At 37.0% G+C, this 72,089-nt stretch overlaps 2 protein-coding genes and 2 long non-coding RNA genes across 31 annotated transcripts; 2 read left to right on the top strand and 2 right to left on the bottom strand.

The window, feature by feature from the left end:
• Positions 1-33,416: 33,416 nt before the first annotated feature.
• On the bottom strand, positions 33,417-36,732 carry LOC146906106 (uncharacterized). The gene is made up of 2 exons (XR_015020011.1): positions 36,225-36,732; positions 33,417-33,723 (listed from the first exon to the last, which is right to left on the bottom strand). It is a non-coding gene; the product is annotated as an uncharacterized LOC146906106 (long non-coding RNA).
• Positions 36,733-42,230: 5,498 nt separating this feature from the next.
• Positions 42,231-46,365, bottom strand: LOC146906105 (uncharacterized). Of its 2 annotated transcripts, none has more exons than XM_085725820.1 (7): positions 45,996-46,365; positions 44,876-45,280; positions 44,201-44,446; positions 44,031-44,089; positions 43,340-43,415; positions 42,915-43,025; positions 42,231-42,795 (listed from the first exon to the last, which is right to left on the bottom strand). In XM_085725820.1, the coding sequence occupies exons 1-7, from the start codon at positions 46,080-46,082 to the stop codon at positions 42,658-42,660; spliced, it is 1,122 nt and encodes a 373-aa protein (XP_085581946.1). In that variant the 5' UTR covers positions 46,083-46,365; the 3' UTR covers positions 42,231-42,657. The 2 variants fall into 2 exon arrangements, with proteins under 2 accessions (XP_085581946.1, XP_085581947.1); XM_085725821.1 differs by having other exon boundaries at positions 44,201-44,437; positions 45,996-46,356.
• Positions 46,366-47,836: 1,471 nt separating this feature from the next.
• Positions 47,837-52,738, top strand: LOC146906104 (NAD-dependent malic enzyme, mitochondrial-like). Of its 27 annotated transcripts, XM_085725471.1 has the most exons (9): positions 47,837-48,410; positions 48,508-50,173; positions 50,281-50,355; positions 50,796-50,899; positions 51,010-51,092; positions 51,457-51,563; positions 51,959-52,070; positions 52,196-52,276; positions 52,454-52,738. In XM_085725471.1, exons 5-9 carry the CDS (start codon positions 51,072-51,074, stop codon positions 52,538-52,540), a joined length of 408 nt encoding a protein of 135 aa, XP_085581597.1. In that variant the 5' UTR covers positions 47,837-48,410; positions 48,508-50,173; positions 50,281-50,355; positions 50,796-50,899; positions 51,010-51,071; the 3' UTR covers positions 52,541-52,738. The 27 variants fall into 27 exon arrangements, with proteins under 27 accessions (XP_085581597.1, XP_085581598.1, XP_085581602.1 ...); XM_085725472.1 differs by lacking the exon at positions 50,281-50,355 and having other exon boundaries at positions 48,508-48,679; XM_085725476.1 differs by lacking the exon at positions 52,196-52,276 and having other exon boundaries at positions 48,508-48,679; positions 50,060-50,173; positions 50,796-51,092.
• Positions 52,739-61,591: 8,853 nt separating this feature from the next.
• LOC146906103 (uncharacterized) lies at positions 61,592-62,376 on the top strand. The gene is made up of 2 exons (XR_015019347.1): positions 61,592-61,790; positions 62,152-62,376. It is a non-coding gene; the product is annotated as an uncharacterized LOC146906103 (long non-coding RNA).
• The last annotated feature ends 9,713 nt before the right edge of the window (positions 62,377-72,089 follow it).

Genomic DNA, 72,089 nt, shown 5'->3' with positions numbered 1-72,089 from the left:
TTGGTGTATTCGAAGTCGGAAGAAGAGCATGCCGAGCATTTGAGGATTGTGTTGGGAGTCTTGAAGGAGAAGAAGTTGTTTGCTAAGTTGTCGAAGTGTGAGTTTCGGTTGCGGGAAGTGAGTTTCCTTGGTCATGTGATTTCTAAAGGTGGTATTGTCGTGGATCCGTCGAAGGTTGATTCAGTGTTACAGTGGGAATCACCTAAGTCTGTTTTTGAAGTTAGAAGTTTCCTTGGGTTGGCAGGTTATTATCGGAGGTTCATTGAGGGATTCTCTAAGTTGGCGTTGCCATTGACGCAGTTGACTCGGAAAGGCAAGCTTATGTTTGGGATGCTAAGTGTGAGAAGAGTTTCCAAGAGTTGAAAAAGAGGTTGACTTCGGCTCCAGTGTTGATTTTGCCAATTCCAAAGGAATCGTTTGTTGTGTATTGTGATGTTTCTAAGATGGGTCTTGGTGGTTTGCTTATGCAGAATCGTCAGGTTGTGGCTTGTGCTTCGTGGCAGTTGAAAGTACATGAGAAGAATTATCCGACTCATGATTTGGAATTGGCAGCTGTTGTGTATGTGTTGAAGATTTGCAGGCATTATTTGTATGGTTCTAAGTATGAAGTGTTCAGTGATCACAAGAGTTTGAAGTATTTGTTTGACCAGATAGAGTTGAATATGAGGCAAAGGAGATGGTTGGAGTATCTTAAGGATTTTGATTTTCAGTTAAGCTATCTCCCTGGAAAAGCGAATGTTGTTGCTGATGCTTTGAGTAGGAAGTCGTTGCATATGTCTGCTTTGATGGTGAAAGAGTTGGAATTGATTGAGCAATTTCGACATTTGAGTTTGGTTAGTGAGTTAACACCGGAGGGTGAGAGATTGGGAATGTTGAAGCTGACGAGTAATATCTTGGAAGAGATTAACAACAGTCAGAAGGAGGATTTGGAACTTGTGGATCGTGTGGTGTTGGTTAACCAAGGTAAGGGTGGAGGCTTCAGGTTGGGTGAGAACGGTGTTTTGATGTTTCGTGATCGTGTTTGTCTACCGGATGTTCTCGAGCTTAAGAAACGGATTTTGGAAGAGGGTCACAGAAGTAGTTTGAGTATTCATTCAAGAGTGACTAAGATGTATCAGGATTCGAAGAGGTTGTTTTGGTGGTCTGGAATGAAGAAGGAGATCGCAGAGTTTGTGTATGCTTGTTTGGTTTGTCATAAGTCTAAGATTAAACATCAGAAGCCGTCAGGTTTGATGCAACCGTTGTTTGTGCCAGAGTGGAAGTGGGATAGGATCTCTATGGATTTTGTTGGAGCCTTGACAAAGACTGTGAAGGGTTTTGATTCGATTTGGGTAATTGTTGATCGGTTGATGAAGTTGGCACATTTTGTTCCTATCAAGACCGGTATGTCTGTGGCGAAGTTGGCTGAGATCTACATTGAGCAGATTGTCAGGTTGCATGGAATTCCTTCTAGTATTGTGTTGGATCGGGATCCGAGGTTTACTTCTAAGTTTTGGGAGAGTTTGCAATGTGCTTTGGGTACTAAGTTGAGGTTGAGTTCTGCTTATCATCCCCAGACTGATGGTCAGATGGAGAGGACTATTCAGAGTTTGGAAGATTTGTTGAGAGCTTGTGTGTTGGAACAAGGTGTCAGTTGGGTCAAATGTTTACCGTTGATTGAGTTTACTTACAAATACAGTTTTCATTCTAGTATTAGAATGGCACCGTTTGCGGCTTTGTATGGTAGGAGGTGTAGGACGCCGTTATGTTGGTATGAGTCAGGTTGAAAGTGCTTTGTTAGGACCGGAAGTTGTGCAAGAAACTACGGAAAATGTTAAGATGATTCAAGAAAAGATAAGAGCGTCTCAGAGTAGGCAGAAGATTTATCATGATAAGAGGAGGAAGGATATTGAGTTTCAGGTTGGTGTTCATGTGTTTTTGAGAGCGAATCCTGTAACCGGTGTTGGTCGTGCTTTGAAGTGTCGGAAGCTGACTCCTCGTTTTGTTGGACCATTAGAGATTGTTGAAAAGATTGGGGTTGTAGCGTATCAGATTGTGTTACCACCATCTTTGTCGAATCTTCATGATGTGTTTCATGTGTCTCAGTTGCAGAAGTATGTGTACGATGCGTCTCATGTGATTCAAGTGGATGATTTGGAAGTAAGAGATAATTTGACCGTTGAGACTTGGCCAGTTAGGATTGCGGATCGTGAAACGTTTGCGTGGCAACGAGATCGTTTTGGTCAAAGTGATTTGGGTTGGACCAACTGGTGAGAGTGCCAATTGGGAAACGGAGAGTAAGATGAGGGTTGCGTATCCAGAGTTGTTTCCTTCATGTAATTTTCGAGGGCGAAAATTCTTTTAAGTGGGGGAGAGTTGTAACAGCCCGATTTTTCGTTGGTTTTATTCTATTATTTATTTAATCGGTTTATTATGTGTGGTATGTGCTCTTATGTGATTATTTGCCTCTGTGCATGTTTTGGTTGGGATTTGTAAAATTCGGTGTTAGAAGGGTATTTTAGTCATTTTGGACTTAGGGGCATTTTGGTCATTTTATGAGTGGGGGTAATTTTGTAATTTTGATAAGGATTATTTTTAGTGCTTAGTGAGAGTGGTTATTTTACTAAGTCACTAGAGAGAGTGTAGTAATTATTTAATTACCGGTAGTTGACCGTTAGTGTTACATTTTATCGTTAAGTGAGTAGTAACATTTGTGGGTTAGAATAGAAATGGGTTAGGCCCATTAAGGTGTCGTGAGTTAAGCCCAATTAGGTGAACCTATATAAACTCTTGTTAGTAGAGAAATAGGGTTTTTCACCAACATTTGCAATTGAGAGGAGATAGAGATAGAGAGAAAGAAAGGGTTTGGAGAGAAGAATCTAGAGAAAGCTAGAGGGAGGTCAAGCTTCAAGGATTGGGGCTAGGATTGGAGCTAAAGTGAAGCCTTAGTGTTGATTTTGAAGAATTGAGGTAAGGGGGTTAGGCTTTAATCATAATCTAGTAGTTTAACTTCTACCCTAATTCTTTGCATAATTGTGGTTAAGTGGTTAATTTGATTTTAGATGTAGAAATTCGTGCTTGTGCTTTGATGTAATGTTTGAGTATGTGAATTTGTTGATAATCAAGTTGTTGTTGATGAATTACATGCTCAATATATGTTTATATGTATACTTTGTTGATTTTTCTCAAATGGTATAAATTAGTGTTGTTGTGGTTGATTTGTGATAGATTCATGTTTGAATGAAGTTGTTGTTGAATTAGATATGTTGTTGTTGTTGATTTATACCATGGGTATTCCATTTTGTGAAGTTGTTGTTTGAATTGGTGAAGTTGTGCTAAGATGTTCATCTGAAGGACCAAAATGAACTTTTGAAATATGAAGTTGTTGACTGAGTTTTTGATGTTGTTGGATGAATTGGACTTGGTAAAATTTCTGTTTTCATGTTGTGATTGTGTTAGTCGAGTCATTTGGGAGAAAACGGGTTTTTCATGTGAAATGTCGGTGTTTAAGCATTTTTGCAAATAAGTGATTATGTGAGGTTTGGGAGAAATGATTTTGGGATGGTTGAAACTTGAATTTTTCTGTACATTATGATAGAGCTAAGTGTCAGGAGCGTATAGATGAAAAAGGCATCGAAATCCGATTAAAGGTTTGAGTTTTACGCGCGAAATGGTGAAAACAGAAAAACGAAGAAAAAGTTGTGCTGTCAATCGAGCACGGCCATGCTAACTTTCTGTTTTTTTGGCACGGGCCGCGCGTGCTGACAGAACTTCGTTTTCTGCGTTTTTTGTGCTTTTTCACCCATTTCTGCTTTGAATTGACCTTTGGTGTAAACTTGAAAGTTTTAGATAATTTTGTTAGCTTTCTAATGGTTTTGGTTTGACTTGAAAATGGTTTTTGGTTTTTGAGTTATGATGAAAATAATCCAAGGTGGTCTCGGTGAAATCTTACGAAAATTCGCATAACTATTTCTAAGTCGACCCAAACCTTATGGGTTGTTTCCCAATTTCAAACTTATGTTTTATGAGTTCAACTAAATTGTTTAATGGTATTTTAACTTGTTTTGATGTGAAAATGGGAAATTTCTTGAAACATGATATAAAGAGACGAACTTGGTGAATCTCATGATTCCATTATAATTAGCCGGTAAAATGCCAAAGTATTCTCTACTGCACTTATATGTGGCCTAGAGGTATGCTTAGTTGAGGCATTGGATCTTGTTATTTGGTTTTGGTTCAATACTTCAATTGTTTTGAAAATGGGATAATGATAGACGAACTTTGTTGAAAATGGTTCCTTTAAACCAACTACCTTATAAATCTTTCATGAATGGTTTTATATGACTAATTAAGGATATGTGGATGATTGTTGAAGGTTGAATATAATGATTATCATGAAATGTTGTGTTGTTCCATTTTACTTGGTTTATGAAAAAGTATATGGAATTGTTGTGATATAGTGTAGTTGATAATGATGTGTGTGATGATGACTCTTATGTGAATTATGATTGTTGAATGTGTGGACATGTATACTTGATAATGCAATGTTGTTGAGATAGTCAATGTAATGGGAGGTGTACTTTTACATTGTCGTTGTGATGTTGAAGTTGTGCATTATCTGGTCGTTATTGTATGTCCATGCATCATATCATATTGAGTCATATGTTGAAATGTAAAAGGAGGTGTACTTTTACATAGTTGTTGTAAGAGGAGGTGTACTCTTACATAGATGTGCAGTTGGCATCTAATGACTGTTGTTTCGATACCGCATGCATGTATGTGTTGAGTATAGACGCATTGCATATTGAAATGGAATCTTGATGTGATATGTGAATGTTGTTTGTTGGTGATAAGTGAATGCTTGCTTTTAATATTTGGATTGGTTGAATGAATGAATATCTGGAGGTTAATTGTTTATGCAAGCTATTTGAAAATATAATTGTCTTATTCATTTCAATTATTATTTATTGATTATGATTAATGTAATGCTAACGTCCAGTGGTTTTGACCGCCTACCTGTCTGTATGGATGGGTAGACGCTGTGCAGGAATAGTCCGCTTGCGGTGAGTGCTTGGATAGCTGGAGTTAGCCTCCACTATCATTTTGGAGTTTAGTTTAGGGCTCTGATTAGGTCGAGTCGGTGTCCCTTTCTTTTGTTGGATTTTATCTATGTTGAGATGTACTCATTGTTGAGACTTTGGAGGATTTTATGTTGATGTCGATGTTTGACCATGGCATATGTATTGTTTTGATTTTGGAGATGTATGATTATATCCGCTGTGACTGATGAGATATTTTATATATGCATGACTGTTGTTATTTGGTTTGGACGTAGCGTCTAATTCTTGAATATTTGTTATATTCGCATGGTTTATTGCTTTAGGGCGTTACAAGTTGGTATCAGAGCCGTGGTCAGTCCTTGTCCGAACTAGTATCCGTTGATTTTTCCTGTTAGTATACGAACGGTAATGAGTTACCTTCGATACTTGGTTGTTGTGCTGTTGTTCTTATCTGTTGGTTGGTTTTGTGTAGTCTTGAGATGGCTGGTGGTAGAGATGATGCAGCGATTGCGTAGGCTTTGGCTTTGATGGCCCAATTGTTGGCTCAGGCCAATGAGCAGGCTACGGTTGGTCATCGTGATCTTGGAGAGGCTGAGGAGCGGAGGCTTGATCGTTTCTCGAGAAACAGTTCGCCGACATTCAAGGGTAGGTATGACCTGGATGGAGCTCAGACATCGATGCATGCCATGGAGAGGATCTTTCGTGCTATGGTGACCAGTGAGGATCAGAAGGTCAGATTGGCTCCTCACATGCTTGCTGAGGAGGCCGAGTATTGGAGGACCAATGCTAAGGGAAGGCTTGAGGCCGGTGGTGGAGTTGTGACTTGGGCTAGGTTCAAGACTGAGTTTTTGGGGAAGTATTTTCCTGATGATTTGAGGACTAAGAAGGAAGTGGAGTTCTTGAACTTGAAGCAAGAGAACCGTTCAGTGGCTAAGTATGCGGCTAAGTTCGGATAGCTTTCGAGGTTTTATCCGTACATCAATGCAGAGGATGCTATGGTTTCCAACTGTGTGAAGTTTGAAAGCGGTTTGAGGCCTGATATCTATCAGTACTTGTGCATTCAGTAGATCCGTGACTTTGACACTTTGGTGCATAAGTGTTGTATGTTTGATGATGCCAGGAGGGCTAAAGCTAATCATTACAAGGCTCAGCATGATAAGAAAGGGAAGAGTCATAGATTTGGGAAACCGTACAACATGGACAAAGGAAAGAAGAAAGAATCTGGTGGAGGCTCTAAGATGAATGTTGCTGAGGTGAGGTGCTTCAAGTGTGGCACATTGGGTCATTTTGCTAATGATTGCAAGAAGGGAAAGAGTTGCTACAAGTGTGGGAAAGCGGGTCACAAGGATTATGAGTGTACTTATGTTGAGAAGGAGATCACTTGCTACAATTGTGGCGAGAAAGGGCATATCAGTACTAAGTGTACCAAGCCGAAGAAGGCGGCGGGGAAGGTGTTTGCATTGAATGCGGAAGAGGTGGAGCATCCGGATAATCTCATCCGAGGTATGTGTTTTTTCAATAGTACTTCTTTGATTGCAATTATTGATACTGGTGCTACTCATTCTTTTATCGCTGTTAGTTGTGTTGAACGTTTGGGTTTGGTTGTGACTCTGTTGTCTCGAGGGATGGTTATCGACACCCCAGGTAGTGGTTCGGTGACTACTTCTTTTCTGTGTGCTAAGTGTCATGTTAGTTTTGGTAACGCTGATTTCGAGTTAGATCTTGTGTGTCTTCCGTTGAAGCATATGGACATGATTTTGGTATGGATTGAATGCTGAATTTTGGTGTTAACATTAATTGTTTGACCAAGAGTGTGACGTTTTCTAAGCTAGTAGCTGAGGAAGGTGGGAAGTTCTTGACCGCAGAGCAAGTAAAGAAGTCTTTGGATGATGAAGCTAGTGTGTTCATGATGTTTGCTTCCTTGAAGGAAAGTAGTGAGAAAGGAGTTGGTGATTTGCTGGTAGTGCAAGAGTTTCCAGAAGTTTTTCCGGACGACATTACCGAGTTGCCGCCGAAGAGGGAAGTTGAGTTTGCAATTGATTTGGTACCAGGAACGAGTCCTATTTTGATTGCGCCATATCGGAAGTCTGCATCAGAGTTGGGTGAATTAAAGAAGCAGTTGGAAGAGTTGCTCGAGAAGCAGTTTATTAGGCCGACTGTTTCTCCGTGGGGTGCTCCGGTGTTGCTAGTAAAGGAGAAGGATGGAAGCATTAGGTTGTGTGTGGATTATCGGTAGTTGAACAAGGTGACAATCAAGAATCAGTATCCGCTTCCGAGGATTGACGATTTGATGGATCAATTGGTTGTTGCGGAAGTGTTCAACAAGATTGATTTGAGATCAGGATATCATTAGATTAGAGAGACGGTGGAAGATATATCCAAAACTGCGTTCCGAACATGGTATGGACACTATGAGTATTCTGTGATGCGATTTGGAGTATCTAATGCGCCAGGTGTTTTCATGGAATACATGAATAGAATATTTCATCCTTTTTTGGACCGTTTTGTGGTGGTGTTTATAGATGGTATTTTGGTGTATTCGAAGTCGGAAGAAGAGCATGCCGAGCATTTGAGGATTGTGTTGGGAGTCTTAAAGGAGAAGAAGTTGTTTGCTAAGTTGTCGAAGTGTGAGTTTTGGTTGCGGGAAGTGAGTTTCCTTGGTCATGTGATTTCTAATGGTGGTATTGTCGTGGATCCGTCGAAGGTTGATTCAGTGTTACAGTGGGAATCACCTAAGTCTGCTTTTGAAGTTAGAAGTTTCCTTGGGTTGGCAGGTTATTATCGGAGGTTCATTGAGGGATTCTCTAAGTTGCCGTTGCCATTGACACAGTTGACTCGGAAAGGGCAAGCTTATGTTTGGGATGCTAAGTGTGAGAAGAGTTTCCAAGAGTTGAAGAAGAGGTTGACTTCGGCTCCAGTGCTGATTTTGCCAAATCCGAAGGAATCATTTGTTGTATATTGTGATGTTTCTAAGATGGGTCTTGGTGGTTTGCTTATGCAGAATCGTCAGGTTGTGGCTTATGCTTCGAGGCAGTTGAAAGTACATGAGAAGAATTATCCGACTCATGATTTGGAATTGGCAGCTGTTGTGTATGTGTTGAAGATTTGCAGGCATTATTTGTATGATTCTAAGTATGAAGTGTTCAGTGATCAAAAGAGTTTGAAGTATTTGTTTGACCAGATAGAGTTGAATATGAGGCAAAGGAGATGGTTGGAGTATCTTAAGGATTTTGATTTTCAGCTAAGCTATCTCCCTGGAAAAGCGAATGTTGTTGCTGATGCTTTGAGTAGGAAGTCGTTGCATATGTCTGCTTTGATGGTGAAAGAGTTGGAATTGATTGAGCAATTTCGAGATTTGAGTTTGGTTAGTGAGTTAACACCGGAGGGTGTGAGATTGGGAATGTTGAAGCTGATGAGTAATATCTTGGAAGAGATTAAGAACGGTCAGAAGGAGGATTTGGAACTTGTGGATCGTGTGGTGTTGGTTAACCAAGGTAAGGGTGGAGACTTCAGGTTGGGTGAGAACGGTGTTTTGATGTTTCGTGATCGTGTTTGTGTACCGGATGTTCTCGAGCTTAAGAAACGGATTTCGGAAGAGGGTCACAGAAGTAGTTTGAGTATTCATTCAGGAGCGACTAAGACGTATCAGGATTCGAAGAGGTTGTTTTGGTGGCCTGGAATGAAGAAGGAGATCGCAGAGTTTGTGTATGCTTGTTTGGTTTGGCAGAAGTCTAAGACTGAACATCAGAAGCCGTCGGGTTTGATGCAACCGTTGTTTGTGCCAGACTGGAAGTGGGATAGGATCTCTATGGATTTTGTTGGAGCCTTGCCGAAGTCTGTGAAGGGTTTTGATTCGATTTGGGTAATTGTTGATCGGTTGATGAAGTCGGCACATTTTGTTCCTATCAAGACCGATATGTCTGTGGCAAAGTTGGCTGAGATCTACATTGAGCAGATTGTCAGTTTGCATGGTATTCCTTCTAGTATTGTGTCAGATCGGGATTCGAGGTTTACTTCTAAGTTTTGGGAGAGTTTGCAATGTGCTTTGGGTAGTAAGTTGAGGTTGAGTTCTGCTTATCATCCCCAGACTGATGGTCAGATGGAGAGGACTATTCAAAGTTTGGAAGATTTGTTGAGAGCTTGTGTGTTGGAACAAGGTGTCAGTTGGGTCGAATGTTTACCGTTGATTGAGTTTACTTACAACAACAGTTTTCATTCTAGTATTGGAATGGCACCGTTTGAGGCTTTGTATGGTAGGAGGTGTAGGACGCCATTATGTTGGTATGAGTCAGGTGAAAGTGCTTTGTTAGGACCGGAAGTTGTGCAAGAAACTACGGAAAATGTTAAGATGATTCAAGAAAAGATGAGAGCGTCTCAGAGTAGGCAGAAGAGTTATCATGATAAGAGGAGGAAGGATATTGAGTTTCAGGTTGGTGTTCATGTGTTTTTGAGAGTGAATCCTGTAACCGGTGTTGGTCGTGCTTTGAAGTGTCGGAAGCTGACTCCTCGTTTTGTTGGACCATTTGAGATTGTTGAAAAGATTGGGGTTGTAGCGTATCAGATTGTGTTACCACCATCTTTGTCGAATCTTCATGATGTGTTTCATGTGTCTCAGTTGCAGAAGTATGTGTACGATGCGTCTCATGTGATTCAAGTGGATGATTTGGAAGTAAGAGATAATTTGACCGTTGAGACTTGACCAGTTAGGATTGCGGATCGTGAAGCGTTTGCGTGGCAACGAGATCATTTTGGTCAAAGTGATTTGGGTTGGACCAACTGGTTAGAGTGCCAATTGGGAAACGGAGAGTAGGATGAGGGTTGCGTATCCAGAGTTGTTTCCTTCAGGTAATTTTCGAGGGCGAAAATTCTTTTAAGTGGGGGAGAGTTGTAACAGCCCGATTTTTCGTTAGTTTTATTCTATTATTTATTTAATCGTTTTATTATGTGTGGTATGTGCTCTTATGTGATTATTTGCCTCTGTGTATGTTTTGGTTGGGATTTGTAAAATTCGGTGTTAGAAGGGTATTTTAGTCATTTTGGACTTAGGGGCATTTTGGTCATTTTATGAGTGGGGGTAATTTTGTAATTTTGATAAGGATTATTTTTAGTGCTTAGTGAGAGTGGTTATTTTACTAAGTCACTAGAGAGAGTGTAGTAATTATTTAATTACCGGTAGTTGACCGTTAGTGTTACATTTTACCGTTAAGTGAGTAGTAACATTTGTGGGTTATAATAGAAATGGGTTAGGCCCATTAAGGTGTGGTGAGTTAAGCCCAATTAGGTGAACCTATATAAACTCTTGTTAGTAGAGAAATAGGGTTTTTCACCAACATTTGCAATTGAGAGGAGATAGAGATAGAGAGAAAGAAAGGGTTTGGAGAGAAGAATCTAGAGAAAGCTAGAGGGAGGTCAAGCTTCAAGGATTGGGGCTAGAATTGGAGCTAAAGTGAAGCCTTAGTGTTGATTTTGAAGAATTGAGGTAAGGGGGTTAGACTTCAATCATAATCTAGTAGTTTAACTTCTACCCTAATTCTTTGCATAATTGTGGTTAAGTGGTTAATTTGATTTTAGATGTAGAAATTCGTGCTTGTGCTTTGATGTAATGTTTGGGTATGTGAATTTGTTGATAATCAAGTTGTTGTTGATGAATTACATGTTCAATATATGTTTATATGTATACTTTGTTTATTTTGCTCAAATGGTATAAATTAGTGTTGTTGTGGTTGATTTGTGATGGATTCATGTTTGAATGAAGTTGTTGTTGAATTAGATATGTTGTTGTTGTTGATTTATACCATGGGTATTCCATTTTGTGAAGTTGTTGTTTGAATTGGTGAAGTTGTGCTAAGATGTTCATGTGAAGGACCAAAATGAACTTTTGAAATATGAAGTTGTTGACTGAGTTTTTGATGTTGTTGGATGAATTGGACTTGGTAAAATTTCTGTTTTCATGTTGTGATTGTGTTAGTCGAGTCATTTGGGAGAAAACGGGTTTTTCGTGTGAAATGTCGGTGTTTAAGCATTTTTGCAAATAAGTGATTATGTGAGGTTTGGGAGAAATGATTTTGGGATGGTTGAAACTTGAATTTTTCTGTACATTATGATAGAGCTAAGTGTCAGGAGCGTATAGATGAAAACGGCATCGAAATCTGATTAACGGTTTGAGTTTTACGCGCGAAATGGTGAAATCGGAAAAACGAAGAAAAAGCTGTGCTGTCAATCGAGCACGGCCGTGCTAACTTTCTGTTTTTTTGGCACGGGCCGCGCGTGCTGATAGAACTTAGTTTTCTGCGTTTTTTTGTGCTTTTTCACCCATTTCTGCTTTGAATTGGCCTTTGGTGTAAACTTGGAAGTTTTAGATAATTTTGTTAGCTTTCCAATGGTTTTGGTTTGACTTGAAAATGGTTTTTGGTTTTTGAGTTATGATGAAAATACTCCAAGGTGGACTCGGTGAAATCTTACGAAAATTCGCATAAATATTTCTAAGTCGACCCAAACCTTATGGGTTGTTTCCCAATTTCAAACTTATGTTTTATGAGTTCAACTAAAGTGTTTAATGGTATTTTAACTATGATGTGACGGATCTAACTTGTTTTGATGTGAAAATGAGAAATTTCTTGAAACATGATATAGAGAGACGAAGTTGGTCAATCTCATGATTCCATTATAATTAGCCGGTGAAACGCCAAAGTATTCTCTACTGCACTTATATGTGGCCTAGAGGTATGCTTAGTTGAGGCATTGGATCTTGTTATTTGGTTTTGGTTCAATACTTAAATTGTTTTGAAAATGGGATAACGATAGACGAACTTTGTTGAAAATGGTTCCTTTAAACCAACTACCTTATAAATCTTTCATGAATGGTTTTATATGACTAATTAAGGATATGTGGATGATTGTTGAAGGTTGAATATAATGATTATCATGAAATGTTGTGTTGTTCCATTTTACTTGGTTTATGAAAAAGTATATGGAATTGTTGTGATATTGTGTAGTTGATAATTATGTGTGTGATGATGACTCTTATGTGAATTATGATTGTTGAATGTGTGGAAATGTATACTTGATAATGCAATGTTGTTGAGATAGTCAATGTAATGGGAGGTGTACTTTTACATTGTCGTTGTGATGTTGAAGTTGTGCATTATCTGGTCGTTATTGTATGTCCATGCATCATATCATATTGAGTCATATGTTGAAATGTAAAAGGAGGTGTACTTTTACATAGTTGTTGTAAGAGGAGGTGTACTCTTACATGTAAAAGGAGGTGTACTCTTACATAGATGTGCAGTTGGCATCTAATGACTGTTGTTTCGGTACCGCATGCATGTATGTGTTGAGTATAGGCGCATTGCATATTGAAATGGAATCTTGATGTGATATGTGAATGTTGTTTGTTGGTGATAAGTGAATGCTTTCTTGTAATATTTGGATTGGTTGAATGAATGAATATCTGGAGGTTAATTGTTTATGCAAGCTATTTGAAAATATAATTGTCTTATTCATTTCAATTATTATTTATCGATTATGATTAATGTAACGCTAACCTCCAGTGGTTTTGACCGTCTACCTGTCTGTATGGATGGGTAGACGTTGTGCAGGAATAGTCCGCTTGCGGTGAGTGCTTGGATAGTTGGAGTTAGCCTCCGCTATCATTTTGGAGTTTAGTTTAGGGCTCTGATTAGGTCGAGTCGGTGTCCCTTTCTTTTGTTGGATTTTATCTATGTTGAGATGTACTCATTGTTGAGACTTTGGAGGATTTTATGTTGATGTCGATGTTTGACCATGGCATATGTATTGTTTTGATTTTGGAGATGTAAGATTATATCCGCTGTGACTGATGAGATATTATATATATGCATGACTGTTGTTATTTGGTTTGGACGTAGCGTCTAATTCTTGAATATTTGTTATATTCGCATGGTTTATTGCCTTAATAGAGTTAGAGCGTTACAAAAACCAGGAGGTTGCTTGATTCAATGACTCCATTAAGAAATGCACTCTTGACATCCATTTGATATATAATTATGCCATGATATACTGCATAGGATAGATGTAACCTGATTGCTTCCAATCTTGCTACTGGAGCAAATGTTTCAGTATAATCAATGCCTTCTTATTGACTGTAACCTTGTGCAACAAGTCTTGCTTTGTTTCTGACTACTTCACCTTGTTCATTCAACTTATTTCTGAATACCCATTTTGTTCCAATAATGTTCTTCTGCTGAGGTTTGGGTACCAGATCCCACACATCATTCCTTTGAAATTGATTAAGCTCTTCCTGCATAGCTAGTATCCATCCATCATCTGAAAGTGCTTCATTAATTGTAGCAGGTTCAATCACTGATAACAGTCCTATCATAGACTCTTCTTGTCTAAAGTATGATCTTGTTCTTCTAGGATTCTCTTTGTTTCCAATGATTTGATCCTCAGGATGTGAAGACTTGTACTTGAATGTGTTCTTGGATTGATTAGCTTGCTGAGAGTCATCTTGTGCTTCATCAGAAGCAACTTTATCTTGTGCTTCTGGAGTTGATACAGCTTCTAGACTGTCTTCAGATTCAGCTATCTGATCAGGTTCTGGAGTATCTTCAGGAACCTGTATATCTGCAAAACTTTCATCTTGATTTGGAGTTTTATTTTCGGGCTCTTTGTCATCAAATTTAACGTGCATTGATTCTTCAACACAAAGTGTTTCTGAATTATACACTTTGTATGCCTTTGACCTTTCTGAGTAACCTAAAAAGATTCCACTTTGGGCCTTGCCATCAAATTTCTTTAGGTAGAGCTTGTTATTTAGAATGTAACAGGTACATCCAAATTGATGAAAGTAAGAGATATTGGGTCTTCTTCCCTTAAAGAGTTCATATGTTGTTTTCTCCAAGATAGGTCTGATATAGATTCTATTTTGGACATAACATGTTGTATTCACTGCTTCTGCCCAGTAATGTTTAGCCAAATTGTTTTCATGAATCATGGTTCTCGCCATTTCTTGTAAAGTTCTATTCTTTCTCTCTACAACCCCATTTTGCTGTGGAGTTCAAGAAGAAGATAATTCTTGGACAATTCCAAGTTTTTCACAGAAATTTTCAAATGGCTCATTTTCATATTCTTCACCATGATCACTTCTTACTTTTAAAATCTTCATTTCTTTTTTAGACTGAATTGAGTGAAGAAGTTGCTTAATACATCATAAGCATTATCCTTACTTTTCAGCAATTTTACCCAAGTCCATCTGCTGTAATCATCAACAATAACTAATCCATATTTACTTCCATATAAGGATGCAGTGCTAACTGGTCCAAATAAATCAATATGAAGCAGTTTTAAGGGTCTGGAGGTTTAAACAATGTCCTTTGTTTTAAAAGATGATTTCACAATTTTCTCTTTCTGGCATGCACCACAAAGTGCATCTGAATGATAATTAATGTCTGGTAGGCCTTTAACAAGTTGTAACTTATTAAGCCTAAAGATTAATCTCCAGTTAGCATGTCCCAACCTTCTGTGCTTCATCCATTTCTTATCATTCACTAACAGAAGGCAAATTACCTTCTGGTCAACCAGTTCAGAGAAGTTAATTTTATAGACATTCTCCATCCTCTTTCCCTCGAATTCTATGGACTTGTTATCTTTGTTGATTATTGTGCAGTTGGTCTTTTCAAACATTACATCATAACCATTATCACAAAACTGACTGATACTCAAAAGGTTATGTTCAAGACCGTCTACCAACCACACATTATTAATTGAGATAGAGGAGTTAACAATATTTCCTGTCATATGCCTTGAGCAACCTTTGTCTAGGTACCATTATTTTTGCTTTTCCTTTGCTCTTAGACATATATGTAGCATTGACAATTTCAGATTTAGGTACCCATTGTTTTCTGGGTCCTTTCAGGTTAGTACTAGAAGTTTTACTCTTCACTTCTTGTACCTTGTGCTGTAAGTTTGGTAGCTTCTGATTAATCATTAGCTTAGGTTTAACACCTTTTGGTTTTGATTCCCCAAGAGCAACAACTGTTTTGTTCTTTTGAAACCTTGACTTCAGGACCTCAGATTCAGGTTTCAGCAGACTCTGAGGAACAGGTTCTGATCTCTTCAGAATCTTGATCTTTCAAGTCTTAGAATTAGAGTTTATCATTCCCTTTGGCTTAAAGTTCTTTGGCTTTGATGTAATCTTAGCCTTGGAGCTGGAAGCCTCAGGTTCTACTGAACTATAGTTTCAAACTTAGCACCTTCAGGTACAAAGAAAGTTTTGAATCCTTCCTTGATGCATTCACAACATGCTTTAAGACTGAATTCATTAGGTTTCCCTCCTGAAAATCCAATCCCTTTACCATTGTTTCTATAAATGCTGTAAATAATTGAAGCAACTTTGCTTCTGTCAATACCAGATATGATAAAATCCTCAAGAGCAATTTCATGTTTGCTTAAAGAGTTTCCATTACATTTTTCTTGTAGCTTCTGACAAAGAAACTTGAGCTTTTCTTCATAAGTTTTACAAATGAAGTAAAAGCCTCTAAGTCCTTCTTTAGAAGCTTTAAGATCCAATGGAGTTGATTCTTGTTGTTTCATTAACTCAACATATTTTTCTTTTAAGTCTTTAAACTCATTGGTTCTCAGTTCAAAATGTGTAAGGAGTTCTTTAAGAGACTCAATAAGTTCTTCTCTGGGAATTTTAGAATATACCTCATTTTCATCTTTAGAGTCTGAGTCACGATCTGCTTCTGAAGTCACAGTAACCACTAACCCCATAGCTACATTTGCTTCATCTTCAGCTTCTTCCTTTTCAGACCCAGATTCACTATCTAAATCTTCCCAGGTTGCCATTAAACTCTTCTTAATCTGCTTTCTGAATTTCCTTCAGTTGATGGTTGATTTCTTTGACTTATCATTTGATTTCTCCTTCTGAAGATCAGGGCAGTCAGCAATGAAATGTCCAGGCTTCTTATAGTTGAAGCATCCCTTCTGATCTTCTTTCTTGGAGCTCTTGTTACCACTTCTCTTACTCAGAAACTTCTTGTCCTTCCTTGCCAGATACTCAAGCTTGTTAGAGAGCATATAGCCATCTTCTTTGTAGGATCTTCATCAGAGTCTCCATCAGGTGATTCTTCGCATAGGAACTAGAATGACCATGCAAGTATGGCAAGACGTGAATTGATTAATTAATCTCTTCACATAGTAAGATGAGCAAGCATATAGTTTACTTCTTGTAGGATCGTTTAAGGATCCGAGGTAAAAGTGATAGCATGTATAGATTTAACCTTCATGCATGTATAGACCAAGACTTTAATAATGATGTAGGTGTCGTGTCCCTTGTGATCCACACAAGGTTGGCTTAAGGGGTTTCCACTAGGGGGAAGCGGGGTTAGCCGTAAGGAACACGTACGTCACTGAGGGAGTTTCGATACTACCTTAGATAGGTTTTCATCGGTTAGATAGGGATTGTGCTCGGGTTTACTCCACCCCGTGGCTCTCCGTAAAATGAACTCAGATAATGTTTATTTGTTCAACGCTAACCTAATGAATGAATCTGACTATGCATAATGTTAGACATTATATGTTATGTAATAGAGCTTTGACGTAGATCGTCAAGAATTAGCATGATAGCAGGAATCCCTATGGATGTCAAGAAATGATATGTTGTTAGACACAACGTATTTATGCAATTGAGCAAGTAAAGAAGTTATGCTGACGACGATCTTAGGTTTCCCCTAATCGTCCGGTTTAGAATCGTGCCATGATTATAGTATGTGTAGGCCTCGATGCGTAGAGCGTATCTTGGCATTGCGGTATTAATTTCCCCTTTAATCGCCATGACACGTATAGTGATAGCAAAGCCTATAACAAGTTAAGAAAAACCTATGACAGATCTAGCATGCACGACCGTCTAGGAAAGTATGACCACACACGTATAATCGACCGTCAGGTTGTATTGTAGACATGTGGTGACGGTAGGTTTCACACGAGGTTACCTATAGCCTAGGATTAGGTAAAACTGACTGAGACATTATGTCTCATCCCAATCCTTATTTGTTTCAGATAAACAGGTTGGTTCAGCTAGCTAGTAGCCAAATGGATATTTCAGCAAGTGTTTGTTCGTACCCGCTGCAGGATGATATGGATCTTCAAGGACGCATTTATTATGTTTTAGAAAAGTTGATTTGTATTATTATTGTATGAACGTTTATTGTTGTATAAGATATTCATTCGAAGTTTTATTGTTGTAAATTTTAATGTATCCAGTACTAAAATTAACGCACACGCTAAACTTTCTAGATACGTTTAGTGTGGATGTTACATTTGGTATCAGAGCAGGTTGATTCAGATCATGCCTTAGGTCATTAAGTTACAACAAAGGTAGTGGGACCATTGGGTTCCGGTAAATGTTCTAGTTGTTGTTGTTAGTTGAGCCTGATCAACTCAATTTAACATATGACAATTAGAACGGATACTTGAGAGGTGAATAGGACCTCGGAGGAACGAAGTATATGATGAAGATGAACTGAAAGGTGTGAATTCAGAAGTAAGAACTCGGAATGAGTATTAGTAAGAAGTTGATCGTGCCAGTAGGTGGTCGGTGAACTAAGCAAGTAGAAGTGTGAATCCTCCGGAAATGTAAGTGCAAGGCTACAAGATAGGGAGAAGTCAACATACGTTGACAGAGTTAGTAGGCTCTCAGGAATAGCAATATGTGATTGAAGTTATGTGTAACACCCTATTTCTATTAAGCGGTAAAACGCGCGAATACATCAGAAATATTCTAGAAATAGATGCTACGTCTCCAATAAACCACAAATCATACATGCATAAAGATCATGTTACACAACATAACAGCGGAACAACATATAATTCATAAACATCTCTGGATCTCCAAACTAAATACAAATGTATCCTCCAAATCTCAAATAACAGAATATCTCAACAACTCCAAAATACAAAGTCAAATAAACAACATGCAAAGACTATCCTAGATTAGAGCCCTAATCTAGACACTTGCATGAAAAAGAGGAACTCCACTCCTCGGCATCAACAAGCAACAACTAAGCATCCTGCACTCCATCTACCCGTCCATACAGAAAGGTAGATGGTAAACCACTGAGGGTTAGCATTACATCATCATAATCCACGAAAAACATTTATCATGAACATTGGAAATGAAAGAATATATTCAAGAATAACAATTCATACATATTATTCATAAGTAATCTCAGCATATATATACTATCATTCCAAGTACATCTCCACAAGTGTATCATACACATATATCCAACTCACCTTGTCAATCAACAATTAACAATCAATAATCCAATCCACAATTACAGTTAGCAAAACAATCATCACACACATTGCAAATGCAATTCAATCCACCAACAGTTTATGCAATGATTCTAGACTCATCTAGATGCATGTGGTACCAAATCACCTCAAGGTCGTCACCTTCGATGCAACAAAAACATCGTACTCACCTCAATTGGATATAAAATCCGCCACCATCAGTCTTGGATATAAAATCCACCACCATCAGTCTTGGATATAAAATCCACCACCATCAGTCATGAATGCATGAACATATGACTCAACTACAAATGCATATGTTCACACAAACAATAATCACCTCACCATCACCAATACATGTATATATGCAATCATCAACAATTCATCACCAATTAACACATATACAATCACCAACAACATCAAAAATCACACAACATAAAGTTGTCACATAATTGCACCACCAATCATCTTCACATAACATATAACAATTCCCCATAAAGGATTCACAATCAATTGATTCTCAAAAGTCATCTTTAGTCAAGTTCGTCTCTCCAAGTCATAACTTAAAATTAATTGAACAATCAATTCAAAACCAAGTAAACAAGCTTAATAGCCTATGCCTTGTATTCTCAGAGTCCACATGTGTGTGCAGTAGAGGTTACGTAAGCATTTCATCGGCCAAATACGATGAATTCATAAAAATCACAAAGTTCGTCTCCATTATCATTTTTCAAAGAATTTCCCAATTTCTAAGTAAAAACAAGTAGGTTCACTACATCACAGCTTAACCACCTCTGTTGCACTCTTAAAAATCAAGTTTTCAAGGATTAAAAACATTCCGCAAGGATTGGGTCGACTTGGAACTAGTTATGCGGGATTTTTCAATAAAATGTTTCAAGAGTAATTTCCCCATAACTTGCAAACCAAAAATCATATTCAAGTCAAACCAACGCCCTTAGAAAGATAAAAATATTATCTACAATTTTCATGTTTGCACCAAAAACCAGTTCACGACTGAAACGAGTGAAAAAGATGCGAGAGTGCAAAACAGGAACCCTGTCCAGTGACAACTCGCCACTGCGAGTAGGGCTACTCGCCACTACGAGTTAGCAGTTACTCGCTGTTGCGAGTAAGCTTGCTCGCAGCTGCGAGTTATGACCGTTCAGTCTGGGGAAAAAGAGCCATTTTCACCCCAAAACCCCAATTTTGACTTCCCAATGCCCAAATTTGATCCCAAAGTTTGTCTAAACATTTCTAAACATGAAAAGACACTCAATTTCATATAAAATTTGTCCCAAAACATTCTCTTAACAAAAATCATCATTTGACCCATTTTTCATCAATTATTCAAAAACAACACAAAGTCATATCAAACTCTCCAATTATGATTACCCAATGTTTTAATCATCAACAACAACATTTATCAACAACAACAGCAGCTAAACATCATGAATTCACCAACAATTCATCACAACAACATCTCATATCACCATTTTTGGACAAAAATGCAAAGTATACATATAACCACCACTTAAGCATGTAATTTCATCACTAACAACTCAATTAACATTCAAATTACATACTCAAACATTGCATCAAAACATGAACACGAATTTGAAAGCAATTAGGTTCAATTCAACAATTTAATAAAAATGGGTAAAGAGAAAAAGATGTGAATTATGGTTGAAATCTAACCCTCTTACCTCTAACACCAAGATTTTCTAACCCAAGCTTCAATTTTGCTCCTAGATGTTGAATCCCCTCTTTGCCTTCTAACCCTTGTTGTTGTTGTTGTTGTCTCTAGTCTCTATCTCTTCTCTTCCCAAATGAAATGAAATGAATAATGTTGTAAAAACCTAATTTTACCAACAACTAGAGTTTATATACATACTCTACTCAATTGGGCTTATCTCTCAAACCTTAATGGACCTAACCCATTTCTATTCTAACACCCAAAATGTCACTACTCACTCAATGGTAATTTATATCGCTAATGGTCACTTAACGGTAATTAAAATAATTACTACCCCTTCTCTAGTAACTTGGTAAAATAATACTCTTACTAAGCACTAAAAATATCCTCCAACAAAATTACAAAATTACCCCTGCTCTCAAAATGACCAAAATGCCCCTAAGTCCAAAATGACCAAAATACCCTTCTACACCGAATTCTACAATTCCCAACCAAAAATACACACAAAGGCAAATAATCACATAAGAGCACATATAACACACATAAAATAAAACTAGCGAAAATCGGGTTGTTACAACTCTCCCCCACTAAAAAGAATTTTCGCCCTCGAAAATTACCTGAAGGAAACAACTCCAGGTACGCAACCCTCATCCTACTCTCGGATTCCCAAGTGGCACTCTCACCGGTCGGTCAAACCCAAATCACTTTAACCAAAACGACTTCCTTGCCACGCAAACGCTTCACTTCACGATCCTCAATCCTAACTGGCCAAGTCTCAACGGTCAAATTATCCCTTACTTCCAAATCATCCACTTGAATCACATGAGACGCATTATACACATACTTCCTCAACTGAGACACATGAAACACATCATGAAGATTCGACAAAGATGGCGGTAACGCAATCCGATACGCTACAACCCCTACCTTCTCAACAATCTCAAAAGGTCCAACAAAACGAGGAGTCAACTTCCGACACATCAAAGCACGACCAACACCAGTTACAGGATTCACTCTCAAAAACACATGATCACCAACCTGAAACTCAAGATCTTTCCTCCTCTTATCATGATAACTCTTCTGCCTACTCTGAGACGCTCTCATCTTCTCTTGAATCATCTTAACCTTCTCGGTCGTCTCTTGCACAACTTCCGGTCCTAACAAAGCACTTTCTCCTGACTCATACCAACACAAAGGAGTTCTACACCTCCGACCATACAAAGCCTCAAATGGTGCCATTCCGACACTAGAATGAAAGTTGTTGTTGTAGGTGAACTCAATCAACGGTAAACATTCAATCCAACTGAAACCTTGCTCCAACACACAAGCTCTCAACAAATCTTCCAAACTCTGAATAGTCCTCTCCGTCTGACCATCAGTCTGGGGATGATACGCAGAACTCAACCTCAACTTAGTTCCCAAAGCAGCTTGCAAACTCTCCCAAAACTTAAGTAAACATCGGATCCCGATCCGACACAATACTAGAAGAACACCATGCAATCTAACAATCTGCTCAATGTAGATCTCAGCCAACTTCGCCACAGACATACCGGTCTTAATAGGAACAAAATATGCCGACTTCGTCAACCGATCAACAATCACCCAAATAGAATCAAAACCCTTAACAGTCTTCGGCAACGCTCCAACAAAGTCCATTGATATACTATCCCACTTCCACTCTGGCACAAACAACGGTTGCATCAAACCTGACGGCTTCTGATGTTCAATCTTAGACTTCTGACACACCAAACAAGCATACACAAACTCTGCAATATCCTTCTTCATTCCAGGCCACCAAAACAACTTCTTCAAATTCTGATACATCTTAGTCGCTCCGGGATGAATACTCAAACTACTTCTGTGACCTTCTTCCAAAATCTGCCTCTTAAGCTCAAGAACTCTTGGTACACAAACACAATCACGAAACATCAAAACATCATGCTCATCCAATCTGAAATCTCCACCTTTACCTTGGTTAACCAACACTACACGATCAACAAGTTCCAAATCTTCCTTCTGACCATTCTTGATCTCCTCCAGAATATTACTCGTCAGTTTCAACATTCCCAACCTCACACCATCCGGTGTCAACTCACTAACCAAACTCAAATCTCGGAACTGCTCTATCAACTCTAACTCTTTCACCATCAAAACAGACATATGCAACGACTTCCTACTCAAAGCATCAGCAACAACATTGGCCTTTCCAGGATGATAGCTCAACTGGAAATCAAAATCCTTAAGATACTTCAACCATCTCCTCTACCTCATATTCAACTCCTTCTGGTCAAACAAATACTTCAAACTCTTATGATCACTGAACACTTCGAACTTAGAACCGTACAGATAATGCCTCCAAATCTTCAACACATACACAACGGCCGCTAATTCCAAATCATGAGTCAGATAATTCTTCTCATGCACTTTCAACTGCCTCGAAGCATAAGCCACAACCTGACGATTCTGCATAAGCACACCACCAAGACCCATCTTAGAAGCATCACAATACACAACAAACGATTCCTTCGGATTCGGCAAAATCAACACTGTAGCTGACGTCAACCTCTTCTTCAACTCTTGGAAACTTTTCTCACACTTAGCATCCCAAACATAAGCTTGTCCTTTCCGAGTCAACTGCGTCAATGGCAACGCCAACTTAGAGAATCCCTCAATGAACCTCCGATAATAACCTGCCAATCCAAGAAAGCTTCTAACTTTAAAAACAGACTAAGGTGATTCCCATTGCAACACTGCATCAACCTTCGTCGGATCCACGGCAATACCACCTTTAGAAATCACATGACCAAGGAAACTCACTTCCCGCAACCAAAACTCACACTTGGACAACTTAGCAAACAACTTATTCTCCTTCAAGACTCCCAACACAATCCTCAAATGCTCGGCATGCTCTTCTTCAGACTTCGAATACACCAAAATATCATCTATGAACACCACCACAAAACGATCCAGAAAAGGATGAAATATTCTATTCATACACTCCATGAAGACACCTGGTGCATTAGACACTCCAAATGGCATCACAGAATACTCATAGTGTCCATACCTCGTTCTGAACGCAGTTTTGGATATATCTTCCGCCTTTACTCTAATCTGATGATATCCTGATCTCAAATCAATCTTGCTGAACACTTTCGCACCAACCAACTGATCCATCAAATCATCAATCCTCGGAAGCGGATACCGATTCTTAATCGTCACTTTATTCAACTGCCGATAATCCACACACAACCTCATACTTCCATCTTTCTTCTTAACCAACAACACAGGAGCACCCCACGGAGAAACACTCGGCCTGATAAACTGCTTCTCGAGCAACTCTTCCAACTGACTCTTCAATTCACCCAACTCTGATGCAGACATCCGATATGGCGCAATCGAAATAGGACTCGTCCCAGGTACCAAATCAATTGCAAACTCAACTTCCCTCTCCGGCGGTAATTCAGTAATGTCGTCCGGAAAAACTTCTGGAAATTCTTGCACTACCGGCAAATCACCAACACCTTTCTCACTACTCTCCTTCAAGGAAGCAAACATCATGAACGCACTAGCTTCACCATCGAAGGGCTTCTTCACTTGCTCCGCGGTCAAGAACTTCCCACCTTCCTCAGCTACTGGCTTAGAAAACGTTACACTCTTGGTCAAACAATTAATGTTAACACCAAAAGTCAACATCCAATCCATACCAAAAATCACGTCCATATGCTTCAACGGAAGACACACAAGATCCAACTCAAAATCAACATTGCCAAAACTAACAGGACACTTAGCACACACTAAAGAAGTAGTCACTGAACCACTAGCTGGGGTATCGATAACCATTCCACGAGACAATGGAGTCACAACCAAACCCAAACGCTCAACACAACTAACCGCGATAAAAGAATGAGTAGCACCAGTATCAATAATTGCAATCAAAGGAGTACTATTGATAAAACACATACCTCGGATGAGATTATCCGGATGCTCCACCTCTTCCGCATTCAATGAAAACACCTTGCCCGCAGCCTTCCTCGGTTTGGTACACCTAGTACTAATATGCCCCTTCTCACCACAATTGTAGCAAGTGATCTCCTTCTTGCACTCAACAGCCTTGTGACCTACTTCTCCACACTTGTAGCACTTCTCACTACCCCTGCAATCATTAGCAAAATGGCCCAATGTGCCACACTTGTAGCACCTCACCTCAGCAACATTCACCTTAGAGCCTCCACCAGATTCTCTCTTCTTGCCTTTGTCCTTGTTGTACGGCTTCCCAAATCCATGACTCTTTCCTTTCTTCTCATTCTAAGCCTTGTAGTGATTAACCTTAGCTCTTCCAGCATCATCAAACATGCGACACTTATGCACCAAAGTATCAAAGTCTCGGATCTCCTGAACACACATATACTGGTAGATGTCGGGCCTCAAGCCGCTCTCGAACTTCACACACTTGGAAACCACAGCATCCTCCGCATTGATGTACGGACGAAACCTCGAAAGCTCCTCAAACTTCGCCGCATATTCAGCCACCGAACGGTTCTCTTGCTTCAAGTTCAAGAATTCCACTTCATTCTTGGTCCTCAAATCCTCAGGAAAGTACTTCCTCAAAAACTCAGTCTTGAACCTAGCCCAAGTTACAGCTCCACCAGCCTCAAGTCTTCCCTTAGCATTGGTCCACCAATACTCAGCCTCCTCAGCAAGCATGTGAGTAGCCAACCTGACCTTCTGGTCCTCACTAGTCACCATAGCACGAAAGATCCTCTCCATGTCTTGCACCCACTTCTGAGCTCCATCCGGGTCATACCTACCCTTGAACGTCGGCGGACTGTTTCGCAAGAAACGATCCAACCTCCGCTCTTCCGCCTCACTAGGATCACGATGACCAGCTGCCGCCTGCTCATTAACCTGAGCCAACACCTGAGCCATCGAAGTCAAAGCCTGAGCAATCGCTCCATCATCTCTACCACCGGCCATCTCACTTCTACACAAAACCAACCAACAGATAAGAACAATAGCACAACAACACCAGAACAAGTACCGAAGGTAACTCATTACCATTCGCATACTAACAGGGTAAATCAGCAAACACTAATCTACTAGTCTAGACAAGACTGACCACGGCTCTGATACCAACTTGTAACACCCTATTTCTATTAAGAGGTAAAACGCGGGAATACATCAGAAATATTCTTGAAATAGAGGCTACGTCTCCAATAAACCACAAATCATACATGCATAAAGATCATGTTACACAACATAGCAGCGGAACAACATATAATTCATAAACATCTCTGGATCTCCAAACTAAATACAAATGTATCCTTCAAATCTCAAATAATAGAATATCTCAACAACTCCAAAATACAAAGTCAAATACACAACATGCAAAGACTATCCTAGATCAGAGCCCTAATCTAGACACTTGCATGAAAAAGAGGAACTCCACTCCTCGGCATCAACAAGCAACAACTAAGCATCCTGCACTCCATCTACCCGTCCATACAGAAAGGTAGATGGTAAACCACTGAGGGTTAGCATTACATCATCATAATCCACGAAAAAGATTTATCATGAACATTGGAAATGAAAGAATATATTCAAGAATAACAATTCATACATATTATTCATAAGTAATCTCAGCATATACATACTATCATTCCAAGTACATCTCCACAAGTGTATCATACACATATATCCAACTCACCTTGTCAATCAACAATTAACAATCAATAATCCAATCCACAATTACAGTTAGCAAAACAATCATCACACACATTGCAAATGCAATTCAATCCACCAACAGTTTATGCAATGATTCTAGACTCATCTAGATGCATGTGGTACCAAATCACCTCAAGGTCGTCACCTTCGATGCAACAAAAACATCGTACTCACCTCAATTGGATATAAAATCCACCACCATCAGTCTTGGATATAAAATCCACCACCATCAGTCTTGGATATAAAATCCACCACCATCAGTCATGAATGCATGAACATATGACTCAACTACAAATGCATATGTTCACACAAACAATAATCACCTCACCATCACCAATACATGTATATATGCAATCATCAACAATTCATCGCCAATTAACACATATACAATCACCAACAACATCAAAAATCACATAACATAAAGTTGTCACATAATTGCACCACCAATCATCTTCACATAACATATAACAATTCCCCATAAAGGATTCACAATCAATTGATTCTCAAAAGTCATCTTTAGTCAAGTTCGTCTCTCCAAGTCATAACTTAAAATTAATTGAACAATCAATTCAAAACCAAGTAAACAAGCTTAATAGCCTATGCCTTGTATTCTCACAGTCCACATGTGTGTGCAGTAGAGGTTACGTAATACGACGAATTCATAAAAATCACAAAGTTCGTCTCCATTATCATTTTTCAAAGAATTTCCCAATTTTTAAGTAAAAACAAGTAGGTTCACTACATCACAGCTTAACCACCTCTGTTGCACTCTTAAAAATCAAGTTTTCAAGGATTAAAAACATTCCACAAGGATTGGGTCGACTTGGAACTAGTTATGCGGGATCTTTCAATAAAACGTTTCAAGAGTAATTTCCCCATAACTTGCAAACCAAAAATCATATTCAAGTCAAACCAACGCCCTTAGAAAGATAAAAATATTATCTACAATTTTCATGTTTGCACCAAAAACCAGTTCACGACTGAAACGAGCGAAAAAGATGCGAGAGTGCAAAACAGGAACCCTGTCCTGTGACAACTCGCCACTGCGAGTAGGGCTACTCGCCACTGCGAGTTAGCAGTTACTCGCTGTTGCGAGTAAGCTTGCTCGCAGCTGCGAGTTATGACAGTTCAGTCTCGGGAAAAAGAGCCATTTTCACCCCAAAACCCCAATTTTGACTTCCCAATGCCCAAATTTGATCCCAAAGTTTGTCTAAACATTTCTAAACATAAAAAGACACTCAATTCCATATAAAATTTGCCCCAAAACATTCTCTTAACAAAAATCATCATTTGACCCATTTTTCATCAATTATTCAAAAACAACACAAAGTCATATCAAACTCTCCAATTATGATTACCCAGTGTTTTAATCATCAACAACAACATCTATCAACAACAACAGCAGCTAAACATCATGAATTCACCAACAATTCATCACAACAACATCTCATATCACCATTTTTGGACAAAAATGCAAAGTATACATATAACCACCACTTAAGCATGTAATTTCATCACTAACAACTCAATTAACATTCAAATTACATACTCAAACATTGCATCAAAACATGAACACGAATTTGAAAGCAATTAGGTTCAATTCAACAATTTCACAAAAATGGGTAAAGAGAAAAATATGTGAATTATGGTTGAAATCTAACCCTCTTACCTCTAACACCAAGATTTTTTAACCCAAGCTTCAATTTTGCTCCTAGATGTAGAATCCCCTCTTTGCCTTCTAACCCTTGTTGTTGTTGTTGTCTCTAGTCTCTATCTTTTCTCTTCCCAAATGAAATGAAATGAATAATGTTGTAAAAACCTAATTTTACCAACAACTAGAGTTTATATACATACTCTACTCAATTGGGCTTATCTATCAAACCTTAATGGGCCTAACCCATTTCTATTCTAACACCCAAAATGTCACTACTCACTCAATAGTAATTTATATCACTAATGGTCACTTAACGGTAATTAAAATAATTACTACCCCTTCTCTAGTAACTTGGTAAAATAATACTCTTACTAAGCACTAAAAATATCCTCCAACAAAATTACAAAATTACCCCAGCTCTCAAAATGACCAAAATGCCCCTAAGTCCAAAATGTCCAAAATACCCTTCTACACCGAATTCTACAATTCCCAACCAAAAATACACACAAAGGCAAATAATCACATAAGAGCACATATAACACACATAAAATAAAACTAGCGAAAATCGGGCTGTTACATTATGGACTTGTATGTTCAGAGTGGACAAGGTTCTAGTAGTCGGGAAGTTGTGTTAAGCGGCAACGTAATGAGGTATGCTACTTGTAGTGGAAGGAGTTAAGGATTTAAGTGGAAGTTTTATGTTATCAGGACTAAGGCATTACTTTATGCAACAATAAAAGTCATGAGCAACAAACACCCTTTATGACATCACGTAACGAATGCATATCACATCCTAAGGTTTCCAAAGGAAAAGGCATGAGCAACCATTAACGAAATCGATTCGGTTTAAGGTAATTTTGGAAGTTAATGTGTCAAGAGTCGGGAAGGAGCTTAGAACAAGAGTTTAGAGGTTCCGATATTTGTAATGGACGTCACGGATGTGGAGGCACAAAGTAAGGAGTTAAAGTGGTGAAAAGTTAAGTGAAATCACAAGGTTCTCGACTTTTGTGGAGTTATAAGTATCTCTCGAACCTATGTTTTGCTTAATTGACTTGCTAAGGCTCGTTATGATGATGAATTTTAATGTTTGCAAATTTTTAAAATAAATACATGCTTGTGGGTGATTGGAGTTGGCGTTCTTGAATTTAAATGAAATTCTGCAGGTACCAGTCTGTTACGACTCGCGTAGAGTGGGCTAAACTCACTGGAACCAAAATTTGATGACATGGTTGTGTTGTCTCATTCCGTGATTTTAGGGTAACGACTAGGACCCAGATTCATTATGTTTATATATATATATATATATATATATATATATATATATCGTGGAAAAATCATCAACGTCAATGACCCGTGTGCTAATTTATGAAGTTTTCTTTAAAAGAAAAATCAACGAGTAAGCATTGGTATGATTAAGCAAAATATAGTATGCTAGAATACGAAGATACAATGTTAGATGCTTAAGGAAGGTATGTTCGAGTGCAAGAAGAGTCTACCATGGGAAGTTGTAAGAACGATTCATGGAAATAGTAAGTATGTAGTAACGAAGATGTGCACTATAAGTCCAGATTGCTCGGGAACAAGTTTAAGGGTTATATGTATATGAAAGGAGGTAAACCCAACCAGTAAAAATGTAAGGTCTGTCCCCAAGTAAAGTAATATGAGTATACGATAAGTCTATCGTGAGTTTTAATCTTCCAAAGCAGTGATAAGTGTAAGGTTGCAGCGTGGTTGCAACATGGAAGATCTTGAGAAGAGTTCAAGAAGATAGTAATCATATGGTAGAAGGAGTGCAGAGTTTCACCCGTATCAACAAATTAGAGTATTGGTTAAAGCCAACCGATGGGAATCAGAGTAGCCCAACGGATGTTAAACGGTAAAGTTTTTGACGGTAACCGTGGAACATGGAATTTGGTAGTAAGAATCTTCGTGAAGAATGTTCGGAGTAGTAATACATTTCTAGATATGATAAGTTAGTATTGATGCTTATACAGTCAGTGATGACTAAGGTAAAAGTATAAAGGAGGTATCTTCACTTAAGTAAGATGAGAAAGACTAGAGTTACCACAAATGAAGTAATCGGGTTGCCTAAATTGGTGATGTCGAATGCGTAGAAGAGCTGTTGGTTAATTAGGAAGAGTATGTGCTATGATAAAGGAATACGGTTCATGGGATATGCATGATGAAGTACGTACCCTCTTATACCATACTTGTTAAGTGATAACGATACTTGCTAGAATAATGTCAAGTCGTGATTTTATAACTTTTAAAGTTAAGATAGGTATTAAGGAACTTGGGAACAATGTTTGTTTTAAAAACATAAAATTTTTACATTGTTGAAACTGGTGAGGCACGTCGTAAGCGAGTAAGCTCACTTAAGACGTACAGACTTCAGGACCAACTTGTTATAGACAAGTTTGGGGCGAGTTGTAAAACCTTTTCAAGATATAGAGACTCGTCATGTGGTTCTGCAGTACCATTACAGACTTGGTTTAAAAATGATTTTGTGTATCTACTCGTTCCAAGAACTTATGTACCAATGTTTAGAAATTTCTAGAAGCAAAATGCTAGAATGAGCATCGTTATTAACTAACAAGAAGCGGTACTTGAAAGTATGCAATACTATGGAAAATAAGGTTTGATAAACGACAATGTCCGTGTGATACCAATATCATACGGGATGCACGGATTTTGCTAAGAGTATTCAAGTGCAAGTGCAAATGGATTTAGTTTGAAGTTTTAAGAGCATGTGAACCACAAACTGGTTAATGGATTGTCAGGTGAATCAGCTTAATTGATTTTGCTTCTTCATGCCAAGATATATGAGTTACCCATGATTTCTGCTGCAATGAGACTATGTTGAGATCGGAAGATTTCTTAGGACTCGGAAAGAGATAAGAGATTCATAAAATAGATAAGTTAAGTAAGGAAAGTAAAAGGCATGTGTCTCAAGTTATAGTAAGGAAGATTGTGTATGAACTATGTGTATGCATGATAAGATGTTTTCGACGCTATCGTGCATTGCAGGACAAACCTGGAATCCGGTAGGACCCTAGTTAAAAGGCAAATCCTGAGTGTTCCAGTTAATGATAAGTTATTAGTATGAATGGTTCATGCTAAGCAAAGAAGAAATGAATCGGAGATAATAAGTCCAACATATAGCAAAGGTAAGTTTCAATCATGATGTTCTAAGATAGTTCTGTGATTTTGAGAAAGACATTAAGATTGATAAGACTATATTCGATTTTATGAGTTACATGTATTGATGAGGAAAGTATACTTCGAACTCTTTGGAGTGGGTATGATCAGACTTTATATAACTGAAACCAAAGAAGGCATGTTCTAATTGCAGTGATTGGTAGATGATCTCTAAATTTCGAGGAAGAAATTTCTTTAAGGGGGTAGAGTGTAATATCCCGCTTGTCAGTATCGGAATATTACCAGTCAAGCGTGCCAGAGGACGAGAGTTCATGGAAATTAAGTGTAATGGAGAATGTTTATTACGTGATGTCAGCTTAATACATGTTAAGTATCAGTGTCGGATTAAACACGATTAAGACGAAGGGAATTTTGGGTATTCGCACACAAGGAGTATATAAGCATGTTTGGACCCAAAATATTCATTTTTTCCTTGTCCTTTCTCTCTCTAGGTTTTGAGAGAAAGAATTTCTCTCCTCTTTCTCTCTAGCCACGCCTCTCCCTCTACCATAATCTTCCAAACTTCCTTCTAATGTGATCAAGCATGGTTTTTGGTGGCTTAGCAAGCAAGAAACTAATGGAGGAAGGGATTAAAGCATGGATTGGATGAAAAGTTAAGGATCAAGAATGAATCACAAGCTAGGGTTTGAGCTTGAAGCTTGAAGTAATTGCAAGAAACTTGTTTTGGTGAGTTCTTAGATTAACCTTCCTTTGGGCTGTGCAATTTTAGAAAGAAAACATGATTTGTGTTAGTTTAGTCATGATGAGAACTTTAGTACCCTAATGCCATTCTTGATGATTATATGTTAAAATAGCCATGATTTATGTTTATTAATGCCTCTATAAGTTGCTGGATGTTTATGGTGCATTGAAGGATCGAATTGGACTAGTTTTGGGTCAAAATTGCAAAATTTGCACCACAGACCCGAAGAAACTCGCTATTAGCTCAATTTTCGCTAATAGCGAAATTACCCAGAAGAATATCGCTATTAGCTCAATTTTCGCTAATAGCTAAATTTCCAGAACCTGCCCAAAAAAAGTTAGCTAATAGCGAAATTCTCTGTTTTGGCCTACTTTCTTTTGGCTTGTTGGCCTATTTTAGGGCCGGTGGTGCAATCTGAAGTCTTTCTTTCATCAATATACAACTTTATAACCCCAAAACATCATCTAACCCATGCATATAACATCAAATGATCCTTGGAATGAAAATCATGGCAAAATTAATATATGCATCAAGAATGGCATAAGAGAGTCTAAGCCGAATTACTCGGGTAGTGAAGCACTAAGAAAGGGAATGAATGTAGAGCCTTGACATAGCTTGTCAAGAACTAGAATAGCTTGTAAAGGAATAGAATGGTACGCATGAGTCTTATGTATGTTGAGACGCGAAGTGTTTTAGAGTATTCTCTTCGCATAGAAACTGGAATGACCATGCAAGTATGGCAAGACGTGAATTGATTAATTAATCTCTTCACATAGTAAGATGAGCAAGCATATAGTCTACCTCTAGTAGGATCGTTTAAGGATCTGAGGTAAAAGAGATAGCATGTATAGATTTAACCTTCATGTATGTATAGACCAAGACTTTAATAATGATGTAGGTGTCGTGTCCCTTGTGATCCACACTAGGTTGGCTCAAGGGGTTTCCACTAGGGGAAGCGGGGTTAGCCGTAAGGAACCCGCACGTCACTGAGGGAGTTCCGATACTACCTTAGATAGGTTTTCATCGGTTAGATAGGGATTGGTTCAGATAAACAGGTTGGTTCAGCAAGCTAGTAGCCGAATGGATATTTCAGCAAGTATTCGTTTGTACCCGCTACTGGATGATATTGATCTTCAAGGACGCATTTATTATGTTTTACAAAAGTTGAGTTGTATTATTATTGTACGAACACTTATTGTTGTATAAGATATTCATTCGAAGTTTTATTGTTGTAAATTTTAATATATCCAATACTAAAATTAACGCACATGCTAAACTTTCTAGATACGTTTAGTGTGGGTGTTACATGTATAGTGAATATTATTTGGAATGCAAAAGGGAAAAAATGAGGGAAAACACTAGACATTTGTGTTTGTTGCAACTTTATTTTAATAATTAAATTTAGTCTTATCTCTTTATTACATATGTTATTTGTATAGAAAATTGAGATCATTTTTTGAAAGAGAAAAAGTCAGCTCAAAATAGCTGAAAGATGTTATTTTCTTTATATATTGTATGGATTTAATAACAAATATTTCATTGTATTTATCATTATCTTCCTCTTTATCTTTAATCTTTTCTTATTTCTCAATGTAAATAATATTGTAACTGCGTTTTGACACTTAAGTCACGTTTTAACGCTCAGCCCGTGCTTAGCACCAGTCTTATTCTAGTTTAGTTAAATGACTAAACACAATATCCCACAATTGAAAAAAAATGGAAGCCCCACATCGGATGGATCACACACATTAGTAGTGTTTATGTAATGGGGTATACATAATTATGTGAAGCACTAACGAAAAAATATATATATTTATGTATATTTGATTATTTGGAAATGTTAAATTAAATAGTTAATTTATACATTTTTAGAAAATGATTTCTTAGTCCCCAAATTTTGCTAAAATATTTTGGAACGCAATCTTAAATATTTTGCTATGCAATCGAATATATTTTGTTGCATTAGAAATATATTTTTGGTACATAATATAATATATTTTTGTACTAAATATTATTTATTTTGGTACTCAATTTGAGATATTTTTGTTCTAGATCTAATATGTGAAGACGACTCTTTCTGTAACACCCTATTTCTATTAAGCGGTAAAATGCGCAAATACATCAGACATATTCTAGAAATAGATGCTACGTCTCCGAATAAACCACAATACATACATGCATAAAGATCATGTTACACAACATAGCAGCGGACATACTTAAAAATCATAAACATCTCCAGATCTCGACAAAATACAATTGTATTCTCCAAATCTCAAATAACAAATAACATCTCAACTCCAAAATACATGGTCCAAAAATAAAAACCAACATGCAAGAGCTACCCTAGATCAGAGCCCTAATCTAGACGCTTGCATATAAAAGAGGAACTCCACTCCTCGGCATCATCAAGCAAACAACTAAGCATCCTGCACGCCGTCTACCCGTCCATACAGAAAGGTAGGCGGTCCACCACAGACCACTGAGGGTTAGCATTACATCATCATAATCCACGAAAAACATTTATCATGAACATTGGAAATGAAAGAATATATTCTAGAATAACAATCCATACATATATTCATAAGTAATCACAACACATGCATATTATCATTCCAAGTTTATCTCCACAAGTGTATCATACACGTATCACCTATACATAACCCTCCCTCCTAGAATACTAGCATCACATGATTATTATTATTCCCCATCACTTACATTTCAAGCTATCACATTATTATCATAGCATAGCATGCATATTCAACCTCTAATCAAGTCATCAACAAAAGCTCGTCATTTATCAACATCAATCAATGATCACATCACTTACCTCATTACTCAATTCAACATGCTTAATTCAACAAGTACAATTCATCATTTCAAGTTACAAGCAATCAATCATCATCATCAAAGAAATCACCACATCTTATGTATATACATATACAATTCTCACCTCATCATTATCATCCAATCAATTATCATCAAATAGATTCACCAAGTGTATAAGTACAAACAAATAAAACATGCAATTAGAGCATAAATCAATTATTTACAACCATCCACAAAATCCACCAATGTACTTATACATCAATCCACACAATCACAACATTCACCAAATTTCACCAACACACAATTCCCAAGTCATATATTCAATTATGACACAACTCATCAACTATTCAAATGCATGCAATGTTCTAGACTCTTCTCTAGATGCATGTGGTACCAAAACACCTCAAGGTCGTCACCTTCGATGCAACAAAAACATCGTACTCACCTCAATTGGATATAAAATCCGCCACCATCAGTCTTGGATATAAAATCCACCACCATCAGTCATGAATGCATGAACATATGACTCAACTACAAATGCATATGTTCACACAAACAATAATCACCTCACCATCACCAATACATGTATATATGCAATCATCAACAATTCATCACCAATTAACACATATACAATCACCAACAACATCAAAAATCACACAACATAAAGTTGTCACATAAATACACCACCAATCATCTTCACATATCATATAACAATTCCCCATAAAGGATTCACAATCAATTGGTTCTCAAAAGTCATCTTTAGTCAAGTTCGTCTCTCCAAGTCATAACTTAAAAAATAATTGGGCATTGAAGCCAAAATCGAGTAAACAAGTTTCAATGCCTCAACTAAGAATACCTCTAGGCCACATATGAGTGCAGTAGAGGATGCCTTGGCGTTTCACCGGCCAAATACGACGAATTCATGGAAATCACAAGGTTCGTCTCCTTTTTCACATTTCACAAAAATTCTCATTTTCAAAGCAAAACAAGTCTAAACTTGATGACACCATTCACAACCATTTTTAGAAGTCATATAAACATCCTACATACTTAACCCTACTTCATTCTCTTGAGAAAACAAGTTTTCAGAAAATCAGCGTTCTTGAACATTCCTTGAACAATCAACAATAAGCTTGATTAAATCCAAGGAGTCAAGTTCAACTCAATTCTTTTGATGTTTCCATAGGTTTAGAAAGTCTAGAAAATAGTGAAAACATTGAAAGAATCGGTTTTGGAAGTCCGGAATTGGCCCCAAAGCACCCCAGCACAACACAACAGGGCAGACACCCATGAGGGGCTGCCAAGCCACGCCCAGGCATGGCTTCCTGCGCCCAGGCGCAAATGGGCAGCAGCCAGTGTCCTGAGCTGCGGTTCTGTGCAGTTCCAGTTTTCCGGTTTCGCCATTTCATTCGTAAAAACTCGACCGTTAACCCAAATTCAATTTCGTTTTCGCCTATATTCTCCTAACACTTAGCTCTATCATAATGTATAGAAAAATTCAAGTTTCAACCATCCCAAAAATCATTTTCCATAACCTCACATCACACTCATTTTCCAAAACGGTTAACGCTCAATCTCATATGAAAATCCCGATTTCTCCCAAACCATTTCTCATTACCAAACAACAACCAAAAACAGAAAATCATTATACCATAACTCATCATAATCAACTTGTTTCATTCATTAAAAATCATTGACACTACAATTCAACTTAATCTCATCAAAATTCACCAATTCATCAATTTCCACAACTTTCAACAACAACAACATATTCATCACCAATTCACCATTTCAATGATACCCATTGCATCAATCCAACAACAACATATGTCAAGATAACAACAACAACATTTGAACATAAATTCATGCACAATTTAACACTACAACTTCAATTCTCATCAAACTTGCTCAAGAACACAAAGCACCAACAACTATGCATTTAAACATGTTAATTCACATACTAACATACAATTATCATGTAAATCATGTTCTCAAACATAACAACAACAATCATGCACGAATTTTACAACAATTAGATTCAATTCATCAATTTCACAAAAATGGGTAAGAAAGAAAAAGTTATGAATTATGGTTGAATTCTAACCCTCTTACCTCTAGCACCAAGATTCTCTAACCCAAGCTTCAATTGAGCTCCTAGATGATGAATCCCCTCTTCAAGCTCTAACCCTTGATCTTGTTGTTGCCTCTAGTATCTATCTCTTCTCTTCCCAAATGAAATGAAATGAATAATGTTTGTAAAACCTAGTTTTACCAACAACTAGAGTTTATATACTAGCTCTACTCAATTGGGCTTATCTCACCAACCTTAATGGGCCTAACCCATTTCTATTCTAACCTCAAAAATGTTACTACTCACTTAACGGTAAAATATAACTCTAACGATCACTTACAGGTAAATAAATAATTACTACACTCTCTAGTAACCTAGTAAAATAACAACTCTCATCAAGCACTAAAATAATCCTTAACCGAAATCACAAAATTACCCCAACTCTCAAAATGACCAAAATGCCCCTAAGTCCAAAATGACTAAAATACCCTTCTAACACCGAACTCTACGAATCCCAACCAAAAATACACACAGATGCAAATAATCACATAATAGCACACACAACACACATAAATAAATAATAAAACAAATCTAGCGAAAATCGGGCTGTTACAACTCTCCTCCACTAAAAAGAATTTTCGCCCTCGAAAATTACCTGATGGAAACAACTCTGGATACGAAACCTTCATCCTACTTTCCGATTCCCAAGTGGCACTCTCACCCGTCGGTCCAACCCAAATCACTTTAACCAAAACGATCTCCTTGCCACGCAGACGCTTCACTTCACGATCCTCAATCCTAACTGGCCAAGTCTCAACAGTCAAATTATCCCTTACTTCCAAATCATCCACTTGAATCACATGAGACGCGTCATACACATACTTCCTCAACTGAGACTCATGAAACACATCATGAAGATTCCACAAAGATGGCGGTTACGCAATCCGATACGCTACAACCCCAACCTTCTCAATAATCTCAAACGGTCCAACAAAACGAGGAGTTAACTTCCGACACTTCAAAGCACGACCAACACCGGTTACAGGATTCACTCTCAAGAACACATGATCACCAACCTGAAACTCAAGGTCTTTCCTCCTCTTATCATGATAACTCTTCTGCCTACTCTGAGACACTCTCATCTTCTCTTGAATCATCTTAACCTTTTCGGTGGTCTCTTGCACAACTTCCGGTCCTAACAAAGCACCTTCTCCTGACTCATACCAACACAAAGGAGTTCTACACCTCCGACCATACAAAGCTTCAAACGGTGTCATTCCGATACTAGAATGAAAACTGTTGTTGTAAGTGAACTCAATCAACGGTAAACATTCAACCCAACTGACACCTTGCTCCAACACACAAGCTCTCAACAAATCTTCCAAACTCTGAATAGTCCTCTCTGTCTGACCATCAGTCTGGGGATGATAAGCAGAACTCAACCTCAACTTAGTTCCCAAAGCAACTTGCAAACTCTCCCATAACTTAGAAGTAAACCTCGGATCCCGATCCGACACAATACTAGAAGGAACACCATGCAATCTAACAATCTGCTCAATGTAGATCTCAGCCAACTTTGTCACAGACATACCGGTCTTGATAGGAACAAAATGTGCCGACTTCGTCAATCGATCAACAATCACCCAAATAGAATCAAAACCCTTAACAGTCTTTGGCAATGCTCCAACAAAGTCCATTGATATACTATCCCACTTCCACTCTGGCACAAACAACGGTTGCATCAAACCTGATGGCTTCTGATGTTCAATCTTAGACTTCTGATAAACCAAACAAGCATACACAAACTCTGCGATCTCCTTCTTCATTCCAGGCCACCAAAACAACCTCTTCAAGTCCTGATACATCTTAGTCGCTCCCGGATGAATACTCAAACTACTCCTGTGACCCTCTTCCAAAATCTGCCTCTTAAGCTCAAGAACACTTGGTACACAAACACGATCACGAAACATCAAAACACCGTTCTCATCCAACTTGAAATCTCCACCCTTACCTTGGTTAACCAACACTACTCGATCTACGAGTTCCAAATCTCCCTTCTGACCATTCTTGATCTCCTTCAAAATATTACTTGTCAGCTTCAACATTCCCAACCTCACACCATCCGGTGTCAACTCACTAACCAAACTCAAATCTCGAAACTGTTCAATCAACTCTAACTCTTTTACCATCAAAGCAGACATATGCAACGACTTCCTACTCAAAGCATCAACAACAACAATGGCCCTTCCAGGATGATAGCTCAACTGGAAATCAAAATCCTTAAGATACTCCAACCATCTCCTTTGCCTCATATTCAACTCCTTCTGGTCAAACAGATACTTTAAACTCTTATGATCACTGAACACTTCAAACTTAGAACCATACAGATAATGCCTCCAAATCTTCAACACATACACCACGGCTGCTAAATCCAAATCGTGAGTCGGATAATTCTTCTCATGCACTTTCAACTGCCTTGAAGCATAAGCCACAACCTGACGATTCTGCATAAGCACACCACCAAGACCCATCTTAGAAGCATATGTTCACACAAACAATAATCACCTCACCATCACCAATACATGTATATATGCAATCATCAACAATTCATCACCAATTAACACATATACAATCACCAACAACATCAAAAATCACACAACATAAAGTTGTCACATAAATACACCACCAATCATCTTCACATATCATATAACAATTCCCCATAAAGGATTCACAATCAATTGGTTCTCAAAAGTCATCTTTAGTCAAGTTCGTCTCTCCAAGTCATAACTTAAAAAATAATTGGGCATTGAAGCCAAAATCGAGTAAACAAGTTTCAATGCCTCAACTAAGCATACCTCTAGGCCACATATGAGTGCAGTAGAGGATGCCTTGGCGTTTCACCGGCCAAATACGACGAATTCATGGAAATCACAAGGTTCGTCTCCTTTTTCACATTTCACAAAAATTCTCATTTTCAAAGCAAAACAAGTCTAAACTTGATGACACCATTCACAACCATTTTTAGAAGTCATATAAACATCCTACATACTTAACCCTACTTCATTCTCTTGAGAAAACAAGTTTTCAGAAAATCAGCGTTCTTGAACATTCCTTGAACAATCAACAATAAGCTTGATTAAATCCAAGGAGTCAAGTTCAACTCAATTCTTTTGATGTTTCCATAGGTTTAGAAAGTCTAGAAAATAGTGAAAACATCGAAAGAATCGGTTTTGGAAGTCCGGAATTGGCCCCAAAGCACCCCAACACAACACAACAGGGCAGACACCCATGAGGGGCTGCCAAGCCACGCCCAGGCATGGCTTCCTGCGCCCAGGCACAAATGGGCAGCAGCCAGTGTCCTGAGCTGCGGTTCTGTGCAGTTCCAGTTTTCCGGTTTCGCCATTTCATTCGTAAAATCTCGACCGTTAACCCAAATTCAATTCCGTTTTCGCCTATATTCTCCTAACACTTAGCTCTATCATAATGTATAGAAAAATTCAAGTTTCAACCATCCCAAAAATCATTTTCCATAACCTCACATCACACCAATTCACCATTTCAATGATACCCATTGCATCAATCCAACAACAACATATGTCAAGATAACAACAACAACATTTGAACATAAATTCATGCACAATTTAACACTACAACTTCAATTCTCATCAAACTTGCTCAAGAACACAAAGCACCAACAACTATGCATTTAAACATGTTAATTCACATACTAACATACAATTATCATGTAAATCATGTTCTCAAACATAACAACAACAATCATGCACGAATTTTACAACAATTAGATTCAATTCATCAATTTCACAAAAATGGGTAAGAAAGAAAAAGTTATGAATTATGGTTGAATTCTAACCCTCTTACCTCTAGCACCAAGATTCTCTAACCCAAGCTTCAATTGAGCTCCTAGATGATGAATCCCCTTTTCAAGCTCTAACCCTTGATCTTGTTGTTGCCTCTAGTATCTATCTCTTCTCTTCCCAAATGAAATGAAATGAATAATGTTTGTAAAACCTAGTTTTACCAACAACTAGAGTTTATATACTAGTTCTACTCAATTGGGCTTATCTCACCAACCTTAATGGGCCTAACCCATTTCTATTCTAACCTCAAAAATGTTACTACTCACTTAACGGTAAAATATAACTCTAACGATCACTTACCGGTAAATAAATAATTACTACACTCTCTAGTAACCTAGTAAAATAACAACTCTCATCAAGCACTAAAATAATCCTTAACCGAAATCACAAAATTAACCCTACCCCTACTTTGGTATATATTAGTATCTTTCCTTGCATTATACTTGATTGTACAATCGAGCTTCTAATTGTACATTAGTCAGCTGGTCCGATTCTACCCCATAAAGAAGTCTCGATCGGCGAGAGTTTGTTAGCCTTAATGAACTCTTTTTGTGTGGATAAACTACAGTTCTATGAAACTTGTTAGCAGCACTTTTCATCATATCCACAACAGGGTCTCGTGCACATCATCTGCAAGATTCAAGTAATTGTAATTTAGCTCTCATCTGCAAGATTCAAGTGATCAAAGTTTAGCTTCAGCAGCGATTATACATTTAAATTTGTAAACTTTCAATTTTTTAAAGCCCTCAGCTACATGAATTAGATGGTTTCATGCAACTGTATTCTTTGAGTTTCTGTTTTTTGCTTGCACTTTGAACATAACGAAAACAAGATTTGTAAACTCATTTTCCACAGAAAAAGAATATATTGATGACTCATACTGGACCGACATTATACAAAATATACTAGGCATCAAACAAATCATGCCAATATGAGCCGTTACATGATGATATTGTACAAGACTAGAAGTAGACAAAACATGTTAAATGATATTACCAACAAATATTTAGTGAGATGCAATAGAGTCATCAAAAGGTTCTTCTTCCAAATGTTTGAATTTGATAATAAGGAGTTACCAAATTCATTTTTTATTCAAAATAGAAATAAAGAAAATATTGAATATAACTTTTAATTTCAAATGGCATGTATAGTGAATGTTATTTCGAATGCAAAAACTTAATGAGCAAACGTGTAGTTATATACTTACGTAGGAGTATATATTGTTTTCTAGATTAGTCTAAAGTCTTACTGATTGACAAATTTTTCTACTAATCTTTCATCGGTTCATATAAGAACTAAGTGAGGCTGTGACATCTTGATAATGTTATTCCATGTTCAAGAACCCTTGTAGCGGGTCTTAAGGTGTGCATTTAACAATGTCTAACACCTTAAAGTGGGTGCGTCAACCATATCGCTCATGTATTGTTGACGAATGTTGTGATGATAACAAAGAAGTGAAGGCTCTCACAAGCTTATAGATTAAATTTGTTTGGAACCTTTGTAAGATCTCAAGGAATTGATAATTCATATTTGCACACATCGCTTATTCATTATGTCCATCACAAATCAATAAACACTTGGCATCTTCAACCTCCCGCTCTCGTTTTCCAGTTGCCTCTGCACCATCTCTCTTCTGCAACCGTCACACATTACCATCTGACACGCTATTTTTTCTTCTTCTTCATCTTTCCTCTCTGCAAGGGTTCATATTTCAAAGAAATTAATATTGGGTTTTCTCAGAAATTGACTCTCCTCTTTGCCTTGATTCCTTATGCGTAAATTTGATTCTTAAAGAAATTGGTTCTTGTTTTAAAATTTATTCATTTTCTTTCATTACTATGTGTTCACAATTTGTTCTTGTTTTCCACTGTTATGGATATGATACCTTTTGAAAACCAAGAAGAGCATTACATAAAAAAGCTATGCGCAATCAGTGCATAGAAATTAATTTCTTTATTTAAAGTTATCTTAGATCTTTCATATATACAACTTTGTTAATTTATGAGAATTGATCAACTGAATTATTCTCTTTGCGTTTATATTTTATGTGTCCTTATCAAGCGTGTACTAAACACATAACAAGATATACTATCATATTCATTGTTATCTTGTGCTCATCAAACACATGCTAAGAACCAAACACACTTATGTTGTAACAAACTAAAAGGATAAAGAAAACAGAAGGTTATAATATACAAAAGACAAAAGTCTGGGTTTAAATTTCAGTCTGCAACCGCAGTTGCCATAAAAAGATTGAGGTCTCTGCAATAGAATTACAACCGCCTCTACAACCTCAATGTAAAAACATGGACAAAGGTATCACGAGCGAAAACTGCATGTACCATATTGCACAAGGTCATATACCATATTGCATTGTACCCGTATACATGCATGTACCAAAATGCTTCACAAGTCATTTTCATGAAGCTATGATATATGTATACTTAAGGATTTAAATTCCACTATAAAACTTTGTAGCTGTAGTTGCAGTGTAATCAAACTGTAACCTAACCTTGTTCGGAGTTTACATATAATCTATGACAACAGGAAGTGGTCACATTATCCAATGATACTGTATTCTCATTTAAAACAAATATTAGTAATTTCTTTCATGTTGGATTCCATGCTGAATATTTGGAGATGTATTTTCATATGTAGTAAGTATATCAGCAGATAAAGAGGCTTTGCTTTGTACTACACTAGAAGTGACTCTTGTTCCTGAGGTCAGTGATTCCTGCAAGAAAACAACAATTGAATTATTATCAACTTTTTAATTGCTATGGACAATTAATTACAACTTGTTCTCAGATACAAGGTTTTGATCATTATTTATAAACAATTGTGGTAATGTACCTCTTTTGTCCCTCTATTAGATTCTTCTCCTTCATTGTTAAATTCAGGTAGTTGCCTCGGTTTGAAACAAAAGCATAGTCTTGGTTTTCTAGTCTTTGTCTGTGCTCTCTCCTGCATGTAAGAGAATTGAATAATACTGATTAAGTTAAACGAACCTATGAAGTCATCGATAATGGTAATAATTTGAGAAAATAAAAGAGATTAAGTGTGATGAAATGTATCGTGTCGTGTCATGTCAAACACGAAACACACTTTCAATCTGAAATGTCAGTACTACAAAAAAGGGACCATGTCACTGGACTTTTTCCAAAGTTTCTGAATTGGTGAATATCAATAGGCAAAGGGGATAAGTAAATTGATGAATATATTGAGTTAATGTAATGATTAATTGAATCAGAAAGGAAAAGTAAGGAATAGAGTTTTGCCTTCTTTCTACTTGCAGCCCTATCTTCTATCCTTAAGCTTAATGGGGATGATATAATTGGTGATTCCATATTGTTTCTGCATATATTTAAAACATTGGAAATGTCAGTCTTGAAACAATATCAACAAAATGAATGAAACCTTCAAGCTATAGATGTAACTGCTGGTAAAGCTAGTTGTAGCACCGACACTGTTGTGTCCAGGGTAGAACTTCACGATATCAACACGTAATTAATCGATTTCTTTCTAATTATTACAGGTGTATGTATCAATGACGTGTCCGGTATTCATGTCCGGGTTAGTGTTTCATAGGTACTTGCAACATTAGTGAAGAATGAAGAACACACGTATATACATGGACACCAATCACAACATTAACACGTTCAGACCAGTAATAGTGACAAAATTGAAATAATTCAATTCAATGTAATCAAAAGCGGCGGTAGTCATTAATACTATAATTTTTTTAAGTTACAAAGGGCAAGCTCAATGTAGGTCTATGAGTAAAATAAATAGATAATTTATACTGCAAAATTAGCATTTTGTCATAGACACGGATATCAGACGTGGAAGTGATACCTCGGCATCAATCATAATTTTAAACAAGAATTAACTAAATAGAATAATATTAGCCGATGTTTTGTCGGTGCTGCAAATGTCATATGATTTACTTCTCTTAAACATGAAATGTACCTTTTCTGTTCTGTTAATGGAGAAAATGAAGGGTGCTTTTGCAGCTCATTCTTCAAGGTCTGAAATTGAATAATGGATCACTTTAGCAATTACAACAACTTTGAAGATCGTAACAAAATGGAAGTTGAAGGTCTTGTAATAAGATGATATTAAAATTGAAGTTTGAATACCTTAATTGGTGTCGTTAGAGGAGTCCATCTATCCTTTGAAGCTGTGGAAGAACCAGAACCAACTCTTGTAGTTTCAAATTTCCTCATTACAGATGAAGTCAATCTATTAATTTCTCTAATGACTGCAAACTTAACTGACATGTGAAGTGACTTGCATTTTGATCTCTTTTTTCTTAATGAAGCCTTGTTGTTCATTGGAGTAGCAATATCTGAAACAATAGGATCTGTGGAACCTTTCTGCAATAACTGCTATTATATAAGTGCCATGTTCGTAAATGATTGAAAGAGTAAAAAGATTACTGGTAACAATAGTACCGCACTTTATTGCAAGTGGTCGGTGTGCAGTGTGTGTGAGGATACCGAGTTCAATGCCTACCACTAAAAAATAGATTCCTTGCTATAAAAAAAAAAAATGATTCCTGGGACAAAATCAACGAAAACAGAGAGGTAAAGGATCCCGTGCATTGACACAAATGGAAGCTTGGCATCATCGAATCTTCATCAGATGGCTCAGATTTCAAAAGAGGAATTAAATATTTACTGAGGTCAAAATCTAAACGGTGCCGAACTACTGACTGCATGAATGCAAGAGATCTTTGCCTATAAGGAATCTTGATCCCAATTCAACTAAATTAAATTCATCTTTGGTGTGTCATATGAAGTTTTTCCACTAACCTTTACATTCAAGTCCTTATCACCAAGCTGGTTTTGCATTGAATTCCCTACAAGGGTTTGCTGCTCCTTCTCAAGTTGAGTTACATCCACCTTGTTTCTACTTTCAGGTAAACTTGTTAACTGTGAATTGTTGGTGTTATCAACTTCTGCCTCATCATGCTCTTCCATTTCGAGTGAGTCACTTTTTTCTTGTTCAAGTAATGCAGCTGCTTTTTGAGCTGCAAGTTTCTTGTAATGAGCTTCAAAGAAAGCTTTCTTCTCTGCAACCGAACCCGGTTTTGAATACCTCTCCGCCTCTTCAACATAACGGTTGGTTGAGAATGTTGACCATTTCTCCCATGCTAGTGACTCTGTCGTGAACCTCCCAAACGACACTGATTCCCCGAGTACTTTAATTGGGTTGTCCTAAAACAAACAATTTTCTCATGTTTTTCAATTCAATCATAAAATCATAGTGGATTATAGCACTATGTTATGAAAACTGAGCTCGTAAAAAATTATTAACAACGAGGCTGCAATAGTGACGAACAATCATAATATTTGGTGTCTCAGTTATCAGGACACAACTACAATAGAGGTCAGATCAGCTGTATTTGACTGTACTTCTCGATAATATCAGTAAATGTCATCGATGTGGCGGTACAATCATTGATATGGAAATGTTTATAGTTATTAATTCATAGTGGATAAAGGCACTATGTTATGAAAACTAACCTCGTAAAAAACAATTAACAAATAGGTTTTAAAAAGCAGTCTGCAACTGTAATTTTGTCCAAAAAACTATGATTTTTGATATCTCAGAGTTATCACAACAAAACCAAAATTGACATTAAATCATTTTATTTGACAGCCATTCTCAGTAATATCAGTGAATTTATCACGAATGATTTGGAAATTTATTTATTAAAAATTAAACAAATTTTCCAAATCCATATATACAATAACTAGAAAAGTGTTAAAGAAACTATTTGGCCTAAATTGAGAGCAGAAACAAACAATTGAAATTGCAGTTATTTTTTATCTCATTTTAATGAAAGGATCAGAAGATAGATCATAGAAATGAATAATCCAATAGTACAAAATCTAGTTGAATGAAGTGACATAAAAAAATTGAACTGACCTTGTTGGATTCATTGGAAAAGCCAGAGGAATAACAGAATGGTTGCGTGAGACAAGTTGATGACTCTCCCATGTTTCTTTGCAACATTCCAAACCTCCAAAAGATCCTTAACTTCACTACAAAAAAAACAGTACTTAAATATTGTACAATGAATACTACTACTAGATTTTATTTATTTATTCTCTTTGTTTGTATTATTATTTAATGTAGTATAGTTTTAATTTATGTGGCTGTTCTCATTGATTTGTGCAAGTGCAACCGTTCGAATTTTGAATTTTCAAATGAAAAAAAGCTGTGTAAAGTTTAAGTAACCCATGTGATGCTTAAAGTAGGCAATTTAAAAGTCTTCAAAGATACATTCAAAAGGAGCGTTTAGGCGTTAGATATTGCAATCTAATATAGTTTGGTAGTGGGGTCCACTAATCATGTGTCGAGGTGACTCTCCATCTTTGTCATGTTGGTATGGGCCCACTTTAGGTTCCTAAAATTCGGTCCGCTAATTATGTTTGTGTATGGTTGTTTTTAGATTATGAAGACAAGACCAAAGTGCTTAGATGCACGCACAATTTTGCTTTTAATAATTATAAAAATCTTGATCTAGTGATATTTGAACAACCATTTAGTGAAAAAATTTGATGACAACATTAATTTTCTCTCTTTTTATTGGCTAAAAACAATAAAAACATAATGTTAGTATGAGAAAAAAAGTTGTTCAAAAGTTATTACAAAATGGTTATTTTTTTTTTTTTTTGCTAAGCAAGGAGTAATGGCAGACATCAGGAGGAAACACCGACACATACCAACTAGGTTGGCAACTGGGAAACCTCCGTCCTATGCAGCCAAACTCTAAAATTTTATTAAAAAAAAAGGAAAAATATATACAAGAAGAGGGGGGACTAGGCCAAAACCCTCAGAAGAAAAACAAACAAAAAATGCTAAAATAAACTACTACAGACTAAGAAAATCTGTAGTTAAACAAACCAACTCCATCACGAAGAAATCCATATGCAACTGACAATCAGCTGGAAGAGTTTCTAACCAAATAGAGCTTTGAATCCCATGACCCATATTCGCCAATAACAGAATCATTTGGAAGATGGAAGACCACCCTTTGCACGGGTTTGATAGGGCGTGCCAATGACTTGCTTTTTACAATTTTGCTTCTGCGCCTTTGTAAGAACTTGAGTGAAGCCTTCATCAGCCATTCGTTGATCATATTCACGGATTCTGGCCCATAAATCAAGACCATTCTGTATGTTCCTGCTGATTTGAACATGTTGTTGTACAGGTAGGCTTACCTCTGCTTCATCTGTGATATTATATGCTACGTGGTGGAGTTGTAAGGCATCATGGTCTATGTTTTATCTTGGTTTTTCGGGTGTCAAACATTGATTACGTTTGAACCTTTTTAACCTTTGATATCTCATTTTTTCTTGGGAAGGGAAAAAAATAAGCAAAACCCTTGAGAATCGAGGTCCGGGAGTTGTTTTCGCTACGGGAAGGTGTTAGGCACCCATAACGACTATAGTATCCTATAGGAACCGTCTTTACTTTCTACGCGCGCGCTTTATTTTTAAATGCTATTTGAAGAATGATATTTACACCTAAGAGTTTACTAAGTGAAGAATTGGAGGGAGAAGAAAGTGTTTGAATTTTTATTTTATTTGAATTGAAGGAATATTGTTTCCTTGCCTACGTACTCTTTTAAGGGATCAAATCCACCGTAGTTCTCTTCCAAAAAAAGGTTTTTGTTTTTGTTGGTTGATTTTAATTTTGAAAATGGGATTTTGAAGAATGAGAGAGAGAGGCCTCAAGGGCATAAGATTGTTAAATTGCACTACTAGAAAAATCCTGAACACCGACGGAATTTAGAGACGGATTTTGTTCTATCTCTATTAGAGACGGAATTAGAGATGGAATATAATTGGCTGAGACGGAAGTTGAGATTTTACCTTTAGAGACAGAATTTAGAGACAGTTGTTTCCGTCAGTAACATTTTCCGTCTCTAAATCCGTCTCTGACAAATATAATTTATTATTTTATAATTTAAACTCAGGTAAAAATGCCCAGAGACTGAATTAATCCGTCTCTAAAAAAATTATAATTTAAAATAAATTAGTCCCGTAGGCTCCCAAAATGAAGCGTTCACTACACCAAATTAAACAATCGTTCAGGCCAAAAATGTCCACCATCGATAAACACTGAAAGCTCTCCCTCCTCCCCCAAATGAACCCTAACCTTAAGTCCTTCTCTATTGCAAAATCCATCAACAACACGAAGCTCTCCGGAATCATACCCCTGCAAGCGAATCTTTAGCGAATATTGGCGAGTGGTATTTTGTGACTGCTTTTTGTCTCTTCTAACTCGTTTCTTCTTGTCGTTTAACATCAGATCTGAACAACATCAACTGAGTGGGTACGTTTTTCTTCTTCTTTCTTAATTTTCTAAAGATCACAGTTTTGTGTTTTGATTTCATTTCTGGAATCATTCGACTCCATTGTTTGTACAACAGCCAAAGAGGAATTCAAAGCTGTGATTCCTAATCCATTTAGAAGAAGCAAAAAGGAATGGGGAACACCCATTGACGAAGAAACAGGAACTTAATCATCAAAGAAGAAGAGATCTGAAACAAGGGAACTCATTTGGAGTTGAGCCAAAAGAGTATACTAAAGAATACGATGGAGGTATTAAAATTTTAATAAGTTAATTTAATTTAATTAAACCATTTATTTGTTTACTTATTTACTTAATTTAATTTGTGTTAAACAAAAGGAGTTGATTAGGTTGAAGTGTGAAGCTAAACTTAGGGTGGATTTTATGTTGACCCTGAAGCTATATTCTTGGTAATTATCATTGTTATTGACCCAAAATCAAGGATTATTTTGCAACTATTATGTTTGAGACCGGTAGCGTTCAGATTGATGTTTTTTTTTACAGGAAGATTGATGTTTTTTATAACTCAATGAATTGGTTTTATTTTTTATGGGTGCTGATTAGTAACTTCATTGGCTGATTGAGAATGTGTCAAGGTCTGTTTGTGTTAAATTTTTAATGTTAAATAAAATTAAAATAGTATGTTGGTTTATAGAAGAACATATATACACTTGTGACTCTTTGTTTTTGTGTGAGTTTTAGAGGTGCTGAGTTTTTGCTACACAAAATATATGTATAGGATGTGTGTTTGTGTCTACATTTTCTTTATGTCTATTGTATGAATTATAAATTGTAGCTTTGAAAGCGAAACCTATGTATGAAACAAGAATTTTGTGCTTGCTTATGTCTACTACTTGAACTCCAAGGTGATTGAAACAATTATCAAGTTTAAGGTGATGGAAACAATCATGATTTGGATCTTACTTATTTGATTTTATTTTGTAGATATGGAGTCTTCATGTTGTCCACAACCCAAGTTACCATTTCCTTACTGACCTAGTTACTTTAAATTACCAACCAACTCTCTCTGTGTCCGTGTTTAGCATAATGTAATTATGTAAGCTCTTTTGGAGATGAATATTATTTTTATGAAGATTTATAAATGTTTTGCACAAGTGTGTAACTGTGATGTGATGTGAATGTGTTTGTGTGTAACTATGTAAGCCCTTTTGAGATTAACTTGGTTCACATGTGTGTGTGTGTGTAACTATGTAAGCCCTTTTGAGATTAACTAGGTTCACGTGTGTGTGTGTGTGTGTGACTGCTATCTAATGCTTTAGTTTACTTTAAACTGTGATGGGTTGAAATATTGCCAGACTAATTTGCAAAAATGCTCACCACTTTGATGATTAAAGATGATGAGTACGAGGTGTGGAAACACTAAAGATGAAGAGTGAATGCCTTGGGGACATTGGAGACATCTTAAGATGGATGACAATACAAAGTCCAGCAAAGGGTGATTGCTAGTGTTAGATGCTACAGACAGTAGCTTACAAAATTCACACTTATGTCGTCCTATTAGTAACAATAACTAGGTTACTTAGTTCTTCTGCAACATCTTTGTATCAGCTAGATAAAGTAGTTGTAAGAAACTGTTTGAGCAAAAATTTATAGTTGGTCTCTTTTTCTAGATTTGGCAATATTTTGGACGGGGAAATGGTAGTATGTCAGCAAATTGCCCAGCAAACGGGTATTCTAGCTGATTGGGAAGCGACAATACTTCTTTTTAGCAAATATATCAGAAAGTAATTATTGTTTGATTGCGTGTTTAGTTAGAATCCACAACTTTAGTGACTTTGTTGTTTATTGTTGTCAATTAGCGTTTCTTATATTATCTTTGATTTATTTTTAGTTGGAAGACTTAGAATCACAAAAAAGTGTATGAAGTTCTTTGGAGTCTATTCACCTTGAGTTGATGAACAAACTCGTGAGTATCCTTTCAATCTTACAAATTTTGTGCTCTTCCTGATTGTTATACCCATGATTATTTTTATTTTTTTTCGTTCACTTGATGTCTCTGTTGCTGTTTCTGTCATCTCTATTGTTCCTGTCATGAACTCTGCTTGCTTGCAATGTGAACAATTCTCAAGCCTTGAGCTTGTGCTAAAATTCTTTATGTAAAAGACTGATAGTCGCAGAATTGAATCTTGATCATCTAGGCTAAAAGATCAACTTCACAAATGCTTAAGCTATCTGGCTGAAGCCTATGTGTGGTTTAATATCTCTAAGCACTATTTGTGTTGTGCAGCTCACTTAGATATTTCATATACCTATTGTTGCTTCAGTTACATTTATTCTGGTTTCATCATAAGCTTTATGAGTTGAATTCACTCTACGGAACATAATTGGCTTATTCTTTGTTGTCAGATTTAGGATTGCAGCAGCATCGCCTTGATGGAGATGACTATCTTGCTGTTATAGATGAGTTTATGGAAGCTGTCTTTACTCGCTGGCCAAATGTGATTGTACAGGTATTGAAAGTGTGATGTTTAAAATAAAACTAGTAGCTTGCATTTTCCTTTTATTCATATGGTCCATATTTTTCTGTTATTCGACTATCATTAAGCTTGTGCTTTCACAGTTTGAAATTTTCAAAGCAAATGTGCTTTTAAGTTATTACAACGGTATAGAACTACCTACCGAATGTTTAATGATGATGTGCAGGTAAAATTTTTTTTGTTTATCATGTGAAGTGTATTTTACATGTTGCTGTTACAGGCCTCAGGAAATATTGTTAATTATTAATTGAACTGGGGAGTTTATGAGATGGATGTTTTTGAATAACTTTCACTTATCATAGCTACTACACAGCGAGAGTATTTTATTACTTTATTAAGATTTATACAAACCATTGATCATTTCGCCAACAGTCATTGATCAATGGTTTCAGAACAATAACATTTTTTGCTCTATAGACCAAGTTATCATCTCTACCTCATGCGAACTGAATTCATTGTATAGATGAATTTTTTTTATAGATCTTGTCATGGCATTTTATTGCTTAATGTATGTGAAATTCTCTACCCAGGGGACAGCTGGTGTTGCAATTGCTGGACTTCTAGGTGCTGTAAGAGCTCAAGGAAGGCCAATGATTGACTTCCCCAAGCAGAAGACAGTTGTTGTTGGTGCTGCAAGGTTAGCTAGTTATCTTTTATTGTGAAAGGATGAACATGATTTTATGATTTTGCATAAAGTTTTTTAGCTCAGAACTAGTTATTTGAAACACAATTTATGTTGAAATATCTTGAAAATATTGTGTCGTTGGAGACATAGATAAGAACTTAAGCATTAGATCCAGCCTGGGTTCCATCGTTAAGTTTGTTTGGGGAGGTAGTACTAGGATGAATGATCTCCTAGGAATGCTGGTCAAAGTTTCAGCAGTTATGTTTAGAATCGATTTGATTTTAATGAAAGCTTTGAATGGAATGGTTGTTGGCTTGTCGCAATTGAAAGTCTTTGTTGAGTTCATAGTCACTAAGGATATTCACATTTGGTGTGTTGTTTTGTTAATTATGTTTGTACTACTACAGTGCTGGAATCGGTGTTCTTAATGCAGCAAGAAAAACAATGGCAAGGATGCTGGGTAATAATGAAGTAGCTTTTCAGAGTGCAAAGGGTCAATTTTGGGTTGTTGATGCAAAGGTACTGTTTATCTTGATATACATATTAAACATGGTATGGTTCTTTGTAGTAGTTAATTTTTATTTTTTTGATAGAAAACATAATCTTTTAAACTCAGTTCAGCTCGTTGGATGTTCACTTACTAGAACAATGTCTGGGTTACTTGGGGTAAGATTGAGAAAACAGAATGTAAGGTGATTTTCCGCCTCCAAATCCATGCTACACATGTAAGTTTTCTCTTCAGTTGAGTCATTCTGTAACTCTAATTGTTTATTGTTCTATACATAAAGGACTATTAAAGAAAATTTGTTGACTAGCTTGATTGACATTGCTTTGTTTCCTTGGAATAATTATTGAAAACAACAAAAACTATGCTTGAGACCCACATATTTTAAATTTTGCAGGCTGATGGAAGTTACCTATTTAGCTTAGACATTATTCCGAAGCTTTGTCAATTAGCTCAAGAACATGTCAAGAGCATGAGAGAATGATAATGTAAATGAAGGAGGGGATAGTAACAACAATTTAGAGATTTGGAAAATTTTAGATTCATTATCATATTATTATTTTTAGGTAATGGATAGTTTTACTTTGATTTGTTCAGTTATTTGCAAACTATATTTATGTATTTTTAAGAGTACTCTTCTCTTGAATGAGACATTATTATGTTGATCAAAATTTGCAAACTATATTTATGTATTTTTAAGAGCACTTTTGGTTGATTTTTTTTTTTAAAAAAAAAATTGAAGTTAGAGACGGAATATAAATTATGTCTCTGTAGAGACGGAATTTATTTTATGTAGAGACAGAATTTGGTTTCTTTGTAGTCACGGAATATATGATTCAGAGACGGAATTTTTCCGTGTCTGGTAGAGACGGAATCTGTAAATCCATCTCCAATTAGCTTAGAGACGAGTAAATTAACCACGGATCCAATTCCGTCTCCAATTCCATCTCCAACTTGTTTAGAGACGGATTTTTTGCATTTTAGAGACTGATTTCGCCCGTCTCTAATTTGGATTTTTCTAGTAGTGTTGTGAAGTTGAATTAGTTATTTTGCAAAAGGAAGTCAAAGTATGATTAAAATTCATTAAGATTTTATTTAAGAAAAGAAAAGGAAAATTCAATGGGATTTGATCCCAAGGTTTATTTAGAAAATGATTTGAGTGATGTTGTTTATATTTTTTGGAAAAGAGAATTTGCCAAAGTTTCAAGGTTCCTAAACATACATCTAAACATGCATTCCCTAAGCATACATCTAAAGTAACCATGTGATGTGTGTGCATGTGTCGGTGCTTGTGTCGGTGTATATCATTAGAGTCCATTGTCCTTTACATCATTGGCCTAAATACATGCTATGGTCTTGCAAGAATTTAAATTGCATAAAAGAAATTTCAAGATTCCTAGATTATACATGCTAAGCCTTGATATGGAGATTAAAGTGCAAGAAATAAAACTAAAACTATGGGGGTGGAAGATGTTTATGGAATGCATGAAAGCATGAAATGAGAGGGTTAGTAGCATAATGCATAATAGAGTAGAAATTATGAGCAAGAAGAAACACTAAAAAGCTTTGACAAAAGGGAAAAACTTAACATAAAAGTAGCAAAAATATGCCCAAAATTTGTCATAACACTTAAACAAGCATGTGACTTATAATCCCCATATCATGACAATCTTCAAAGGTTTTTATTTCAGCCATGACATGAGAATCACCAAGAAGTATCAAGCCAAGAGTTATGACATATTCATAGACATATTCTTACCCTTTATTTTCACAAGCAAAATATTGTCATGACTTGTAGGACAAGAAGCTAACAACATTCATCACAAACAGTAACAAATACCCTAAATTAAGGGCAAACACATCACAAAGTTTATTCATCAAGCAATCAAACATTATGAGACAAAGTATTGGAGTCAAATCATGCAAAAATTTCACAAATATTGGCAAAAGACACCAAATCAACACAAGGAAAATCACCTATGTTCTTACCCACTCTTGACCATGTAAAATCATCACAACATGTCACACATACATCAAGAAACACATGGGAATTATTTTTGGCAATTTTCACAAGATTTTTAATGAGAAAAATAGAACATATTGAACTAACAAAGGACAAAAATATTTTCACCTATTTCTCAAGTCAACATTGACATATAAAAAACATCAAAAACAACTAGAAACATCAAGAAATACACTGGTAATTTTTTTGGATTTTTTTTGCATGAAAATTAAAACATAAGGGTTCAGATAGCAAATATATGGGTGTATATAGCAAAAAACACAGGAGAAACGAAGGAAAGAACCCATGCCCAAAGGAAAATGGATCCTGGATCATCCAAACGCACCAGGGACGTTGGATTGATCCAGTTCCTAAAACCCTAGATCAGACGGTGCAAACACAAGGTCCAGGAGTGAACCAGATTGGTTCAGGTGAACCGGTCTGGTTCACGTTCCTTTAAATGCTCAAGAGGCCGGTCCAAGGCCATTTCCCACTTCTCTTTCTCTCTCTTCTCTCATCCTAGTGAGAGAAGCTCTCACTTCTCTCTTCCTTTCCGTCGTCTTCTTTGACGAACACAAACGGAAGAGGTGCGGTGGCTCGCCGGTGGCGCCGCCGCACCTGAACATCTTTTCTGAAAATCTTTACACCGTTGTGTTCGTCTTTGTTTCCTTTTCATGATTCTGAAACTTATTTTTCGAAATAAGGCCCAGATGTGAACAGATCTACGCTTGAATCTTACAGTTTTTAGGTTTTCAAAACTTTTCGTAACTTCTTGAAATGAAACCCTAATCTACACTATTTTCTTCACTGATTATGATTATGAGCCTGGATTTACAAGATAAACGGTGAATCTTTGAAGATTTACATTTTTAGGGTTTCGTTTCAAAGTTTTTCGAGTCTTTTCAAAGTTCTTCTTCGATTCACCGTTTATTTGTGTTTGTGGATCTTCGTTGAGCTTTTGCGATGAAAAACGAAGGAGTTTTGAGGAATACCTGGTTTTAATTCGGAGATTCGAACAAAAGATCCTTGCGAATGCTTCTGGTAAGTTCTTGAACTGAAAATAAATCAGTTATTCTCTTCTTCTTCTTCACTGATGTGATTCTGCTTCGATCTCTCTTCTTCTCACCTCTCTGAACTGTGATCGCACAATTCTTTTGAATTTGTGCTCGTATTGCAGTTCCTCCAGTTCAGTGATGAAGATTCGAACTCGAATCTCTGAGAACTGCAACGAATTTGCTTCAATTCGAACCAATTCCTTGTTCTGGAAATTTAGGGTTTGATGAATTGGGGATGAATTTCTGGGTTTCTTTTGTTTTTGATCGTAACTGCCTAGAGAGAGAATGTGTGATTCTGTTTCTGTGATTGTAATGAGTTGGCATTCAATTAATGGTGATTGTGATGATTGGATCCTTTTATAGCTTGACATGTGTATTTGATAGCCAATGGAATGGTGACATGTGTCCTGGACCTTAACTGATTCGGCCTTGACTGATTTTTGGACTTGAGGGCTTTTCTGCAAAAAATAGAAGTTGTGGACTAAACTGCAAATAATAAAAAGGACTTAAAATTGAAAATAAAAAAGAATTGAGGACTGGACTGAAAATAAAATGGAAAATGGACTATTCTGTAATATTTAGAAAAAGGACTAAAAAAACAAGTTTTAAACAATAAGGACCTGAATGCAATTTTCAAAACTTCGAAGGACTAATATGCAAAAAGGACTAAAAAGTAAAATTAAAAATGAATTAAAATTGGTAATTGAAAAAAACTTAAAGTGAAACAAAAATAAAAAACACAAAAAGGACTAAAATGAACCAACTACTTAAATGAGGTACTTCAAAGTAACCTCTCTCTGTCGAAATTTTGTGTGAAATGACTAAAATGCCCCTAGGGACTAAAATGACTCAGAATGACTCAAATGCAATTTTAAAATGGTTTTTAACAGGGAATTAAAGCAAGAGTTTATACAAACTAAATGAAAAGACTCAGAGACAAGTTTTAGGGATTTAAACAGAGTTTTAACACAGGAAATGACTAAAATGCCCCTTGGGGCTAAACTGACTCAAAATGACTTCAACTGTGATTTTTGAAATGGATTTTAGCATGGGATTGAAACAAGGACTTATTCAGACCAATTGGAAAGACTCAAACAATTTTCAAGGACTAAAATGAATTTGAATGCAGGAAAAGACTAAAATACCCTTCTTCATGGATTTTGCAAACAATATTGAAATAAAATGCAGAGAAATATGCAATTGATCAGAGACAAATTCAAATGTCTTGAAATGCAAGAAAAGTACTTTTGGATGACTTGAAATGCAAGGAATCATAGACAAATACACAATTGAAAAGATTTTTAAAGCTAAATTTGAGAGATAAAGCAGAGTAAAATGTCAGTGTAAACAATAGCAAGTTGGCAATTCTTCAAGAGTAATAGACATATATTCAAGATAGAAGAAATGTTTTGAATAAGTATTTTTAGGTCCAAAATTAGGGTATAACAGCTGCCCCTATTTAAGTTTCTTTGTTCGGAGAGTCAAGAGACGAAGTCTTTGATTTGACGGGACGAAGATACTTAAATATTAACATTTGCACTGTTTTTGGACATAAAAATACGCTTCTCACATGAATGCCATGCAACGTTTTGATTATGAATGCAAGACAAACAACTGGAGTCTACAGAGCATGTCATATCACTGGGGATCTAGGTAGACATTGACAGGGTAGACAAACCAGGGGACAAAAGAGAGGTACAAGCTGTTCCTTGGACCGAACCTGCCACTTGACCATGTAATACAAACAGAAGATGAGTACAAGCTGTTCTTTGGATCGAACTTGCCGCTTGACTGGGAATAGAAATACAAGACAGGTACAAGCTGTTCTTTGGATCGAACTTGTCACTTGACCGGAAACATAGACATATAGGAAGGTACAAGCTGTTCTTTGGATCGAACTTGTCGCTTGATTGAAAACACAAACAAATAGGCAGGTACAAACTGTTCTTTGGATCGAACTTGCTATTTGACCTGGAGACATAGGCAAAAGGCTGATACAAGCTGCTCTTTGGATCGAACTTGTGGCTTGATTATTTATCACATCATGTAGATTGGTACAAACTGTTCTTTGGATCGAACTTGTCGTTTGACCGATAACAAACATAAGCAGGGTACAAACTGTTCTTTGGGTCGAACTTGCCGTTTGACCGGAAACATAGGCATATAAGCAGGTGCAAGCTGTTCTTTGGATCGAACTAGCCACTTGACCGATAACAAGACATATAACCAGATACAAATTGGAAGTTTGATCTGAAAAGATACAAATTGAGAGTAAGTTGACATTGATTTGATTTGAAGATAGACATGACCATTATTGTTGGCCCAAGAGCGAATTGAGAGTGAATTAAAATTGACAGAGACATTGGATTGAATTGAAAGTTGGTATTGAAAGAGACATTGGAGGTTGAAAATAGTCAGAGACATAGACATTGAATTGGAGAGTTGAAATTGAGTTAAATTGGAGATTGAAATTGAATTGAATTGAAAGTTGAGATTGAACTGGATTGAAAGTGGAGATTGAGTTGAATTGAAAGTTGAGATTGGGAATGCAACATGTATGTATGGTATAACAAAATTATTAAATGTATGAGCACATAAAATGCATGATTATGCATGTATGAATGCTTGAAATGAATGATTGGCTTGTAGTTTGACAGAGAAGTTTCACAGAGACAGACAAAACATTGGAAGATTGGGCACGTAGTGGCTCGTGCTATAACATATTCATATGGAAATCCTCTTTGGAGAGACCGTCGTTGAGAGACGTATCAAAACCATGGCTGAGGGCAATAAAACTTGTAGAGGAGGGAACCTTGGAAGATTCTTTGATACAGGTCGCCATTGCTAGGCGTGTCAGTGCTGGGTAACCATTGGATGTTCGCATCTGTGGTCAATGCTTTTCATATCACTTTATTCTTTCTTTTTCATTCTTTCCTTTTTCAATCCCATTTTTGCCTGAACCGCCTTTTCGGGTTTTCGATTCGCCGGGACTAAATTCTTTTCATTGCCCCATTTTCGCCTGAATTGCCTTCATAGGTTATCAATCAGCGGGGTGCTCATTTTTGCCTAAGCCGCCCTTTCGGGTTTTCAACTTAGCGAGCTTTTCATTTGCATTTTTTTCAAATTTTCATTCTGTTTTTTCATTCTTGCCATTGACCACAGATCATCCTGGGGAATAACCTGCTTGTAACATGTATTGAAATAGACATTGACACTTATTTATTCATGCATGTTTCACTAGAATGTACCCTATTGCTCAGGTTTGCTTTTCAAAATAGACAAAAAGATTTTTCAATTTTCAAAAATGTTTGTTTCAGACATTGACATTATCAAATAGAAAGAAAATATTTTGTATACAACATTGAAAGTAGAAAGATCGTAGAGTTTCAAATAGCAGCACAGGCTCAAATTGATGTAGAAGAGTGAGAGTCAGCCAAAGGCATAATCCCACAGGTTTACAAAGCTTGGAAAATGGTAATTTTATTGGTTGGTGGTACATTGAACACGATGACCGCTACATTTCATAGAAATTTTGAATTCGCAAATACAGAAGCTTCTGATGAAGACGATCAGTGACAGTTGCAGATGTCCCAAGGGGTGATGGTGATTTGCCAGATATAGTTACTTGTCTTTTATTGTCAACCTCATTTTTGCATGAACCGTCCTTTCGGGTTTTCGGCTCATCGAGGCGCTCATTCTTGCCTGAGTTGCGTACAATATCAGCGAGCTTTTTCATATTCATTTTTTTTGTCCCTAACTTTTGCCTGGATCGCCCTTTCGGGTTTTCGATCCACCGGGAAGCGCATTTTTGCCTAGGCCGCCCTTTCGGGTTTTCGACCTACCACGCTGTTCTTTTCTTTTTAGACAAAGTATTTCTTGACTATATCGGCATTCACATGATTCGGAAGTTCAACGCCATCCATGTGTGTAAGAATCAAAGCACCACCAGAGAAAGCCTTCTTGACAACATAAGAACCTTCATAGTTAGGTGTCCACTTGCCCCTTGGGTTGGGTTGCTGGCTTATTCTTCTTTTTAATACAAGTTCGCCTTCCTTGAATTCTCGAGGACGGACTTTCTTGTCAAACGCATTCTTCATCCGCACTTGATACAACTGTCCGTGAGTCATAGCATCCATATGTTTCTCTTCAATCAGATTCAACTGATCATACCGACTCTGACACCATTCAGCCTCAGTTAGTTTTGCTTCCATGATCACTCGAAGAGACGAAATCTCCACTTCCAGAGGGAGAACTGCTTCCATGCCAAATACCAGAGAAAAAGGAGTTGCCCCAGTTGAACTGCGCACCGTAGTACGATAACCATGCAAGGCAAACGGCAGCATCTCATGCCTGTCTTTGTAAGTAGTGACCATCTTCTGAACAATCTTCTTGATGTTCTTGTTAGCGGCCTCGACTGCACCATTCATCCGAGGTCTATAAGGAGAAGAGTTGTGATGTTCGATCTTGAATTCTTCACATAAAGCTTGCATCATGCTATTGTTCAGATTGGAACCGTTGTCAGTGATGATCTTGTTGGGAACACCATATCGACAGATGATGTTATTCTTGATAAACTTTACTACCACTTGCTTGGTCACATTTGTATAGGAGGCAGCTTCAACCCACTTGGTGAAATAGTCAATTGCTACTAGAATGAAACGATGTCCATTGGAAGCTTTTGGTTCAATTCTTCCGATCATGTCAATGCCCCACATAGAGCACTACTACAAAATTGGGAAAATATAGCGCCTCATAAATAGCGCTTTTAACACGAAAGCGCTATAAATTAAAACACGGAGGTCTTAGCTAGCGCTTTTTTGAAAAAGCGCTATCTATCATTTTAAGTATATATAGCGCTTTGTATTGAAAGCGTCGGTATAGGTTAAATAAAAATAATAGTTATTTAAATAAAAAACATGATTAATCGTATATGGCACTTTTTATGAAAAACGCTATATACAAATCAACCTTAAATAGCGCGTATAAGTTAAAAAAAGCGCTATTGTATGCTTGAGAAAGATAGCGCTTATAGGTTAAAAAAAGCGCCATTTTATTAACTGATTTAATGTACATTAACTAACAGGTCCCCTGTTCGATCCCCTGCATAGCATATTTCAAATATTTTTTGAATTTTTATGAAAAATGGATTGCATCTTTCAAATAAAAAATGAAAAATGGATTGCAGTAACAAAGCAAACCTTTTTTTAAAAAAAATTTTGGTACAAACCTTTTTTAATTCTTTTATCATATATATAACAAACCTTTGTTATATATATTATATATAACAAACTAAATCTAAACTTTTCAAAAAAAACAAATCTAAACTTTTTCCCAAAAAACAAATCCAAACTAAAAAAAAACAAATCAAATGTCCTGGTCCCACTAAATCCTACTTTTCCATAAATCCTACTTTGCAGGTTGCGTTTTTTGTTTTTTTATTTATATTTGAAAAAAAACGCTTTATACACTAACAACAAAGCTTAACTTCTTTTTGTTATATACTCAAAAGTAACAAAGAATCCCAATTTTAATGGAAATCACTATTTTAATGCATCCTAAAGATAAAATAAAAACTATAACATAATTTTCATGAAGTTTGCGCTTTTTTTTATTTATATTTGTAAAAAAAAAATGCTTTTTTTTGTTACACAAAAAAAAAACGCTTTATACACTAACAACAAAGCGTAACTTCTTTTTGTTATATACTCAAAAGTAACAAAGAATACCAATTTTAATGGAAATCCCTATTTTAATGCATCCTAAAGATAAAATAAAAAATATAACATAATTTTCATTAAACGTATTTTTTAAAGCAATTAATAACATAACCCAAAACTACTTTACTCAAAACTTTCATTAGATCGTGTGCAGGCAATTCAGTCCAGAACCACCACCTCTATCGATTCATTCATCACCAACCACCTATATCTATCAATTCATTCATCACCATCACTCGCTTCCTTCGATCTATTCCAAAACCATAACCGTCTCTTTCGATTCATTCCAGAACAACCACCTCTATCTCACTCTTAATTGCGGTGCATCATATCGTCGCTGCCGTCGACTGGTTACATCTTTTTCAATATTCAATTCTTCATCTCAGGTACCATCTTCATTCTTTCCTTACCTCAATTTAACTCAAATATTCTTTAATTTTTTCAAATTTTCATCTGGATATTTTAGGTTTTCAAGGTTCAAACTAAATTCAAGACTGCACTGTTAGTGATTAGGATGAATTTGACAATCGAAAATTCAAAATTTTTGTTTGATGAATAATTACTTAAATTTGACAATTGTTTATTAAAGATTTTGGGTTTAATTAAACTCTACACAACCAGTAAGATGAATAATTTTTCTTTTGGTTCAATTTTTTTTTTTATATATATAAACAATAACACTTTTTGTGTGTGACTAGAATTATTTTCTAATAAACTAATTGAATGATGTGATAATATGATATTCACTATGCATATGCCTTTTGTATAACCTACTAATCAATTCCATAATCATCCATCGTGACTTCTACATGGCATACCAAATAAACTAACTTATACAATTACTTATTATTTTATTTTTTGTAGTGTCCTCGTCAAGAAAATGGTATAGATTGCGGGTACTTTGTGATGAGGTTTATGAAAGATATTCTCATTTCAAAACTAAATGAGATTCCAAAGTTGGTATGTTTTTTTTATATTAAAGTATAATATCTATGTATAATAAAGTTTATTAAGTAACATGGTTATTTTTAATGTTATAATATATACAGTACAATAATGGTTTCAAGTGTGTGACATACTCAAAAGATAAACTAATAGAAATCTAAGAAGAATGGTGTCGGTTCATGATCAGCCTAAAAGTTATATGATTTTTTTTATATAATAAGGTGAGTTTAATGTTTCTAAATATATTTGCTAGAAGTGGTAGTTGTTTTAATTTATAATCTTGCTTTAATTTGTACTCATGATCAGTAGTACTTTGAATTTATCTCTAATATAATATAGCGTTATTGCTTAATGGCGTTTTCTGGTATATATTCAGGTGGAGGAGAGTGAACGAAATTTGGAAATGAATGATGATTTGCGTGCTTGTTTTGGATAAAAATGTTGAGAAGACCAAGAAGATAGATGAAGACTGCATGATACCATAGAAGATATTGATCTTTATGTCAACTAATTAGTTGTAACTCTTAGAGATATCCATGTTACCATATTAGAGGCTATACATTTCTGACTTTTATGCTATATATACATACATTTTTTATGATATGGTTATGTTTTATTTGATAAATAATAGTCTCAATTATAATGTGCCTAAATTATATACATTTCCCTTTAAATTTAAGACTTATATATATATATATATATATATATATATATTACTTTAAATTAATTAAAAAAACACTATCTGGAAAGGAATTTTTTTTTTTTGACAAAAATAAAATAAAATAAATGCTTTTCCTAGCGCTTTTTTTCCTTTATAAAGCGTTATCTAAACCTATTGTTGCATAGCGCTTTTAAAACAAAAACGCTGTTTTTAAACTTGTCTTAGATAGCGTTTATTTTTGAAAGCGCTATATAAGGAGAACCTTTGCTAGCACTTTTTGACATAAAGCGCTATATAAACCCTGCTATAGCTAGCGCTTTATACAGAAAAAAAGTGCTATATTACCTTTACCAGCGCCATTTACAATAGCGCTTCAAAAGCGCTACCTAAAGCAAAAAAAAAGCGCTATATAAGCCCATTTTTGTAGTAGTGGAGAAAGGCCATGGGGAAGAGATAACACTGAGGGCATGTGGAGGCACGTGAATCTTGTCAGCATAGATTTGACATTTGTGGCATCTCTTAGCATGTTTGTGGCAGTCACGCTCCATAGTTATCCAGTAATAGCCGGCTCTTAACAATTTTCTTGTCATAGTGTGACCTGTAGCATGGGTCCCAAAGGTGCCGTCATGTACATCATGCATCAATTTCTCAGCTTCTTGTTTATCAACACATCTCAACAAGACCATGTCATAGTTCCTTTTGTATAGGATTTCTCCGTCCAGAAGGAATCTGCTAGCCCATCTTCTCAAGGTCTTTTTATCCCTGTTGGAAGCACCAGGTGGATATTCATGATTCTGCAAGAACTGTTTGATATTATAATACCAAGGCTTTCCATTATTCACATCTTCATCAGCCCGATCTGGCATATTTTCAATAGTAAACACATGAGCGGGTCTATCTAGACGCCGCACTTCAATAGTAAACACATGAGCGTTGACAGCAGCATCAAATACCAATCCCCATTTGCTATTGGGATCCGGCCCTTCATTGATCAGTGGCTCTTCACAGTCCTTTGCTTTCAGATACAAAATCTCTTCATCAGGGAAATCAAACTTAATTGGCTGGTAATCATCGAGAGGTTGACAAGCAAGATGCTCAGCAAGGATACTTCCTTTGATTGCTTTCTGAGCTTTGTACACAATATCATATTCAGACAACAACATTTGCCAACGTGCAATCTTTCCAGTAACAGCGGGCTTCTCAAAGATGTACTTGATTGGATCCATTCGGGATATCAACCAAGTTGTATGATTCACCATATAATGACGCATGCGTTTGGCAGCCCACGCTAAAGCACAACAAGTCTTTTCAAGCATTGTATACCGAGTCTCACAGTCGGTGAACTTCTTGCTCAGATAGTAGAAAACATGTTCCTTCTTTCCAGTCTCGTCTTGTTGTCCGAGAACACAACCCACTGAATCATCTAACACTGACAAATACATAATCAGAGGCCATCCTTCCACTCACGGGACAAGGATAGGTGGTTCCAACAAGTATTCTTTAATGCTATCAAAAGGCTGATTCTTTCTGAGCAATTTGAAAATTGGTCCGCAGGTAGTAGTCATGTGAGATATGAATCTTGAAATATAATTCAGGCGTCCGAGGAAACCTCTGACTTGCTTTTCAGTTTGAGGGGCCGTCATCTCTCTGATGGCTCGGACTTTGTCAGGATCCACTTCAATGCCCCTTTAACTGACAATGAAGCCTAGCAACTTTCCTGATCTTACACCAAATGTGCACTTGTTGGGATTCAACTGCAGCTTATACTTTCTCAATCTTTCAAACATCTTTTTCAAATACACAATATGCTGCTCTTCATCACTTGATTTTACAATCATGTCATCAACATACACTTCAATTTCTTTGTGAATCATATCATGAAACAGAGTGGTCATACCCCTTTGATAGGTGGCACCAGCATTTATCAAGCCAAACAACATCACTTTATAACAGAATGTTCCCCATGGAGTGATGAAGGACGTCTTTTCTCTATCTTCAGGTGACATCTGTATCTGGTTATAGCCAGAGAAACCATCCATAAAGGAGAACACTTTGGATTGAGCAGTACTGCCAACAAGCACATCAATATGAGGCAATTGGAAGTTATCTTTTGGACTGGCTTTGTTCAGATCTCTGTAATCAACACACATTCGAACTTTCCCATCTTTCTTTGGTACTGGTACAATGTTGGCAATCCACTCAGGATATTCAGCTGTCATGAGAAAACCCGCATCAATTTGCTTCTGCACCTCAGCCTTGATCTTAAGAGCCATGTCTGGACGGGACCTTCTCAATTTTTGTTTGACAGGAGGGCATTCAGGTCTTGTCGGTATCCGGTGTTCCACAATCTTGGGATCTAAAACCGGCATATCTTCATAGGACCATGCAAAGACATCTGGATAATCATGGAGAAGCTGAGTAATCTTCTTTTTCGCCTCTGGCTCAAGTGAAGCACCGATCTTGATCTCTCGCTTGTTCTCTTCAGTACCCAGGTTGACAAACTCAATCTCTTCCTGGTGAGGCTGAATGGCTCTCCTTTCTTGCTCAAGCAGTCGAGTGATCTCATATGGTATCTCTTCATCATCCTCCTCATCTTTAGCTTCATATACAGGGAATTCAAAATTTGGAGGAACCATAGGGTCACTGTGTTCAACGGATTTATTATGGTTCAATCTGCATAATATGATTGGGATGATTTTAGAAAAATGTTTTTCATGCAGATTTTTGAAATTAATAAGAAAATACAGATGTTTTTCTTTTTTCTGGCATTACCATTATTTCCAAGAAAAAGGCACTAAAAAGTACAAAAACAAAGAGTCGCGGAAAAGACGACAACTTTTATTGATAACGGCAATGCCGAAACAAACATGCCCTTACAAGGATATCACTTTCACCTTGGGCAGAGCGAAAGGATTGTTATTTTGAAAACAAAGAAAAACATGAGCAACAAGACACATTACATGGAAGCATGCATGACTAAAGGAACATCAATGGCCTCCCAATTTCTCACGGAGCCTCCTGGTACAACAAATGTAGGCACATAACTACTTTCAGCAGCATCTTCAGCAATAGCATTAATGAACCCAGCACTATAGAAAGCTCCTGTTGAAACGCCTGAGGTCGGGGAGAACCCGAGGCCCTCTTTACGCTTGTTTTCCAAAATCTGTATCACCTTGCCCCAGCCAGCAGCTTGCCATTCTTGTACAACCTTCTGGGCGTCTTTCAATGAAGCCATACTAGTACTAGCTCTCCGGGGTTCCGCACCTTCAACAGTCAAGCCTTGAAATGACGTCCCTTCAGCGGACCCTGCTTCAACACAAGAGAAAGATGACACTTGGCTAACCAGATATGCTTCTTCACCATGTACAGTGACAAGCTTACCATTCCTCACAAACTTGAGTTTTTGATGTAGAGTAGAAGTTACTGCCCCAGCATCGTGAATCCACGGTCTTCCGAGGAGACAACTGTAAGAAGCATTGATGTCCATGACCTGAAAAGTGATCTGAAATGTCTCAGGACCAATGGTAATTGGTAGATCTACCTCCCCAAGAACATCCTTGCGAGATCCGTCGAAAGCCTTAACCAAATAGCTACTTCCCCTTAGAGAGAGTCCATGATGACTCAACTGTCTCAGTGTAGACTCAGGCATGACATTTAAAGATGATCCAGTGTCCACCAACACATTGGATATCATGTCAGACTTATAGTGTACTGAGATATGCAAAGCTAAGTTGTGGTATTTCCCTGCTTCGGGGAGCTCATCGTCACCAAACCCCAAGTTATTGTAAGCAGTAATGTTACCCACTATTCCATCGAACTGATCCACGGAGACTTGATGATCAACATAGGCCTGTTCCAGTACCTTCATCAACACTTTCCTGTGATCTTCTGAGCTCAGGAGCAAAGACAAGATGGATATTTTTGACGGTGTTTGCAGCAGCTGGTCTACAATCTTATAATCGCTCTTTTTAATAAGCCTTAGAATTTCGTCCAGATTGGACTCTTCAATAGACTGGCCTGATGGGTCGGCGTTCTTGTCAACAGGAGGAGCAACCGGCGGAGTTATTGTAGCAACAGGTGTAACCACCTTCTTTTGGAACAAGGGTGGACGAACTTTTCCGCTTCTCAGAGCTGTAATTTCTCCGGCGACGTTATCAACCATAGCTGGGGATACCAGAGGTACTTCCACCCCATTCTCAATCATAGTTGCATCGTACTTGTAAGGGATTGCCTTAGTAGAAGCATAAGATACTAGGCCAGGTAGCCTGATCACCAAAGGTTCAACATTCCTTGTCTGAGATGCACTTTCAGCCGAAGAATCATGAAACACTGGCACAATCACGTAAACATCACTGGCAATCAAGGGCTTGTCATCCATTAGGCTCTGTATATCACCTTGCACCACACAACAACCCATGGGATTTTGCAGACATTTTGAACAAGAAGCGTGATCGTGATTAAACAAGGAAGCCTGGAAAAGTTTGAGATGTAGTGGCACCAAAGGGGTAGCAACATTACGGACATCTAAAGTGGGAGCCTCTCGAGGAACACGAACTCTTTCGAAAGCCTCGATCATGTTAACGGCAGCATGGTTTGGATGTGGATTGTCGAGAACATGAGGAACACTATTTTCAAAAGTCAACCGTCCTCTGTCTATCAGGTCCTTTACAACGTACTTCAGAGCATAACAACCTTCAACATCGTGGCCTTGAGCGCCCTGATGGAATTCACATGTGAGATCCTGTCGGAACCTGGGAGGCAATGGTGTAGGCGGAGGCTTGCCTGGTCTGGTGACGCAGTGGCCTTTAGCAAGTAGGGTTGGGAGCAGATCAGCATACCGCATTGGTATTGGTGGGAAATAAGTCTTGGGTCGAGGACCCTGTTGTTGCTGCTGTTGATATTGAGCAGGAGGTTGTTGTTGTACTTGCTGAGCAATGGCATTAACGGGCACTGGTGGTTGACCCGGTGGCAGAGGATATTGCTGGTAGAATGGTGGGTGTTATACCCTAATTTTGGACCTAAAAATACTAGCTCAATTCTATCTTTCTTGCATTCCAAGTCATTTGAATTTGTCCCTGATCAATTGCATGTTTCTTTGCATTTTATTTCAATATTATTTGCGAAATTCATGAAAAAGGGCATTTTAGTCATTTCCTGCATACAAACTCATTTTAGTCCTTGAAAATTGTTTGTGTCTTTTCATTTGGTTTGTATAAGTCCTTGTTTCAATTCCATGTTAAAATCCATTTCAAAAATCACATTTGAAGTCATTTTGAGTCAGTTTAGCCCCTAGGGGCGTTTTAGTCATTTCCTATGTTAAAATTTCTTTCAATCTTTGGAAAATTGTCCCTGAGTCCTTTCAATTGGTTTGAATGAATTTTTGTTTAATTCCATGTTAAAATCCATTTCAAAAATCACATTTGAAGTCTTTGAGTCAGTTTAGCCCCGAGGGGCATTTTAGTCATTTTCTGTGGTAAAATTCCTTTTAAACCCTAAAAATTGTCTCTGAGTCTTTTAATTTGCTTGTATAAACTTTTGCTTTATTTCCCTGTCAAAAAACCGTTTTAAAAATTGCATTTGAGTCATTTTGAGTCATTTTAGTCCCTAGGGGCATTTTGGTCATTTCACACGAAATTTTGACGGAGAGAGGTTACTTTGAAGTACCTCATTTAGTAGTTGGTTCATTTTAGTCCGTTTTGTTATTTTTAATCGTTTCACTTTACGTTAATTTTCAAATTACTTTTTTTAATGCAACTTTAGTTAATTTTGCATTTTAGTCCTCAAGTTGTTAAAATTGCATTTTAGTTCATTTTTTGTCCAAAGAAGTTAGTTACGCCACATGTCCTACTCCTATTGGTCCAAAAATTCACACATCACCTATATAATGGGTCCCATGGTCAAAGAGTCAACACACTAATCATTTTTCACAAATACACAAAAATCAATTTTGTTTTCCCTCTTTCTTCTCCAAATCGCAACAACCTCCATCACCACCATAACCAACTTTTCCACCACCTCTAACCTCCATAACAAACTCTTTCCACCACCTCTAACCACCCTAACTAACTTCTACCACCACAACTTCATCTTCAACCTCTCTCTAACCACCACAATCTTCTTCTTCCACCATCATCATCAACAACATCCACCACTAAAACTCACCACAAAACCTCCGTAACCACCACAATCTTCATCTCTAACAAACTTCAACCACCACAATTAACCTCAAACCTCCACAAATCCATTACCAAATTCACGGATTCATCAAGAACACTCATCATCACAAACCTTCAACTTCACAAAAATCACATCCATAAACAACAACCTTCAATCAATTCCATTAACGACGAACCGGAATCGGACGAAGGAAAGGAATCCAATCGAAGCAAAGGGAGAAGAGAAATAACACCAAATTCGAACACATAAGAAGAATCCGGAGCCATTCAAAGCTTCGTCAAGCATCACGGTATTGTTCTTGATCCAAGCTTTTTATTCCACTCTTTTTCCTCAAAATTTGCGCGGCTGTTGGCTTTAGATTTAGGTGGATTGATTGTGTTTTGGATGTTTTCGAGTTCATATTCAAAAAGAGGATAACAATCCGGTTTTAAAAGTGTAAAAAAAATTCGAATCGGAGCTCGCCGGAATCCGGAAGTGTCGCCGGAGTTATGAATTTTCCGGCAAACCTTTGAAGATTCCGGCGAGTTTGTTTAACTTTCCGGTGACATTCATAAGGTTGAAGATGAACATTTAAGAGAGAGAAGTGAGAGCAAAATTTTTAGAGAGAGGGAGAACAAGAAGGAATGGGGTTTTCTACAGCAAAATGAATTTATATGCCTCCTTCATAAGCCCATTTTCGTAGCTAACAAGGCCCAGTACTCCTCATTCACTTCTGTTTTCATTTCTCTACAGATCTGCTCCCTGCACCCCCCTGTCTGTGTGTTTATGATAATTTCTTGCTGTTTACACCCCCCTGAACATGTGATTTGTTACTAAAAAATTCCAAAAAAATTGTGAATGTCTTTCTTGCTATTTTGATTGAATCTTGATGCTGTTTGCATGTTAAATCTTGATCAAAATTGTATGAAAAATATTTTGTGCTCTTGTTAATTCAATGTTTTAATTCTTGTTAAAATCTTGTTAAAAACTCTTGAGTGTTTGTGAACTTTTTCTTGTAGTAATTTTGGCACTTGAAACCTATCATTTGTGATGTGGTTTCATGCCAAAATTCACCTCAAGATTATTTGTGACCTTTCCTTACTTGTAGCTCACTTTTTGTTAATATTCTTGTGAAATTGTGGTGTGATTTTGAGCTTGGGTGTTGGTACATGATTGTGGCCTTAGACGTATAATTTTGTGGAATAAATTTGCCTCTTAATGTGGTGAATGCTTGCTGTTTTGAATTAGATTTTTGTGGATCCTTTATGTTGTGAATAATATGAAATAAGCTTGAGAAATAAAAGTGCATAAAGAACTTAAAAACCTTATAAATTTTGGCATGGTTAAATTCTTTGATTCTCATGTTCTTGTCTTGAAACAAGTCATTCAAAACTTCTCCAATATTATGAGAATCTAGGCTTTAATCTAGCTTTAGTTTTTGCATTAAATTTCAAGTTCTTCTATCACCTTTTGTCAAGCTAGTTGGTTTACTTTTCTTGCAAGTTACAATAGCTTTACTATGCATTTTGATACTAGTTTCTATATCATTTGTGCTACTAACCCCTTTTGTTTCATGCCTCATTTCCATAGCATCTCACATCATATTTTCACCTTTCATTTCTTGCACTTTAATTTTTTGCACTTTAATTTTTACCAAGGCTTACCATGTAAAAACTTAGGGTGGTGTATTTTACTTCATGCAATTTTTAATTCTTGAAAGACCATAGAATGTAAACTAGGACATGATGTAAAGGACAATGGACTCTAATGATGTACATCGACACAAGCACCGACACGTGCACACACATCACATAGATATTTTTTAGATGTATGTTTAGAATATGTATGCTTAGATGTATGTTTAGGAGATTTGAAACTTAGAAAAAACTCTCTTTTCCAAAAAACATGAACAACATCACTCAAATCATTTTCTAAATAAACCTTGGGATCAAATCCCATTGAATTTTCCTTTTCTTTTCTTAAATAAAATCTTAATGAATTTTAATCACACTTTGACTTTCTTTTGCAAAATAACTAATTCAACCTCACAATTTCACAATCTTATGCCCTTGAGGCCTCTCTCCCTCATTATTCAAAATTCCAATTTCCAAACTTAAAATCAACCAACAAAAACAAGAACATCTTTTGGAAGAGAACTACGGTGGATTTGATCCCTTAAAAGGGTACGTAGGCAAGGAAACAATATTCCTTCAATTCAAATAAAATAAAAATTCAAACACTTTCTTCTCCCTCCAATTCTTCACTTAGTAAACTCTTAGGTGTAAATATCACTTTCAAGTAGCATTTAAAAATAAAGCGCGCGCATAGAAAGTAAAGACGGTTCCTCTAGGATACTATAGTCGTTATGGGTGCCTAACACCTTCCCGTAGCGAACACAACTCCCAGACCTCGATTCTCAAGGGTTTTGCTTATTTTTTCCCTTCCCAAGAAAAATGAGATATCAAAGGTTAAAAAGGTTCAAACGTAATCAATGTTTGACACCCGAAAACCAAGATAAAACAGCTGGCGACTTCACTGGGGAGATTCGAGAGTTACGCCTAGTCTTTATTTCCACGCTTGCGCTTTCGTTTTTACTTGCTTCTTTTACTTGCTTTCTTATGTGAATAAGTGTTTAAATTCTCGCAAACGTGTGGGGTGAGAATATCAAAAGTCCTACACCCGGGCTGAGTGAACTAATTAGGATTTATGGGGGATATAATCGACAATTCATTCCGAGGGTTTCCTCGTGTATTGGATTATGCGATCAATCCCACATAGCTGAGGCATTTTGTGGGTGATGTTGTCGGCGCGTGTTGTCGTGTTTAGGCACTTTACTTCTATTTGTTCTATGACGCTATGAACCGTAGATAACCGAACCCATCCATGGCCATTTTCTAGGATGTAGTGCGGAGGCTAAACCAAGTGTTGTCTCGAATTTTAGTCGTCACGCGATACTACACTCAAGTTAGACCTTCTTACGGATAATCATGGAGCGAGTGTTTGTCTCGTGGCACCATGACATACGTCGGAGAGGTTGCAACTTGGGAACCTTTTTAGAACCCGGTTACTATTATCCAAAGCCCTAGTTTTACCAGACATCGTGTCCACCCATGACTCCTTGACTTTGAATTTTAACCCACCATGTTTTCTCCGTACTTGAACATAATCATGCATACATGCATACATGCATAAACTCTTTTTCCATGCATTTTATCGAAGGGCTTAGACAAATTGAATTTGTAAACATTGTAGGAATGGGGAAGACTAAATCCTACAAGTTCAAGGAAGCGGATTTGGCTAGTTTGAGAGATTTGGCACTCAAGATCGAGGATCCAACTGGTTTCCGACATCGTTACGGGGCTTTACTTACTCTTCGCCAGACTAATGTGGATGAGAAGCTTGTGCACACTCTAGTGCAATTCTATGATCGGAAGTATCGGTGCTTCAGTTTTCCGGACTTTCAGTTGATACCTACTCTAGAGGCTTATTCTTCCTTG

Source organism: Medicago sativa, chromosome 7 (genome assembly GCF_051527215.1).
Source record: "Medicago sativa cultivar Bolivia chromosome 7, Bolivia_mono, whole genome shotgun sequence".
Classification (NCBI taxonomy): Eukaryota; Viridiplantae; Streptophyta; class Magnoliopsida; order Fabales; family Fabaceae; genus Medicago; species Medicago sativa.
The sequence above is the reverse complement of the archived record's forward strand: the minus strand, read 5'-3'. Positions and strand labels throughout refer to the sequence as shown.

Coding starts and splice junctions, on each gene's coding strand:
- LOC146906105 (XM_085725820.1), bottom strand. CDS start 46,082: ATGTTGCAAAGAAACATGGGAGAGTCATCAACTTGTCTCACGCAACCA. Junction 45,281..45,995: donor TTTCCAATGAATCCAACAAG/GTCAGTTCAATT, acceptor TGTTTGTTTTAG/GACAACCCAATTAAAGTACT. Junction 43,416..44,030: donor CCATTAACAGAACAGAAAAG/GTACATTTCATG, acceptor AAATATATGCAG/AAACAATATGGAATCACCAA.
- LOC146906104 (XM_085725463.1), top strand. CDS start 50,858: ATGGAAGCTGTCTTTACTCGCTGGCCAAATGTGATTGTACAG. Junction 50,900..51,456: donor GGCCAAATGTGATTGTACAG/GTATTGAAAGTG, acceptor TTCTCTACCCAG/GGGACAGCTGGTGTTGCAAT. Junction 51,564..51,958: donor GTTGTTGTTGGTGCTGCAAG/GTTAGCTAGTTA, acceptor GTACTACTACAG/TGCTGGAATCGGTGTTCTTA.